Consider the following 72,089-nt stretch of genomic DNA (forward strand, 5'->3'; position numbering starts at 1 on the left):
CAACATGTAAATCATTCCTCTTTTTCTTTAAAAGATATGATGCAAATATTTTTCTTGTTTTTATTGGCATCTATTCGTAGGGCTTTTTGCATAAAGAAAACTCTGCTTGAAAATATTCTCAAAGTTGAAGATAAATGTATCTTATGTTTTTATGATCTTTTTGCTTTTGTGTATGAAAAACATGCCTCTGTGTATGCAAGTTTGAGGCTTTTAAATCTATTACTTTATTTGGTATGCAAAACCCTAAAAGGGTTTATGCTTCATGCCTTTATGAACCCAAGATATCTCTGCTAATTTTCGCACAAGGGTTTATTTCCTTAGAATCATGCATATATTTTAGGTTTTCTTCAAGATGAAACATACACATGATTTTTACTAGATAACATTATTTGCATTTGTGCTCTGAATATATTCTTACTCTATACAAAGTTGCTCCTATCGGTTGGTTATAAGTAGGGTTTTTGTATTATTAACAAGCACTATCATGCCAAAAATACTACTAGGGCTTTTTTTTAGAAGTGCTTGTTTCAATGATGCTTTAGTACTATTATTCTAACATGTTTCTCTTTGGGTATTATGACTGTGGGAACATTTTCAAGGCCACCTTGAGATAGTCTTTGGCAAAAAAAAGACTGTTGTACCTGCAACCTTGTATTATTAGCATTGTGGTTTGACCCTTTAGTTGTAGCTGCTATGGATGATTTGTCTTGCATCTTTCTATGGCTACTGCACTTCATGATACTGATTGATGATAAACATTTATTGCTAAATGAAATTATCTTCATAGCTTGGTAAGAGCATTATCTAATAACATTGATCATTGAGAGGAGAGAACTGTTCACAAATTGTATATCTTGAAAGTTTGATCATTAATGTGTCTTGTATAGCTTTGTTGTTTGGTTTAGGGGTGGTAGCCATTTTCAATTGTTGTCTCCTTTATTGCTACACATTAATTACTTGAAAAATATATCACAACATTGTTTTGTTGTCCTCTAAGCCTTATGAATGTGATAGTGAATTCTTCAAACTGTGTCCTACTGGTTAAAGTTGATTATGATCTCTTTGATCACTTGCATGTTCAATAAATGTTCATCACTATTGTAGCAACCTTGAAGTTCTACTTATTTACTGTGTTTGTGCATTGAATCATCTCTTTGCTGCTATTTAAAGGGTTAGTTGGATGGTATTATTGTCTTGAGGTTTTCCATACTTGTGTTTAAAACTTCATACATGTTGCTTGAGTTACATTAGTATTGTCTCTATTACCTTTTGAGCTCCATATTGACTGTGAAACCTGAAGGTGCTGCTTTGAGTTGCTATTGTTCTCTTGATGTCTTATTAGTAGGATGCAAACAAAAAATCTTCATTCTTCTAACCTACTGCAAAACCCCCTTTATGAATTTGTGGTTCATAAGCAACAAGAATGGATATAAACTGTGCATCATGACTGTATTGTATTTGTGATAACAGTTCATTTAAGAGTAGACTCATTATTTTACTTATGAAGATGGTATTATATTTTGTATGATTGACGATGGGGATACCTTGGTGCTTTGATGCATAGTATCTCTGCCTATCTCCATGCACTGACATATGATCAAACAATGACTGTCTCCTTGAAAATCTTTTGAACTCCATGACTGTGGTTGTAACCTCCATTAATCTATCTAATGCACTCTATGACTAGTATTTATTTTAATTCATGTAGACTGTAGCATGCACTATATGTTCTCATTTTGATGGCTGCTCTCATATATAAAGGATTATATTTGAGAATGGATTCTTATAAATGAAGACACTATTAAACATGGTTTGACTATCTATTTCCTATCTTTGATGGCCTTGTGACTTCTCTTTAAGATTTTTATGATTAGTGGCACTGTGGAAACTATCTTTAATAATGAACTCTAACAATATATAAATCCGTTCTTTGATGTCGAATGATCATCCTTTTGAAAATTGTTGATTGCTCTAAACCAGTGATATTATTGTGTTTATGTATATGAATCACTACCATGTGAGATGGTAATGGTGATTGTATCATGCCTTTGGACTGCTCTATTTTACAACACTTTGAACTCATACTAGTATGATATCCTATATGTGACATAATGTTTATGATTGTCTTCATAGGTATCAAGGTATCTTTGATAGTGTATGTGTAGGTTGCAAAAATTATCTTGATGACTCACTATCATTATGCCTTGAAACTATTTGTTGCTTTAGACTGTATCTTTTGTATATCTTTTATGCTCATGAGAACTCTTTGCCATTTATTACTATCAAATAACTACTTTAGTCATTGTATTGACTGTCTTTGAACTGCACTATATACTCTATTAGTTATTTGTCAATCAAAGGACTATGTGTTGATATCTCTTTAAGCTATTCAATGATATTGTGATAGTGATAAAGTAGGACCATCCCTTCTTTGACTGTTATGCCTTCATGAAAATGTATGAATGTTTTAATATTGTTATCTTTTCACTGTATATTATGCAAACCTCTTGCTTGCAGCATGGCTTTAGTCACTTTGTTGATAGTTGAGTGTAATTTTATTGGTTGTTGCATGTATTACCATTGGCTGATAGTTTATACTCTCATTGAATGATAATGTATGGGACTGCGGATATAGTTACTTTCTTTGGTTAACAACTGACTAGTGTCACCCTGTGAGTGATGACTGGTATACTGAGCTCAACCCTTGTGGGAGACCATTTTAACCCACATACTTGATATTTATGGAATGGAAACCTGTCATATACCGGCATAGTGAACAAACAAGTTAGATAAAATAAGAAGCTGATGAAGCTTCTGATGGTTTGTCACTTTGATCTCTGATTCTCTTGTTGTTTTGGTTTAATTATTTCCATCTATAGTCTGATATACATGTGTATGAGTATATTTGTTAGAGAAATTGAGATCCCGAGCTCTAACATGTAATACCCTAAAAATGGTCATCTAAACCATGAGCCCCTAATCTTGATTTCATCACCAAGGTCCTAACCAATGGCAATTAAATTAATCATGAGCACACAATTAATTTCATAAATCACCAATGTCACCTGGCAAATTAATCAACCAATATTAATTAAATATTTATTTAATTAATTGATCATTCCAAGTAAATCAGTTTTAAACAATTATCCTATTTATTTTATTAAATATCCTAGCATATTTAATTAAATAAATCAATTTGCCATTAAATCATCAAAAAAAAATCAATTGGAGATAATCTTGAATATCAAATTAAAAATTAAAGAATAATATCAAAGAAAGAAATTAAAACATTTAAATGTCAAAATTGAATGAAATAGAGAATAAATCAGTTTTTTCTAAATTTATCTTAATTCTAGTTCAATTTCCTTTAAAACTGAGAAAAATAGTCAATCACATCAATTCACCTGGATTGTGTTTCCTCTTGGAACATATTGACCATTCATCATCATTTGACCTCAACTGTTGGTTTCTTTCTGAATTTTCTATAAATTCAGGTTCTCATCTCTCATTCAAGGATCCTGGAGAATATATTGTTATTATGTTGTTTTTGCTCTAGGTTCATTGAGATATTACATATTAGTTATTGCATCAGTTAATTATCTAGCTTAAATCATGTTATCTTAAATCTCGCATATCTAGCTTAAATCTTGCATTCATTTAGCTCAAATTCATGCTCATATAGATTAAATCCTTCGTTTAGCTATCGTCTAATCACTGGTATTGCATATAAAATCTGAGAGCAAGACTAAACTCACATCTACTAGAAGGCAATAGGTCACTTTGTGATTATTTATTATTCATTGTTGATTCATTTACTAACCATGCATCTAATGATTTATTGAAGTGTTGTGTATTCCAGATATAGATACAGATCCACTTTTCACACACACATTTTTGGCACCCACTGTGGGGCCCGAAATTCAATCCTTTGGCCTCAAAATCACTTTTTTTTATCTTTCAAGTCTTGTCCATACAAACTCTACTAAATATTGTATTAGTCTACTTCCTTCATCATACGACATCCTGTCAAGACCTATGTTTTATCATGCGGATCAGAAAAGGAGCTCGTATGAGTTTCTGCTCTAATTATTTGACTTTGTGTTTTATCATTTGGGCCTGTGAGAATCCTCGTGCGAAAAGGTATAATCTATCGTACGAATTTATGTCTTATCGTTTCAAAAAATATATACTTTTCAGGGTTTTTCGTAAATTGAATTTAAATTTTGGCTAACATTGACAGTAACTCTGGTCTATCTTCTATTGGCTTGATATTTTTATAGCCTAACTAGTTTTCTTGTAGAATGCTTGGCAGAGAATCTATCAATCAAACATACGCCTGCCAAAGAATCGAAAACAAAATGACTACTGATACATTGGTTTTGGAGGTTGCCTAAACAAAATCGACCAAACTTCATGTATTCTTTAAAGTTCAATTTTTTAGGCACTTAAATTGCTATCTGGTTAAAGAACAAATTTGTCTTTTGTGTTTTCAGAAAAATCAGAGAGGTAGGAGAGTATGCTCTTATCTTTTACAGACAATCAGAAATCTAGACCCTCGAAGCTAATTCTAAATTTTGAGATTTGTATACCTTTAGCAGGTCTGTCATAGTGGGAAAAAGTAATCACCCTGTGAGAACGACCCAAGTGAGTACAGTTGGACCCGAGCATTCCAACTCACTATAATAAATAGGCCTCTAGTGATTAAAGTCTCAGAGGATGGGATTATTTGAGTTTTCTCTTTGAGATCTCTCATATCGAGCATTTTGTAGGGCCTCACAGTCTCAATCACGTTTACATGACTACAGCTTGTTTCAGTACCTTGTCAGGCTATAGGCCTCAATCATGCTTACGTGACTTCAAGGGGTAATTTCAAACAAAATTCCTGACTAAGAACTATAAGATAGAAGCTACCCGATTCACCTCTGAAAGGGGGATAATCTTTGTGCAAGAGAGATAGTAACTCTCCCAAGACACTTTGACTTGCCATATCATGCCCCCATTAATGTTTGGAGTTGGCTAATACGGTGTTGAGAATCCATTGCGTGAGACTCAGCGGCTGTATTTTGATTAGCTATTGGGTGTGTACCTAAGTCAACAAGCAAATGTTTTCTTCTCTAAGCAAACTTTCATAGGGTTAGCATGTTGTGATTGAAGTCATTATACATCTTGCGTGTTTACTGCATTTCATCCCTGAAACTAAAACTGATATATTGAAACTAGAGAAAAAAAATCAAACAAATCAACAACTCAGTGATAAACTCAATCTATGTCCAAAACTGGTCTTTGTCAGTCATCGAAACATCAGTCTGTGTCCAAAAACTGGTCTTCATCAGTCGTTAAAAAACTCTGCCTGTCATAATTTCATTTATGTCTAGTCCTCTGTCGTGCAAGTTTGCTAAATTTTCATCCTGCTACATACCTCTTATTGTACAAGTCTGCATTGATCTTTAAAAAATCTCATCTAGCTCTGTAAAACCTATCGTACGAAACTGCACAACTATCATCTGGCCTTTTATAAACTGTCGTACGAATAAACATCACAGTTAGTAAACTGTCGTCTAGAGTCTGTCCAACTGTCGTACGAAATAAGGAAGCAACTCATATGAAAAACTGTCTTTATCGTTTGTAAACTGCTAAACTGTCGTCTGGGTTTGCAAACTCTGTCGTACGAATTCCTGATGTTGTCAATCAAAACATTCAAAAATTTCCCAAACCAGTCTACAACGAGCATAAAACTGGTTATCATAATTCTGAGCATAAACAATCTCGATAGTGTACCCCTGCCATTGCGTTGCACGATTTTGTTGATCATCTTCCAACTAGTTCAATCAACATCTTATCAAACCTAAGTTAACTTAGATTACGTCTTACACAATATAGATCGTTCCTAAAACCAAAATAGATCTTAGTTACATCTCTCAATCACTACGTTAAACGAACAACTAGCTCCAATTTGATCTTGACTTTTGCATCACAACTACCTCTCGGTCTTGTCGATTGTAAATGCCCACTCAAACCAGAAGCTCTTCTAAAAATTTTGACAAAAGTAAGAATCCCATGGCTACCTTGGTTCAAATGATTTAAGATATGAAGAAGTAAATATATGACATGAAAATCCAACAAAATAAATCAATGACTCCATTTGAAAAACAAATGCATGATATCAAGAGTGAGAAACTTCAAGGAATGCTAAAACAATTATATGATTTGACAATAAAAAACCAACAAATAATTGACAATCAAAATCCAAATCTTAAACAATCTCTTAAGGCACCTTCACCAAGACATAAAGACATTTCCTCCAAATATCCTCTAGATAGACAGTTTACACCTTTGGGGCAATCTATTGAGTAGACTTTGAAACAGATTCTTGAGCATAATCTTTATCATATTGCCTAAAAAGACCACACGGGGATGTGAATTTTTGAGTAAGTATTGTGCATATCATAGATAAAATGAACATAAGACTTTGCATTGCATAGAATTAAAACATAATATTCAAGATCTCATTGATAATGGTGTCATTGAAATTGAAGGTCCTAATGACTCACCTAAAGAAAAATAAGGAACTATTTCCAAGCATGATCAAAATTATGAACTTGTGTCTAGCAATGGCTTACATGTAGCCTCCATCTCTTCTGTAATGCCTCCATCTCTTGAGGCTTCTCAAAAACAATCCATACCATGTCTCTCAAATAATGAACCTAATGATGAAAATTTTCACGTTGATCCTCAAGGGCTATCTCAAGGGCTATCTCAAGGGCCATCCCATCCAATGGTTGAAAAAGATCTTATCTCCATAGAATCCCATGATGATTCCCTTATACCTTTCCATTTCTTCCAAGATGATCCCTTTCAATATCAAGAGAAAAGAATCCTTCCTAAGCAAGATCATGATGCCTCTTCCACCTTTCCAAACGATCCTATTCAAAATGAAGAGTCAAACACCCTATCCAATGGTCCTCTTCCATGTCAAGATCAAAGTATCCCTTCATCTTCTTGTCATAATCCTCCATGTTCACCTCAAGGATCCACCATGCCTACAAAGCCCTCTCATGATCCTACAAGTCAAAATATTTGTAAACACAAAGGGGTAGACCTTCACAAACAAGAACCCCTGCATGTTAAATAAAAGGGTCATGGCCTCAGTGACATTCCTCAAAATGTTGGTACTCTTACTAAACCAAAATACAAGTACACGCCTTCCCCTTCATCTCTTCCATCCATTTTAGGACCCTATATTCCTCCATCCCTTGTGCAGGATCAACAAAGGTGCACATCTTTGCGTACCTTCCATCCATCTAAAAGGAGACAAAGGCCCACTGAGAAAAAAAAAGCAAAATCAAAAGCTATATGGGTTCCTAAGGCACTTGTAGAAGCAATGTGTTCCAAGAAACTACAAAAGCATGAAAATTCAAAAACCATGTGGATCCCTAAGTGTCTCCTTGAAGCACAACAGTCTAAAGAAAAATTCAAATCAATAGCCAAGATTATTGTTCCTCCATCCAAACCTTCAAAATCTATTTGTCCATCACCTCCTTCATCCATTTTGGATCTTTATGTCCCAAAATCCATGGTTGTTCCTCCATCCAAATCTCAAAATCTGAGATCCACTTTTTATCCATCAATTCACTATCCCTCAATATGTGTGCCAATGGTGATCCTACAAACGTTTTCATTCGCTCATGCACAAAACTTTCAATACCTGGTCCATTATCCAACATCTCCTTTTAATCCTTCCATACCCCTTATCCAATACTTCGCATAATACTTTACCCTGGTTTCATCACCAAATCCAAAAACTAAGGAAATCAACATTGGAAATGTTGGACATGTACACTTAGTCGAGTCCTTCTTGGAAAGACATCTTTATGTTGGACCAATGAACTACCTACACAAAACTCCCTAACCCTATGAACAACATGCACCTTAAATGATACTATTTCTAAGGGCTGGGTTAGTTCAGGTTTTGCTTTTTGCACTGCATATCATTTTATTCAAATCACTGCATCGCATATAGTTTTTAAATGCATCACATTCTCAAAATTTCTGCATTTGCATATAGAAACATTAATAAAATAAGGCAATTTTTCACATTTATCATTTGTTTGCATTCAAGACAAACAAGGGTCATCTCCTTTCTTAGATATTTAGACATGAAGTCCTTGAGGTCATAAGGTCATTCATTTTTAACATTACCCTATGATGATACTTTACTTATGGTTGGGTAGTGATTTCACTATTTGAGACTTGTTAACCCAAAATCTATCAATTGCTATATCTCAAACACATTAACAAAATCTCTAATTCATTTGAGAAACCTAGTTGATCATATTACTAGTGAAAATTCTAAAATTCTACTTCAACATCGTTGTAATTGTCACACCCAAGTAGGTTTCATTACTTACAAGTCAAGGCAAGAAAATATGAAAGAAAACGTCCTATGCCAAATATCCATCACAAGGCAAAAGAGAAATGATATATAATTGAAATATCACACATACAAGTGCAACAAAAAGCTTGACTATGGGAAAATGCGAGTAACTCCATCAGGGCTATGAACGCCTACTGGCAATGGAGCAATATTCAAGAAATTATAGTCTATAACCTCGTTGGAGCTCTAAAAGCTTGCTGGAACTGAGGCTCTATTCGGGATTCTTTTGAAGTTAGAATAATCCACGTATCAAGTCATATAGGTTGCTAAGGATCTTTAGTGAACACAAGAGAGAGAATTAACTCATTTGCACTCACATGGGCAAAAGGAGATCAAAGTTTCAAGAATCTATGGGGAAGTTTTATGCGTCTCCATTTGTAAATCCTAGTCACTAAGTGTGTTAGTTTCGATGTTCAAAGGGAACTTAAGGATTGATTCACCGCTTATCTATGAAATGTTTTGTACCTCCAATTCAATTGGTGTATTACGAAGTGCTAAGAAAACATGGTCATCCTTGTTTGAATAGGAAATGCATCTTCATCATGCATATTGCATTAACATAGGTCATATCAAAAAATCATTGTCTCCATATGCATTCTACAAATCATCATGTCATATAGATCTGCATGCTGGGGGCATAGCTGACAAACTCCTAAAAATCATAAAATGTCCTGAAAAAGATCCTAAAAATAAAAAACTCACAAAATAAAAAACTAAAAAAACCAAAGCAAGAAAGCATAAACCATCCATGAAACTAAATCAACATCAAACAAACTCTCAAAGTCTGCAATCAAACTTATCTCATGTCTTGTTAATCAATCTATCAAACTCTATCAAACATCAACATGTCTTATACAAGGAATGGTACACTCGAAACCAGAGAGATCAGTCTTATATGGGGTACTTACTCTTTGAAACCAAACATTCCTATCAATGATCAAATCAAAACAATGACATAGATCCGTATGGTTGTTGGATTTTGTCCAGGTTGGTCTTATCTCTTGTACTGAAGTGTTGCATCTTTGCTTTCACTTGTACATATCTCTTAATCACTTTCATGACATCTTGGTTCTTTTGGAACCCTCATGGCTTGAACCGATCAATGTCCTAGTCTTAGGGTAATCGACTGAGCAATTTACATGTCCTAAGCAGTATCAACCAAGTCATCTTTCAGTCAATGGTACCTGGTCATCCACTCCAAGTTAGTCACGTGTCTCCTAACTACTGAAGAGTTTTATCACTGAGTATACTAGAAAAACAAGACTACTATAAACAATGATTAAACTATTTAAGATATACATGAAATTTTCTTTGTGTGTTGTCTTTTACATTGGCTTTCACTTATTATCCCCTCTGAGTAACTTGAGGAAGTCTATCTTGACTAAGAGAAGCAAGGATTGGGGGCATAATACTTTTCTTTGTTTTCTACTTGTAGGAATGAATCTCATGATGTGGAAACATCTAATCAGTTGGGTGTTTGTGATAAGTGCCTTCACATCAAGGTGAAATCACCATACATACCTCGAATTGCTCATTTGTATGCTACGGGGAGGTTGGAGTCATTTTTTTGTCTGTTTGAGGGAATTTCTTTAATGTGCAATATGGATGCATGTGTAATCTATCCAAGGATATGAATGGACAAAGGGTCATTGTGGACAAGATAATTAATATTGCATATGAAAAGAAAGGAACTCTATTCTGCCTGTTGTGTTTGTACAACGCTCAGTGATGAAAATTAAGCATTCCAAATCTAGTGACTAGGGTTGGGATACATTCATTCTAAATTTTCATTTCGAGTGATTTCAACATGATAACAATAATCTATTTATTTTTTGCATGAGAGTTTGAAGCGTCGTCTTTTCTCAGCTAAGTGGTCTCTTTTTCATCATCATTTCTCCGATCAAGTACTCGTGTATTGAGATGTTAGCTGCATACATAAGCATCTTATATAAATCCATACATTTCATTATTACTTATTTGCATTCATTTTATTGCATGAAGGAAAATAAACATTTGCATTACTCATTACTCATTTTCATTATATATTTGCATATGAAAAAGACATGAAAATAAACATCCATATTCATCTGCATTACATACATCCATACTGAAAAATATGCATACATATAGAATAAAGCATATAGAAAGACATCTCATAACCAATCAACACAAGTACGATGAAATCAAATCAAGATCTTGTATATATCATCATAAAAGTCTCAGAGTACAAATGATATCAACTATCATATACAATGTCTCATCGGAGCAAGAATCGAATAAGGCTACAAAAATGGGGTACATATAACAAAATCTAGGAGATATAACAAATCTAGTTCTCTCCCTCTCCCTCATCACTAGGTCGAGGAGGTGGTGCCTGCTGATCGGCGTCCTGCCTGGGTGCCCTACCTCCTTCAGATCGAGCCATATATTGTGAATATGGAACAACCTATTGTGCCACTGGGACTGCTACACTATACACGACAACATAATAGGTTGCTCGACTCATCTAATGCAAAACCTCTCACTCTGTTATGACCTTAGCAAGTTGTCGGTCCTGCTCTGCAATATGCATCTACACCACTGTCAACTATGACTGCAAGCCTGCCAATCTATCCCTCAGAGATAGTGCTACATCCGCTACCCCCTTCTCTATCCCTCTCCCTCCAAATCCTCCTCCAACACCCTGCTCTCTCATAGGCTCTCTGCCTCCCTCTCCACCTCCCTTCTCATCTCTTCATTGTCTCACCTACCAAGGAGCTGCTCTCTCCTCCTACTCTCCACCCTTTGTCACCCTGGTACCACCAGCCTCAACCCCAATAGCCCCTAGAGACCCACTCTCACCTCTCTATCAATGTCTCACTCTAACTAGTATCCTGCTGCTACTATCCTTGGGATAACCTCTTTCTCGCCTAGGTGCATCTTCTCTCTGACACTGCACCTATCCTCGTCCCTACACCTATCCCCATCCCTATACCTATGCCTGTGTTGGGGCCTCATACTCAACCTCCTCTATGAGGGGTGCGTGCTCTACAGGATCTGTGAATCTAGGAAATGGATATCTCTAGAACCAATCCCTATACTGTGGCAATACCCTTGCATTTGCAACATCCTCCAAATAATCTCATCATTGTCATTGTAACCCAACTAGCACTTGCATGCTCAACGCATAGGATAACCTTAGAGCCCAATATCATCTCTCCTCATCTCCATATCGGGAATAGGTTGTAAACTCCTAAGATATACCCTATGATCTGCCATATTGCCTCATAACCCTAGAAACTATGAACTGCTCAATTATGGACACTGACCTGCCAATAAGAGGATGAGTCATAAACATATCCTTCCTCTGCCCTCTCTAGTCATCCCATAGCTCTAGACCCCTATACGGTCTCCATACTACCATGATCAAATCATCAAGTTGTCTCCTCCAATAATCTATCTTGCCCTGATGGGGCTGAGTGACATAACCTAAATAGTAATATATAATAGGCTGGTGTGGCTCTCTACCATCATCTACTATCGGCCTGCATATTGGGATGTGCTCCCATGCCCATATTTGCAAAACTAAGACTCATGTTGCAATACTCTTCCCATCCCTATATGCAACCTCGTGCATCTCATGGGCTAACAAGCAAGATACCCATCCTAATCTATCAGGATGAGTCAGTAGTCTCTCAAGCATCCTAGCCCAGCCATACAGAAAACCCTGTTGTCCCCTACCCGGCATAACAAAATACCCAATGATACCTTCTAACATGCATGCCAACAGAAACTGCTCACTATACCTAATCATCAGAACATCCCATGTGATGGCTTGCTCAAGGATCGTCTCATCATGGAATATCCATCTCAAAGCTAAGATAACTAGCCATTGAGCAAAATCATAATCGACCTTGTCACTAGTAAATAGAATCCCAAGAATCTGGTAGACATCCTCAGGTGTGATAGTCATCTCTCCTATAGGTAAATGGAAAGTGTTATGCTCTGAATGAAACCACTCTGCTAATGTGGTCAACATCCCATGATTTACACGGATATATGGCATCTGAACAAGGTGTCCAAAACTGCACAAATCAATATGTGCCCTATTTGCATCTAATAAACCGCAAACTAATCCCATCATTGGTGGATATACACATCGATACAAGATATCTGGCAACCGAATCTACAAAATCAAACACAAACACTATCAGCACATGATCCAAATTGCACTACAAATATGCTAAACATGCTTGTAAAGCCAAATACACAAAATGCAAAATCAAAATTTGATAATTTGACCCTAAAACATGCTTGTTGTTTTTCATATGAGTTTTCACAGAAAGGCAAAATTTTGTACGAATCAGGATTATACATCGCACGACAAACTATCACAATATGAAAAAATATTCTATATCGCACGACAAAAGGGGCACTCAAGAACAAGTTCGTACGAGACATGGGACAACACCGAATGACAAACCCTATATGCCCATACAATAAAACACTAAGGCGACAGTTTATCATATGAGAAACGGTCTTATCCCACATGATAAACTGTGGCACATGACTTTACACGGCTCAAAAATGCAAAAAAATCAATCAAAATTCAAACTTTAAGAAATCAAATAGGCTTAAGATTGATCACTTACCGTCGGGTCGTACTTTCACGGTCGATTGTGACATCTTTGGCGCTCAAAACGGTGCTCCTAGATCGGAATGGCCATTTTTCTTTGCAAAGGGCTTTTAAAATTTCAAACTTGGAGAGGTGAAAATGACCTGAAAATGACACGTGGACCCCTTATATAGCCAAAACCCTAATTTTTCAACTTGCTTTGATAGATGTCAAACTTGTACCCTAAACTAAATCGACGGTCCTGATTCCATTTTTTGGATCGAAATCGAAATTCGAGATCATCCTCCTAGTCAATTTTGCACAACTAAGACCACTTAGTGCTTTCATCAACTGCTCATTCTCTTCTTCGATTTGCGCTCAATTTCTCATTAATCAATGCTCATTCTCAATTTAATTCTCAAATAAACTTTGATTTTAATTCTTCAACATCAATCATCATGCTCAAATAACCTATCATAGATCAAAAAAATTCCTTAAAATCACTATGCAACCCTTGCTATCTTTCGATTTCGCTCCCAAGGGGGCATACTCATGACCTCAAAGTCGAGAATTTTTTTTAAATCTTCGTTACAAGTTGAGCAGCTAAGATTCATCAAATCAATCTCTAATGACATATCAGTTTCATCAATCAAATCAAGCTGACATTGTCTTCATCTGAATTAGTCTTTTAATGTTAATCAGTTGCATTGCTTTTCATCAAGCTGATTATTCATTTAAACTCAATCAAGGGTTTAAAGAGTATCTTCGATCACACACTCAATCTAAGCAGGTGTTTAGTTTCATCGAATCAAACCAAGTTGGACAGTTTATCTTCGCTCATCGTATCTTGATCAATCAAGTTCAAGATCAGTTTTATCTTCACTCACTGTGTCTAGTTCAATCAAGTTCTAGATCAGTAAGATCTGCTTCTTGATCAATCAAGTTCAAGTTCGGTATCTTTTCTCTTCACCGGTCCTAGTTCAATCAAGTTCGAGATCGGTCTCACTTTAATAAGCTCTATTCAGTTTCATCACTTCAAATCAAACTGAATACCTCGCTCTTCATCTGGTTCGTGATCAATCAAGTTCAGAACTGGTATCTCCTACACATCAACTATTCTTTGAACCAAAGTGTTGTTGCCACATTAATTCAAAGAGGGGCAAATGTAATACCCTAAAAATGGTCATCTAAACCATGAGCCCCTAATCTCGATTTCATCACCAAGGTCCTAACCAAAGGCAATTAAATTAATCTTGAGCACACAATTAATTTCTTAAATCACCAATGTCACGTGGAAAATTAATCAACCAATATTAATTAAATATTTAATTAATTAATTGATCATTCCAAGTAAGTCATTTTTAAACAATTATCCTATTTATTTTATTAAATATCCTAGCATATTTAATTAAATAAATCAATTTGCCATTAAATCATCAAAAAAAGAAATCAATTGGAGATAATCTTGAAAATCAAATTAAAACTTGAAGAATAATCTCAAAGAAAACAATTAAAACATTTAAATGTCAAAATTGAATGAAATAGAGAATAAATTAGTTTTTTTTTTATTTTATCTTAATTTTAGTTCAATTTCCTTTAAAATTGAGAAAAGCAGCCAATCACATCAATTCACCTGGATTGTGCTTCCTCTTAGAAAATCTAGACCATTCATCATCATTTGATCTTAGTCGTTGGTTTCTTTCTAAATTTTCTATAAATTCAGACTCTCATCTCTCATTCAAGGATCCTAGAGAATATATGTTTATTATGTTGTTTTTGCTCTAGGTTCATTGAGATTTTGCATTGAGATATTACATATTAGTTATTGCATCCTTAGTTAATCATCTAGCTTAATATTGCTTAAATCATGTTATCTTAAATCTTGCATATCTAGCTTAAATCTTGCATTCATTTAGCTCAAATTCATGTTATATAGATTAAATCCTTTTTTTAGCTATCGTCTAGTCACTGGTATTGCATATAAAATCTGAGAGCAAGACTAAACTCGCATCTACTAGAAGGCAATAGGTCGCTTTGTGATGGTTTATTATTCATTGTTGATTGATTTACTAACCATGCATCTAATGATTTATTCAAGTGTTGTGTGTGTATTCCAGATAGAGATACAGATCCACTTTTCACACACACACAACACACCTATCCTTCACCTCTTGCAGGCACTCTAGGAGCACTAGGAGCATGAAGACACAATGTATTGACATTCTACACTCTTATGAGAATAGTTGATGTTGTCATTGATGGAAACCATTCGGTATTCATCCAGTAAGCCATCGACAGTTACCGACATTGGCAATATACATCTACATACACCGGCAGTGGCAACAATGCATACCGGAACCCCAGCTGACAGGGAATAAACTTTTGTTTATTGTATTTGAATGTAATTATCTTTTGTATAAGCCGACATGGCTTATTGTAAAAGACTCATATATATCTATGTGATCTTATAGGTCATTTAGCATGCATGGAAATATGAAAATTGTGTATAAGGTGATATAGTTGACAGCGAAGGTTTTGATTATAGAATGACATTAAACCGGTACTGAACCTGTCATAGTTGATGCTTATTTGAAGGAGTACATTGTATTGGACTTCATAATCCACTTTTGTAGTCAGTGTGACTTTTATTGAGCAGTGTGCTCTAGGCAGTTGGACTTCGTGCATGTGCAAGCCCCTCATTGTAAGTAATATTTATTCATTGGCCAGTGAGTGAATATTGTGGGTCACAAATCCCATCGAGGTTTTTCCCACACCAGGTTTACTCGTTAAATATCTTGTTTTATGGTGTGTTCTCTATGTTGTCCCTGTTATTCTTATTTGTTGCATTAATTCTTATTTACCAATACACTGTTTTGGGATGCAAAGTTCTTAATAAGTTTAAACATTCGACAGACTAGTTGGATACTGATTCACCCCCCCTCTCAGTATCTTTGGGACTGTCAATAATCCTAACACAGTGATGCAACTTGATCACACCAATGGTTCATCATTGAAAGGCAATGACGAATCCCTATTTTTCTCTCTCTTTTATTTATACAAATTTCTATCATTCTACTTATTGTACTTCTCAGTCATACCCATGGATTGTGGGTCCTTACACATTTATGTAAATGAAAAAGCTTCTCTCATATGTAGTTTTAAAAGTACATTATTGAAATACTTTGCATCTGAAAAGAATCTTCATTTGTATATTTAAATCTAATAAATGATGAAATATAAAGAAAAAATTGTGTACCTTTCTTTCATTTCATGTGTAAGGCCGGTCATAGGCCTACCAAATATTGATGATTTAAAATTTAGATAATAGGTGTAAGGAGGGATTACAACCCCGAATTACACCCAAAGGGAAGGACTTGGTGTAAGTTATGGTTGTAACCCCGCCTTACACCAAAAAAATGTGTCAGATTTTTTAGACCTTAGGTGTAGTTTGGATTTATAAACCCAACCTACACCTAACATGAATTTTCAAACGGCTATGAAGTGGTGTAAGTCAAGGTTATAAACAAAATTTGCAACAAATTATAAAATTTTGAAGGGTAATTTAGGTTTGTAACCCTGATTTACACTTGTGAGAGAAAAAGAGGTGTAATCTGGGTTTGTGAACCCGATTTACACCAAAACACAAAAACTAACTTAAAAGACCCCAAAAAGGACTAGAACCTTCGAATCAAGAATCGAGAGTCATAAATCACACATGAGGGGGAATAAAGACTACCTCAAAAAGAATGCTTAGAGCACATGAGCTACAAATTAGATAAAATTTGTAGGGGTTATCTTGTTTTTGTGGCATAGCCAAAAACAAGGACAACAAGTTTCAAGCAATAATGACACAATTTGTAGTAGTTTTGGGGGGGTCTTAAATGGTCATGTTCCATTTGACCCCATAATCATTTTATATTTCATAAAGCATGGAGAGGGCACATGTCCTATTATTTTAGAAAGTTGGTAAGGTAGTTTGGCAAGGTGCAACACAAATATAGGAGACTAAGAACAAATATAGTGTACTTTGGGGGAGTTTTTGACCAAGTTTGAAGGCTATCCAAGCATGTAGGAGAATTTTTAGGAGCCTCATCAATAGATGGGTCAATGAAATGGACTTTTCTACATCTTCTCGCTTCTCGCCTTTGTAGAGAACTTTTGAAGGTTGAAAACTAGCATCAAAAAGTTTGGATGCCCAATAAGTTTGACTTAACAAGTAATGTAATAAAGGATCTTTTTTTCTTCTAACATGTTCCTAAGTTGTAGCAACTTGCTGCATTCTATAAAGCACAACCCTTTTTTTTTGTTTTCATTTAGTTTTTGTTGTTTTTGGCCAAGTCTATGACCTAAAATAAGGTTTTTTTGGTTTGATTTTGCAAAGAGACTCAAATTTAAGATTATGTACTATTGTAAAGCATCTTTTATCTATAAAATTCAGTATTTACCTTCTCTATGGCTACTTCATTTATATTGATTAATGAATTTTTATGTGAAGTGTTATGAATTATCTCTAATATGTGTTTCTTTTAGCATCTTTAGGTAGGAAAAAGCATACTTTTCCAGGTTGTAAGTTGTGATGGTTTCGTAATGGTGATTTAGTTGTAAAAACTATAATTTTCTTTCTCAAAAGTTGTTCGAACTCAAAACTTCTTGCAAATTAGTGATGCATTGGTGTGTGAATACATGAGTACTATAAAATCAAGTTGGTTTTTGAATAATTGTGTGTCAAAAACAATAGTATAGGTTTGAATTTATCTTGGTGCATCACCTTAGTAGTAGTTATAGGCCATTGTCTAAGCATTCTTCTCTCCCTTTTCCCAGAAAATAATAGATTAGGTGAAGTAATAAAGGGAACCAATCCTCTTTGGAGGTTCACCTCTAACTTTCACAACCCAAAATTTGAGAGATCTTCCATGTGTCACAAGATTGCTGAGTTGAGAGCTTAGGAAGGGTGCAAGCTTTTGTGATAACAAGCCTATTGGATATCATTGGCATATGATGAACCGGTATGTTGATATGATGATAACGTATGTTGTCATTGATGTCAATAAGTGTAAGTGAACCGGTATGCAGATTGAAGAAGTTGGTGAACCGGTATGAAGAGGCATGAGGAGATTCAGTGAACCAGTGTTGGGATTTCACTAAGTGTCATTACCAGTTGGTAGTCTCAGCTCTATGGTTATCAGTTTGGTGATCCAGCTTGTGCAATGAACCGATGATACCATGTGATGAGTTAGCTAAGAGATGTGATCGAGGTGCCATGTCAGCTTTGTGCATGTGAAGGATTGAGGCATAAGAAGATCGACCACGTTTGAAGTCTACCTCAGGAATGATCATTCTTCTTAGTGGTATGAGAAGAGAACATGATGGGTTACTAATTCCCATGTGCGGTGATGAATGAACGATGTAGATTATCTTGTGATCTATTTAAAATTGTAATGCTCTATGCAATATGTTTGGATAGTCAGGATTGGACCACCTGTGTTGTAAACCTAAGCATCTTAGGGTTTAGGGTTTATGTTACCAACCTATCTATTGTCTATAAGGTCGATGATGTTTGTTATTGTAAAGTTGCTGGAAAATGTTGTGTGTGTGTATCCGAGTGAAGAGATACTTGATACTTGCCAAACTAGTAAGAGGTAAACTGCAGAGTGTGATTGCAAAGTAGAGGATATGAAAAGGATCCACCTTGGCATGTAGTGCTCTTATCAGATCGTAGTTTTTTCTGTTGTCTTCTAATCATTTCAACAGATGGAAAATCCCTTTACCAGGTAGCTTTAACAGGCTTATTGTAAAACCTGTAACTAGGTGACTCAAGATCATTGAGTTCTTTAAATCCTCTAGTGAGGTAACCTTTAACAGGTTATATATCCATCCCTTAAGCGAGTGATCTATAATAGGATTGGTTCCTAGCAGAACCTTATTGTAAAGTCTTTAACCGGACTAGGCTCCTAACAGGGCGAGCTTCAAAAGAGTTCTAAACAAGCTTGTGGGTATTCATCCCCACCATGGTTTTTCCTATTTGGGTTTCCATGTGAAAAATCTATGTGTTATGTGCTATGCATTTTTCATGTGATGTTTATGAAGTATTTGGTCGAAGGATTATGCATGCAGGGTTAATAGGTTATGGTATTTTTAGTATACCACATGCATATGTTTATGGGTGAAGTTGATGTTGCATAATTGATCATATTTGAAGTATTCAGACCTATCAGTTTATGGTGTTTGGTGTCTTACGGTGTTTAACTGGTATTGCCATGGTTAAGTTCAGTAATGGTGATAAGCAGTTGGTTTTGCTTTAGCTAGATAAGTTGTTAAGAGAGTTTTTACCTGTACTAATTCACCCCCCCCCTCTCAGTACCAGTTGGGGTATCTGATGTTCATCATTATTCATCAATTGTTATTAGAGCACCTCTAGGTCCTTGATGATATAATCTTAACCGCTTGAGGTAAAAGATCCTACTGTAATGATGAAGAGGGAAGGTCCTAAGTTCAATAGAGATAACTTTAAGATATGGAAGGAGAGAATGAATATTTACATCAAGAGTAAGGGTGCTCAACACTGGAGCTATGTTGAGAATGCATTTGTAGCTCCTAAAGAGGTATGGGATGCACTATAAACCATTTATGATGGTCATGAGCATGTAAAGCAAGCTAAGGAAGAAATCCTTAGAGGTAAATTTAAGGATATGAGGATGGTTGAAGAGGAGACCATTCAACAATGTGGTATTAGGATTAAGACTGTGGTTGGTGATATCAAAAGCACTGGTGGAACGATTGATGGTTCCACTGTTGTTAGTAAAGTCCTTAGATCATTGTTACCAGTCTATGCAATCAGAGTTGTTGCTATCTAGGAACTGAGGTCTATTGATAAGACCAAGGTATACTTAGATTCTATTATTGCAAAGTTAACTGCATATGAGTTGAATAGATATGATGGTAGTGTTCTGAAGACTGAGTTAGCCTTTAAAGCATCTAGTGTACCATCTAGAAAAGGAAAAGAAACTGGTACTAGTTATGAATCCAGACAATGCAGAGATATGGATGATGAAGAGATTCTAATGGATTTTGAAGCTCTTCTTGCTAAAAGAATTTTGAAGGGAACCAGAAAATATAGAGGTAAACTTCCTTTGAAATTTTTTCCTGCAATAAGATAGGACATATAGCTGTAAAATACCCTAACAATGACAATAAGGATAAACCAGAGAGGTTGAAAAAGTATAAAGGAGGAAATAGAAGAAATTGTCTAGCTACTGTGGATGAAGGTGTCACTGATGAAGAATCAGAAGATGAAGAAAATGAAGACATAGTGTTTGTAGCAGTAAAGGAAGAAGTGTCTGACAAGAAATCTCTTGTCTCTCGCATTGACAACTCCAATGAGTGGATAATTGATAGTGGTTGTTCTCATCATATGACTAGCAATCGGAGAAATTTTCTGTCTTTGGAAGAATATGATGGAGGTGTTTTCAGATTTGGAAACGATGCACCATGCTTGGTAAAAGGTAAAGGATCCATCTCACTTAATGGAAAAATCAGTGCAGATGATATCTATTGGGTAGAAGGTCTTAAGCATAACTTGTTGAGTGTTGCTCAACTGAATGACAAAGGATTAATTCTGGAATTCAAAGGTGGAATTTGCAGTATAATTGGGAAGAGTGGTGAAGTTATTGCGATTGGTAAGAAGACCAGAGGTAACTTATTTCAGTTGAATGCTAAGATAAGTCGGTGTCTAATGGCTAAGTTTGATGATAGTTGGATATGGCATAGGAGACTTTGTCATATGAACTTTGACAACATTATTAAAGTCGGTAAGATCAAGGCGGTAAGAGGATTACCATTCCTGGACAAACCTAAGAATTCTTTGTGCAGAGAATGTCAACTTGGGAAGATGTCTTCCTCAACTTTTAAAGGTAAGTCTTTCCCAGTAGAAAATTTACTTGATCTTGTGCATACTGATCTGTGTGGTTCTATGAAAACTAGAAGTATTTAGTGAGATAGCTATTTTATGATTCTTACTGATGACTGCTCAAGAATGATGTGGGTCACATTATTGAAAGACAAGTTTGAAGCATTTGGAAAGTTCAAAGCTTTCAGAGCATTAGTAGAGAAAGAAGGTGGTAAAAAGATAAAATTCCTGAGAACTGATTAAGGAGGAGAATTCACCTATGATGAATTCAATAAGTACTGTGAAGATAATAGTATCAAGAGACAGTTGTCTGCCCCAAGGACACCACAACAGAATGGCATAGCAGAAAGAAACAATAGGGCTGTAGTTGAAGCAGCTAGAACAATGTTGATCCAAGGAAAGGTTGCTCACACTGCAGTCTATACTATGAACCGGGTAGTCATCAAGAAAGGCAAAGATAAAACTCCTTATGAGTATTGGACTGGGAAAACTCACACTGTGAGTTACTTTAAAGTTTTTGGTAGTAAGTGCTAGATCAAGCGAGGTGATCATTTGAGCAAATTTGATGCAAAATGTGATGAAGGAATATTTTTGGGATATTCCACTAAGAGAAAAGCTCTAAAGTGTTACAACAATAGAACTCAAAAAATTGTTGAAAGTATCAATGTCAGGGTTGATGAATCCCCTGAGGAACCTAAGGTAACATGCAGCGAAGAAGTAGAAGATGAACGAGGTATAGCCTTCTGGGAACCGGTTAAGAAAGAAATTTGTAAATCTCTCAGTGTTCCTATACTGGTAGAAGCCATAGTAAGAGAAGAAGAAGAGAAAAGTGGAGAAGAAGAAGAAAAGCTAGTAGACCAAGCTAGAATCATTCCTAGATATGTAAAGCTGCATCATGATCCAAAGAAAATCATAGGAGATAAACATGCAAGGATACTCACAAGAAGAAAAGTGAAGGAGAACTCTTGCATGATTTCTGAATTTGAACCCAAGACTTCAAGAGAAGCTCCTAAAGATGAAGATTGGATTAAAGAAATAGAAGAGGAGCTAGATCAGATAGAAAAGAATGCAACATGATCTTTGGTGCCCAGGCTGGAACATAAAAATGTCATAGGTACCAAATGGGTCTTCAGGAATAATTTGAATGAAGAAGGCACAGTTGTCAGGAACAAGGCTAGGCTTGTATGTAAGGGATACACTCGGGAGGAGGGAGAAGATTATGGAGAAACCTTTTCTCCTGTGGCTAGACTAGAAGGTGTTCGAATTCTACTTGCATTTGCAGCATTTAAGGGATTTGAGGTCTATTAGATGGATGTGAAGTCTTCTTTTCTGAATGGAATCCTAGAAGAAGAAGTGTATATAGAGCAACCAGAAGGGTTTGCCTTATCAGAAGATAGTGACATGGTGTGTAGATTACACAAAGCCCTGTATGGACTGAAACAAGCACCTAAGGCATGGTGTGAAAGAATACACTCTCATCTTGTGAAGATTGGATTTCAAAGAACAAGTGAAGATAGAAACATCTACTTGAAATCAGAAGGTGACCAGATTTTGATTTGCGAAGTGTTTGTGGATGACATAATTTTTGGAGGAGATGATAAAATGAGTCATGCATTTGCAGACGAAATGAAGAAAGAATTTGAGATGTCTATAATAGGAGAGATAAAATTCTTCATTGGTTTATAGATTCAACAAATGAAAGAGGGTATCTTTATTACCCAATCCAACTATGTCAAAGAGGTATTGAAGACTTTTGGCATGGAGGAAAGCAAACCGGTTGGTACACCGATGGTGACTGGCTGTAAACTGACCAAGGAAGATGATTCAACACTGGTGAATGAAAAATGGTATCGCTCAATGATCGGTAAACTGCACTATGTGGTGCACAACAAACTAGATATTGCTCATGCAGTGGGCATAGTAGCTCATTTTCAGAAATGTCTAAGAGAATCCCACTTGGTAGCTGTGAAGAGGATTCTTAGATATCTGAAAGGAACAGTTGATTATGGATTATGGTATCCATATAATGGTGAATATAATCTCAGAGTATATACCGATGTCGATTGGGTAGGTAATGTGGACAAGCAAGAAGCAGAGTTGTACTTCTCAATATACAGTTGAAGCAAAATATGTGGCAGCATTTATGAACTGCACTCAAGCAATTTGGATGAAGCATGTATTGGAAGGTTTCAAGGTACCTCTATCTGAACCAGTGAACATATTTTGTGATAACACAAGTGCAATAAACATTTCCAAGAATCCGATATTGCATGCTAGAACTAAGCACATTGAGCTTAAATATCATTTCTTGAGAGAGAAAGTTCAGAATAAGGAGGTTGTATTACAACATGTTTCCAGTAAGGAGCAGCTAGCAGATATATTCACTAAGCCCTTACCAAAGACTACATTTACCTATTTGAGAGGTGAATTAGGAGTTTTGCCCCTTCATGAAGTCAACTAAGGTTGTGTGCTCCACATCAGTCAAGTACTATAGCATCAAATCTTTCAAGATTGATGTGTTGATGGAATCTACTCCTTAGGGGGAGCAGCATAGTAGATTTTGGAAGCTTATGCCTCCACTTTGGCATTGTTGTCAAAGGGGGAGAAGATATATGATAGATATATGGAGGAGAAGATATCTGATAATGTAGATACACTGGTCTATGAGGTTTTCAGTAGCAATTCTACACTGAGTACTTCCATCAATGCCAAAGGGGGAGATTGTTGGATATCATTAGCATATGATGAACCAGTATGTTGATATGATCATAATGTATGTTGTCATTTATGTCAATAAGTGTAAGTGAACCAGTATGCAGATTGAAGAATTTGGTGAACCCATATGAAGAGGCATGAGGAGATTCAGTGAACCAATGTCGGGGTTTCACTAAGTGTGATTACCGGTTGGTAGTCTCAGCTCTATGGTTATCAATTTGGTGATCCAGCTTGTGTGATGAACCGATGATACTCTGTGATGAGTTAGCTAAGAGATGTGATCGAGGTGCCATGTCAACTTTATGCGTGTGAAGGATTGAGGCATAAGAAGATCGACTGCATTTGAAGTCTACCTTGGGAATGATCATTCTTCTTAGTGGTATGAGAAGAGAGCGTGATGGGTTACCAATTTCCATGTGTGGTTATGAATGAATGATACAGATTGTCTTGTGATCTATTTGAAATTGTAATGCTCTATGCAATATGTTTGGACGGTCAGGATTGGACCGCCTGTGTTGTAAACCTAAGCATCTTAGGGTTTAAGGTTTATGTTACCGACCTATATGTTGTCTATAAGGTCTATGATGTTTGTTATTGTAAAGTTGTTGGCAAATATTGTGTGTATGTATTCGAGTGAAGAGATACTTGATACTTGTCAAGCCAGTAAGAGGTAAACTGCAGAGTGTGATTGTAGAGTAGAGGATATGAAAAGGATCTACCTTGGCATGTAGTGCTTTTATCAGATCATAGTTTTTCCTGTTGACTTCTAATCATTTCAACATATGGAAAATCCCTTTATTGGGTAGCTTTAACAGGCTTATTGTAAAGCCTGTAACAAGGTGACTCAAGATCATTGAGTTCTTTAAATCCTCTAGCGAGGTAACCTTTAACAGGGTATATAGCCATCCCTTAACCGGGTGATCTCTAACAGGATCGGTTCCTAGCAGAACCTTATTGTAAAGTCTTTAACCGGACTAGGCTCCTAACATGGCGAGCTTCAAAAGAGTTCAAAACAAGCTTGTGGGTATTCATCCCCACCGTGTTTTTTCCCATTTGGGTTTCCACGTGAAAAATCTATGTGTTATGTGTTATGCATTTTTCATGTGATGTTTATGAAGTATTTGGTTGAAGGATTATGCATGCAGGGTTAATAGGTTATAGTATTTTTAGTATACCACATGCATATGTTTATGGGTGAAGTTGATGTTGCATAATTGATTGTATTTGAAGTATTCAGACCTATCAGTTTATGGTGTCTAGTGTCTTACTATGTTTAACCGTTATTTCCATGGTTAAGTTCAGTAATGGTGATAAGCAGTTGGTTTTGCTTTAGCTAGATAAGTTGTTAAGAGAGTTTTTACCTGTATTGATTCACACCCCCCCCCCTCTCAATACCAGTTGGGGTATCTATTGTTCATCATTATACATCAAAGCCTCTCCCTAAAATTTCTACCTTTTGACAAGGGAGAAGAAGTCTTTGATTTGGGTTCTTATCTTTATCCTTAGTTATCTTCTATACCTTAGATTTTGAATCCTTTTGTTCAGTTGCAATAAGATCTTGAGGCTTTATGGACTTCATTGTGTTGATATGAATTAGCTTGTCTTTCTCCTTGGTAAGATTAATAGAAAATTCAAAAAGAGTAGGCATAGTGTAGCTTGCACCAAAAACATACTTTGTTGAATAGAAAGGAAAAACAAACATTGAATATTGAGGACCTAATTTTGATAAGCCACTTAGGACCAATTATTCATATTTATTTTTCTATTCCACATTTTTCAAGTTGAAACCTTAGAAAATTAGCTTAGTGAAGAACTCCTAAATTATGTTAGTCTTGTGGATTAAGACATTGATTCATTCTCCGATATCCCCTTATTAAATCTTACTTACCAAACATATTTTCTAATGTTTTCCATATAGGACTAAGTGTTGTAGCAAAATCAATGTGAAAGAGGAGATTGAGAGAAATGGAAATACACAAAGTACCATAGGCTTCATCATTACGATTATGCCATTTACATTTTTTAGCTACTCCTATAGGTCTAGGTTTCAAATCCATAGTGACAATGCAATTCGAGTTTCTTGAGATTTATCCCCATTGATATTTTTCACTCAAATAAATTAAATGGGGTTAGGATTATGTCCACTATGTAGAATAACAAAAGACAACTGACCTTGATTCAAGGAAAAGGAAAAAAATCAAATTTTGCAAAATATGACACTAAGCTTTGAGCTATCGATAAAAATATATTACAAAAATAACTTCCTGTGAAATTGAATTGTTTTGAAACAATAGCACTAAATGATAAAAAATTGCACTAAGGAGAGATCAGACCTAACCTTCCAACTACTTGTTAGATGATTTTTTTTTCAACGACTATTCTATCTTCAAATTTGTAGTCTTTGTTTGTAATTACAAAAAAAAAGGAAAAAATATGCCCCCTTTACAAGCAATGGCAGAATTAAAATATCCCCCTTTTAGAATATTTTAAGATATTCAAGACATAAAATAATGTTTTAGAGATAATTACTATAGTTACATTAGCATAAAATAACCATAAATTAAATGTTATGTTTATATTTTTGGAACAATTTTGAAGAACAAAGATAATGATTAATATTCTACCATTAAATGTGGCCCATGTAGAGGTGGGATAGTTAACAAAGTCAAAGTTTAAAAACACAAAGTAATTTGAAAGAACTATGGAGTTAGTTATTTATAAAATAGAGGTAGATTTAAAACATATTGAGACATATGTGGCCTACATGGAGGAGAATATCCCTTGTAGAGTGCTTAGGAAGAGATGACAACTGCCTTTCTCGAAAGTCCAATATATTGCAAATTCTTTACCAAGGGTTTTTTTGTGAGGTGTTTGTGAGAACTGAGACATTAGGTATGGCTGGTTGGTCTCTCCCACACACTCAAAAAGCAACAATAAATATGGGTGAATAGTGGTGTAGCCAAAATAGAATTAATGAGATGTCTTTATGGAGACGACCTATGATGATATAGTGTGGAGCAATTATTTAGATGTCTTTGTTGAGAGTCGAGGTTATCATGAAAGTTATATTTGCAGGTCACTTGAAATGGCACAAGAATTGATTGGTAACTAGTTGTGTAGGGTGTAGGTCTTCTCTATTTAAGGCTTGTAAGAAATAAGCATAGAACACAACTATAAGGAAACTTACAACATTCCTTATGACAATTTCCACATAACCCATTTAAGATTTCAATCAAATCAACACATAGAAGCCATATGCAAAGAATAGACAACATACCCATGAAAATATGACACGAGATATATCCTGGAAAAACCCTCGTGAGGGAAAAACCCAACCTCCAAAAGAATCATCCACCATGTACTATCAACAATGCATCTATTACAATACAACTATGGAAAGCCTTTGAAAACCCAACCATAACCAAGCACTCCATCTGGCTAACCCAAATAACTACCCTTGTGGTGCTCTTATAGAGACATGCAACCACAAAACCACCAAGTGGTATTACATCAAAACCATGTGCCCAAAACCATGTGACAATAAAATATAATATTTTTCCTACGTACCCTTGACCCACATTTAATATTGGGTACTTCATCACAATTAAATTCCCCAATATTAAATAAATATAAATTAATAATACCAATGTGTCAATACAACTCGTCAAGTGGTTACAAGAATATTCCAAGGGAATCTCTACATGTTGCACGCCCATCTAGGTGCTCCTAGGTGCAACAATACAAATATGATATTAAAATATAGTTCCATGTCCACCTCACATAATAATAAAATAATACAACAATGAAACATTATTATGCAAGGTATACAACACCATTTTTCCAACATTCTCCCACTTGTTGTATACATTGCATAAGGACCAAGAAGTAATCTGTCACATGAAAAAGAGACTGATCTCTCCATGCACATGTACCATCATGGAATCCAAGTGCTCCATGTGCTCCATCAAGATACCTGCAAGAAAGTGACCACCATCTCATACATGAATGCTCCCACCCTCCATCATCCCACTACCACTGGACATGAAAAGGCCATCCAAAGAGAAAGCCACACAATTTGTTGCAACAAATGATAATTCCTACACCAACTGATATCCGAACACAAACACTAATCCAAAGGTGTCCAATGCAAAGGTAGCTATTTACATAGCTGAAATAACACCCACAACAAGTGCTAACACATCAACTATACATGCCTCCAAGGCATACAAACCAAGTGAATAACATCTCATCAACATATGCAACTTGTAACATGCAACCATAAGCCCTAAGTGCAATATATGCCATGTATGTACACCAAGGAACTCCCCCTACATAGGTAATGTCAATATCAGAAATGAATCCACTAACATATCATAGAAGTGTAACCATGTAGTATCAAGAACATCCACATCAACATGAACATCGTGCAAATCGATAACCTACAACTACCACTCTTACACCATGTCTCCAACATTCTCCCATGTTCTCCACACCAACAAAAGCAATAGATAAAGGAACCTCTATGCCATCTCCCACATGACAACACATGAACACAAAACTAGTGAACACATAGCTCCAAACAATCTACAACCAATGTAATGTGAATACGAACATCCAGGAAGATAACCGAAACAAAGAGAAAAATATTGTAAATCAAATCCTGTAGTATGTCCTTCTACACACACCTCTAAATTCTAACTGTGTCAAGTATGATCTCCTCCATAGAACCCCACATGAAAAGAATGACAACACCCAAGCACCATTTAGTCTCTTGGACTAAACCAACATATATAACATGTACTCAACATGGATGTAAGCCTCTCATAACCAAGAAGATCAAACTAACTATCCATCCTCTCATCTCAAAACAACCATACCAATGCACAAATGACCACAACCAAGGTCAACTAAGGAGTATGCACCACGATGAATCAAATCTGGTGGATATAGACAGTCCACATCCAAGCCATCCCACTACGAATGAAAGGTTGAGCTTAAACATAACTTGTAGATCCAATCACTAGACATGCAAACTCATCATCATATTAGTAAACTGCAAACTGAGATATGGGTTAGTGTAGGATCAAGGGGGGCCAAAAAGTGGTGATGTGAAAAAAATAGCCTTCCTCACTCGCCTAAAAATGCGAAAATCCGTGTTGACTTTTTGCTTGGCCTGGGTGTCAGTACACCTTGGCCTGGTAATTACCTATGCAAATCGGATATCCAATTTTTATTTATAATTTTAATTTAAAATATATATTATATGTTGCGTATTATATTATATATAATATAATACAATATTATATTATATAATATAATATTATATTATATAATATTATATTATATTATATTATAATATAATATAACATAATATTATATTATATAATATAATATAATATTATATTATATTATATATTATATAATATTGTATTATATTATATATAATATAATATTATATTATATTATATTATATTATATATTATATATAATATAATATAATATAATATTATATTATATTATATTATATTATATTATATTATATTATATTATAATATATATTATATAATATATAATATAATATTATATTATATTATATTATAATATATATTATATAATATATTATTATATTATATATGTTATTTAAAAATATTTTAAGTGTTGAAATCGGATATCCGATTTTCTGAGACTTTTATATTTAGACAGCGACAGTCCCATGAGTCATTTTTAACTCACGGGTCGCGCAAATTTGTCAAAATCCGATATCCGGTTTTTTGACAAAAAATTGCTAAAAAATTGATTTAGAGGTAAGAATTTGTCGTTTTGAATCATTCTCATTCATTTTTTGTATTTTTTGTGAATGTTTATTTGATTTTTCATTGAAAATATGGTTTTTTTTCATGAAAACTAGGTTTTTTTAAAATCAAATACCTAATTGTTTAAATTTGTTAACTAAATTTAATTGTTTACATTCAATTAGGTTAAAAATGGGAGATAACAATGAAAACACTGACCAACCACAACTGCAACAACCAAACCCTCATTTGCCAAACTCCCCGTCAATTCTAAATTTGATTGCACAAAATTTGAATGAATTGAGGGGGATTGCAGAAGAATATCGTAGGATCCCTCGTCTAAACCCATTGTTTGATCCTCTCACGTCGATCGTAAAAAGTATGGAAACCATGACTGAGGAGCACGATGTCACCCTTTTGTGGCAAGATTCTATGAAGGAAAATATGCAGATGGCTTGTCGTATAAGGATATCAAGGATCTTGAGATATCCAAAGCTGAAATCGCCTCATTGTTTGTCAATCCCCGTACTGGTCAGCCTGTAGATCCCAAAAAAACAAAACTTTCTATCAAATGGTGCACAAATGATGGGATTGTGAAAAACTTTTGGGATCGTTGGTGGATGGTTTTCAACAAACCACCCAACAACAATCTTGATATCCCCTTCTATTTCATAAAAAAATTGTATGCTAAGTTTGTTTTACAGAAACATGTGAACTACTTTGACATCCAACCTTTCCAGGGTGTAGGTTTAGGTATGCCCCAAAATAGACCTGGGGCAGTCAGAGTAGTCCAGGGCCCATATGTCCCCCCTCCTCCTGTTGATCCCCCACCTGCAATTCAGCATCCTAATATCATTTGTGAGGCGGCTTCACGGACCATATCAGCTATTCACTCTTTGAGTAGCCTTTTGGTTTCTCAGGCTGCGTTAGTAGCTCAGCCTGCTTTTGATGGTAGCGGTGCATCAGGTGGTGCCGACACGTCATCCTCGGCTCCACACATATGCGTGCCACATAGTTGTGTCATGTGTGCCACGTATGCTTGGGTCCAGTTGGACAGCCCGTTGATCCTGCTGTGGACAGTGCAAATTACAAGGTGCATGAGATGCATGATGCACCAGAGGTTATTACACAGACTGGAGGATACCCTAGGGAGTCCTCACATGCTAGAGGCGAGGAGGCACCGTCATCATACATTGATGATGTATTGGTAAGATTTGTGTTTTCACAGTTCATGTTATATTTTAATTAAATATTTATAAATTAGATAATATTAAGTACTAATTTTTATTTACATGGTCTATTTAACAGTTGATGACCGAGGATGAGTTGAGACAGATTCAGGAGGGCACCTTGTCGACCATTTCATTTGGCCTCGATAGCTTGACGATACATATATTATTGCACCTAGTCGTTTGTATTTTATTGTACATACATGCTCATCATTTATATTTGTATTAATTAGATTATGTAGTAACTTGCATGTATATCTTATTTTACTCTTGTAGGGCACAAGCAGCACGAGTGCGGTGCAGTGTGATCTAGGATTTGGTAGTGCAATTGGAGACAAGGGAAAGGTAATTGAATGCAAATATGATTGGATGAATAGTTTAAATAACTTATAGTGATTATACATGTCTAGACATAGATTGATAGTTTCATATACTTGTTGTGTATATATACAGAGAATCCTTGGCTTCACATCCTTGATGACTACACCCAATATACCTGAAGAAGAAGAAGAGATGCCTCGAGTAGATGTGTGTTTATTTTATTTTTTGATTAGTAGATATAATTTGTTGTTATCAGTGACAATTATATGCTAACTTGTATCAATGTCATGTTTCTAAACATATATAGGTTGTTTATGAAAATATTCAAAACATACCTCCTCTACCGAAGACATACATCAAGAGTCCTGCAAAGCTGAAGAGAAAATGTGGAGATGAGGTAAACATGAATAGTTCAATTAAATAGTTCATTTTTATGTTAACTTTTCGAATGTGAACTATATAATATAACTAATATTAATCATGGTTTGTTTTTCTTGTGCAGGATCCTTCAGAGCCGAACAGTGCGGCGAAGAGGATCGATTTTGATGATCCATCAGCAGCTTAGGATGTTATAGATAGTTTTGGGATGCTTACATGTCTAGTTGGCATGTATATTTTGTATATGGACATACATTCACGTATTTAGACATACATTTTGTTTAAGTTGGTGTTTATGCCATATTGGTGTATGGACATACATTTGTAATCATTCGACATTTTTATATATACAGAAGTTGATATTCGATCATATAAATTGTTGCTCATCTGTGTGTGGTGTTATCATGGAAATCTTTAATCTTCATTCCAATAATTAAAATGGTTAATAATGGCTATTTAATGAACAATACAATTCATTTCATTTCATCGTAAGTGTTGTTTTTATAATGAACAATATAGTTCATTTAATGAACAATACAATACAATTTATTTAATGAACAATACAATTCATTTAATCAACAATATAATAAAATTCATTCAATGAACAATACAATTCATTTAATGAAAAATACCCTATGCATGCTCTTGTTTCGCCCCCCCACTCGATCGAACGCTCGAGGTCATACCCTATCGGCGTCGTCCCTTGAGCGCCCTAAGTGCTCAAAATTGTCAAACTTTGACGGGCCCTAACTCGGAATCTATGGCACCTGTGAATGATCTGTTTGAACCTACAGGCCACGAGAGGGGTCCCTACAAAATCCTATCTCGGTTTTTCAAGTTTCCCTACGGTTTTATTAAGGCAGCAATTTTTTGGTTGGCGAAAAATCATCAATCTCACTCAATGGAATGTTGTCGCGTGGTCAATTTCTCGTTCAGCTCATCGTGATGATGAACCATTAGCTCCAACATGTCTAGTTAGGCATAATTACCCTACACATGCTCCTGTTTTTCCCCCCCACTCGATCGAACGCTCGGGGTCATACCCTACCGGTGTCGTCCCTTGAGCGCCCTAAGTGCTCAAAATTGTCAAACTTTGACGGGCCCTAACTCAGAATCTGTGGCACTTGTGAATGATCCATTTGAACTTATGAGGCCACGAGAGGGGTCCCTAAAAAAGCCTATCTCGGTATTTCAATTTTCCCTACGGTTTTATTAGGGCAGCAATTTTTCGGTTGGCAAAAAAATCGTTAGTCTCACTCAATGGAATGTTGTCGCCTGGTTGATTTCTCGTTCAGCTTGTCGCGATGATGAACTGTCGGCTCTGACATGTCCAGTTAGGCATAATTACCCTACGCATGCTCTTGTTTTGCCCCCCCACTCCATCGAACGCTCGGGGTCATACCCTACCGGCGTCGTCCCTTGAGCGCCCTAAGTGCTCAAAATTATCAAACTTTGACGGGCCCTAACTCAGAATCTGTGGCACCTGTGAATGATCTGTTTGAATCTATAGGGCCACGAGAGGGGTCCCTACAAAAGCCTATCTCGGTATTTCAAGTTGCCCTACGGCTTTATTAGGGCAGCAATTTTTTGGTTGGTGAAAAAATCGTCAGTCTCACTCAATGGAATGTTGTCGCCTAGTCGATTTCTCGTTCAGCTTGTCGTGATGACGAACCGTCGGCTCCAACATGTCCAGTTAGGCATAATTACCCTACGCATGCTCCTACTTCCCCCCCCCCCCACTCGATCCAACACTCGGGGTCATACCCTACACATGTGACATCCATGAAGGGATATGAAGGGATATTTTGTAAACAATCAGAAACCTTTAATGATAATCAAGTTGAAGCCTTGAGATTTATGCAATATGGCTCAAGTCCAAAACTGTACCCTGAGAGAATTTTGATTTTACTTATGTCTTGTGTATTATAATAAAGACCAATTTGCCAATGTGACATCTTCATATGAGAGAAAAGCTTCATTTTATCTCAATACAGTTGTACCTATTTCATTATTAGAAAAAATCAATATACAAAGATCTGTTATTAGTATCCTCTAGATTATGGATTTGAATTGATGTTCTCAATTAGTTATTATCTGTTCATCTTTTCTTCATAAGGCACAACCATCTGGTGGTTATCATATGAGGACAACCATCCACGACTTTCAAAGTAATTGATATTTATTCCTACACCTCACACTCACAAGATTAATAATAAAATGACATTTATGATTCATCAAATGCTGACAAAGTCTAATCAAAGTTCAACTTCAAGATGTATACAACATATCATATTCAACTTCAAGATGCATACAACTTACCATATTCAAACTCATGCCAACCACCACTTGGATATTGTTATATGTCGATTAAAGTAAAATATATGTAATAAAACCATATAGTCTTACAAAAAAGCCATCATAGACCATCTATGTCGATTAAAATACAATTCATTTGTAACAGGGGCACACTCACAATCTGAAGTTGCAAAGCCCTGTGGGAAGCATCAAATTAGAAATTTATTAATCTGACTCATACTACTGTCAAAAGCATAAAAGATGCTACTGCTAGAGAACACCATGCTCCATTGTGGAGAGAATATTAGGTGCATCTGATGTTAGCATCTGAAAATGAAACAATGTTATTCAATTGCCAAAATCTAACTGACTTTATTTTATAAACCATTAATGAATAAAAATAAACAAGGTTACCTGAGTGAAAGTTCGATGACCACTTTGACTAGTAGGTGTTGATGTTGAAGGCCCAACATTAACCTATTTACCTGACTATCAATGTCAAATGTTTGATTCAATAGATCATCTGTCATGACAATTTGATCCACTGCAGATGTGTCCTGGCCACATGCATTCGAATCATCTTCATGACAATAAATACAACAAGACTCACAATTTAATCTCATTAATGCACAAAGGAATATGTACCATCACCAAGAGAGGGTCTCGTCAACAATGAATGATCTAGCATGAACCTGTATTTTTAAGAATTGTTAGTCTACACATAAAATGCATGGATGCACATAACGGATTTATGATAATCACTTCAATTGAAATGCATGATAATAAATGAAAAGGTGGGATCATATACCATAAAAATACATCCCTTTGAATTATATCAACAGAACCCACTATGTTGACGCAAAAATCGTAATGTGATACTGTTGTATATCATCAAAAAATACCTTCATGAGCATAAAGGTTATGTGATAATTATATCATAAAAAATTATCAAATAGTGTTCTCTAATAAAAAAAATTGTAAAGCTCATCAAATGCATGATAATAAGTCGTGTTGCAAAAATACGTCCCTTCCAATTATATCGAGTGTACTCACTATGTGCATGCAAAAACCGTGTTGCCAAAAAAAAACGTTCATCAATAGACTTGTATTTTGAACACATCCTTAATATACACGTAACAAACTTGAACATTAAGGTTTAATGATCATTGTTTGAAATGAAATGCATGATAAAAAAATAAGGCACCATTAAAGACCTACTACTCAAGTGTGCCTGAAGGGTCATCTCTTTGTTTAAGAGTATCCAGTATTGCTTCATGATCAACAGTAGTCACTATCCATAGCTCTTTGGTCTTCGGTTTTGCTTGATGCTTCAACAACTTGACATTTGTAGCTATAATAAGGTGTGAATACATTATAATGGTTTTGTGTCTCTCATAGTCTTCAAATGCAGGTATGCCATTCTTTCTAATCATGTATGTTCGCAACCAAGTTCCCACAGCAACAACTGAACCTGTAGGATATGTGAACCCATCATCATCTGTCACTGGTTGTGTTAGCTTTTGTTTTCCCTATACACATCGTGCCAGCCAATATTCTGATCTCTCTTCATTCCCTTGTGGTGCAACAACTGCAAAAACATGTCCTGGTTGTACAAGATCTGATAGATGATCATACTCAAGTGAACTTTCCATGTCATCGTTTGACAAGGATATTGTTTGAGATAAAGGAGTTAGATAGTGGGGAACCCACGTATCAACCCACTCACTTGACTTGCACTAATCCCAATCACACCGAAGACAACTCTGACAAAAACAAGCCAACGCTCATGTCCAAATGGTCCATGTACTTGCATCTGAGTTGAGAAATGAATGCATCTTTGAAGAATCTTTAATTGCTTGACAATCCAATCTATCTCCCACTGTTCCCTCCTCAACCAACCAAAAGAATCTGCTCACTGCTGAATCAAGAGTACCTCCATGTGACAATGCTGAACTACACCAATCAACAATAGAACATGCATCAGAGAAATTCGCACCTGAAATCCTCAATTGCTCCTTAACTAGAGCTCTCTTCAAACATGCACTTGCTCCATCATGCTCTCCCTTCCCATGCCCCGCCTCAAAAAAACACCAAATATGAGGTATACGCCTCTCCACATGCATTCTACTCAACCAATAAAACATACACGCATTCTTGAATTGACCCATACAGTTATCTGACCATATTATATGTCGGTCAATTGCAATATCTTTCTCATGCAAGAACTTAAAAAAATTCTCAAAAGAATGTTGCACATACTTGGAGGAGTGTGATCTATCATTGCTCATATAAAAATGATACTCCCTGATTATCTTCCTGTCCTCTTCTGTACTATCAGGAGCATGTCTATATGTAATGTGAACAAAAATAGAAATCTAGACTGAATTGTAGTACTGAGAATGTACCTCATTCTGTGGTTGCAATGTATAGTTCTCTGCAAAATCAACCACCGATACAATAGTGCCAATCGGGAAAGAGTTCTTACACATCCTGAACTGTTGATCCAACCACTGAGACCTATGGGTGTGCCTTGCATACTTGTAGAAAATATTTTCCTTAAAATCCAAAATAAAATCAGCAATACTTACTTCTTTTGAGACTAATTCGCATCTAGAACCTTCACCTCCACTCTTCACAGTATATTTCATTGTCTCGTATCTTTTTTTCTCAACATAATTATTTCCAAACTCGTGTTCGCTGCCCTCATGAAAACATGAAACAAACTTTGACAACCCACTGCATTCTGAGCACTTCTCATTCAAACAATAATTTCTATAGAAATAGTAGCCATCATCTCTAGGGCATAAAAATAGATCTTCCAAGTCTCTTGATGATCTCGGAAATAACATTGCACCACACTCCTGCAACATCTCATTAGTATGCATCGTAGAACGAATATGACATAAAAGTTCATGGTACATTGAAAACTCCACATGGTACTTGCAACAATAGGTATTGCGAATCTTAAGAGGAACACAATAAAAATGGTTTCAAAGATTCAGAGGCCCTTTGTGATATTTGCAAAGTTGGATGTAATTCACAAAAAAATTTGTACAACATTGTTTGGCTTGATTCCAAGAAATGTTTGGGATGTGGTGTGCGGTCTCGGTTGCCGATTCTTAATTTCAAAATGTCCTTTACATTGGGTGACACTCTAGAATTAGAGTGCCAAAATTGTTGAATCTCTTCCTTCACATTGTCAGTCAACTTTCTATCAACACGTGGAAGCCTCCCACCAAATGCCCATGTATCTTGTTGAAGTGGATCGTCAAGTCTTTGTCTTCGTGCAAGTGCTCTATCCAAAGTTTTACGGTTTATGTTAAAATCAACACAAGTTTGTCTCATTTGACGAGCCTTCCTCAATTGATGGCTTACTAAGGAGGTTGTAATCACTCTTCGAGCGGCTCTCTTATCTCTTTCTTTGGTATTCTTTCCAATAGAATTGAGAGCGTCAAATAGACTTTTTGCAATAATAGAATTTCTCTCCATTTTCTTGTTCATATGAATCTTCAATTTGTTTAGCAATGGTCTCATCTTTATCATCTTTAGCAATTGAACAAAGAGTTGGCATTGCTCAGTCAATGTCTTATTGCTAAAATTTTGGTTGAAAAGTTTTGTATCCCACAACCGAACGGTTCTTGTTGACCTCTTGCCTTCAAGATTCCCAATAATGTTCTCATCGATTTCAAATAACCATTTTGGGGTTCTTGAAGGTCTTGGATTTGGAATTTGTCTTTCATCCATGAGAGGGTCTTCATTTCTAAAGTAATTAGGTGTTACATATGGTTCACTTGGTGAGGCAATTCCACCTTCAATGTTAAAGTTTTCCACATTTTCACCTCCTATGTCAAAATTTTCCACATGTTGAGCATTTTCATTATCACTTTCAACATTTTCAAAATTTTCAAAATTTTCACTTTCAAAATCTACATTTTCATTTTCAATAACTTGTGGCACATTTTCCACATGTTGAGCATTTTCATTATCATTTTCAACATTTTCAAAATTTTCAATATTTTCATTTTCAAAATCTACATTTTCATTTTCAATAACTTGTGGCACATTTTCCACATGATGAGCATTTTCATTATCACTTTCAACATTTTCAATATTTTCACTTTCAAAATCTACATTTTCATTTTCAATAACTTGTGGCACATTTTCAATTTCAATTTCCTCTTCAGTTGAAGTAACATTAGCAATATTTAACATACCTTGTCTTCTCCTCCTATAACATTCTCTATCTCTTTCTCTATACACTTCAACTTGGTCATTTGAAAGTTTTCTTTTGCGTTTAGACTTTCAACGACTGCTACTCCCCATTTCCCTCCACACATATGCTCCTTCGTGATTGACAATGTAAGTTTTCACTTTAAGAATCTCCCAAAAGCACTAATTTGTCTCTAGCTGTCTGCAACCCCGTGATCGTCGACAGAAAACATAGGACCTAGACTGTCGGCCCTTGGAATCAACAAAATGGCCCACAAACCATTTTTTTTTTTTGGTTTTTAGTACCAAAATCGGATATCCGATAAAATCCGATATTTGATTTTAGTAAAAAAATATGTGGTCCCCCAAAAAAATTCCCGTTTCCGCCATTTACGAACTAAACTGCCACATGGCAGAAATCCGATATCCGATTAAATCGGATATCGGATTTTATTGGTCATATTTTAGAGAGAGAGAGAGAGGAGGAGGAGAGGGAGAGAGAGAGAGAGAGAGAGAGAGAGAGAGAGAGAGAGAGAGGAGAGAGAGAGAGAGAGGGAGAGAGGGAGAGAGGAGGAGAGGGAAAGAGAGAGAGAGAGAGAGAGGAGAGGGAGAGAGAGAGAGAGAGAGGAGGAGAGGGAGAGGGAGAGAGAGAGGAGGAGAGGGAGAGAGGGAGAGAGACACACAATATGACCCCTAACGACATGATTTGGTGTCTTAAGGGGTCCGATGGTGTCGTTAGGGGTCATATGGTGTCCCATGAACCCTTATGACCTCTTAGGACACCATATGACCCCTAATGACACCATATTGGGTTGCTTTGGGTCATATTGTGTCCTAAGGGGTCATATTGTGTCTTAAGGGGTCCTATGGTGTCCCAAGACACCATATGACCCCTATGGACACCATATGACCCCTAACGACACCATAGGACCCCTTAAGACACCAAATCATGTTGCTAGGGGTCATATTGTGTCCTACAACCTCGTACGACACAATATGATCCCTAACAACATGATTTGGTGTCATAAGGGGTCCTATGGTGTTGTTAGGGGTCATATGGTGTCCATAGGGGTCATATAGTGTCTTGGGACACCATAGGACCCCTTAAGACACAATATGAACCCTAACGACACAATATGACCCAAAGCGACCCAATATGGTGTCATTAGGGGTCATATGGTGTCCTAAGAGGTCATAAGGGTTCATGGGACACCATATGACCCCTATGGACACCATATGACCCCTAACGACACCATAGGACCCCTTAAGACACCAAATAATATCGTTAGGGATCATATTGTGTCATACGGGGTCATAGGACACAATATGACCCCTAACGACATGATTTGGTGTCTTAAAGGGTCCTATGGTGTCGTTAGGGGTCATATGGTGTCGTTAGGGGTCATATGCTGTCTTGGGACACCATAGGACCCCTTAAGACACAATATGACCCCTAACGACACAATATGACCCAAAGCAACCCAATATGGTGTCATTAGGGGTCATATGGTGTCCTAAGAGGTCATAAGGGTTCATGGGACACCATATGACCCCTAATGACACCATCGGACCCCTTAAGACACCAAATCATGTCGTTAGGGGTCATATTGTGTGCTACGACCCCGTAAGACACAATATGACCCCTAATGTTATGATTTGGTGTCTAAAGGGGTCCTATGGTTTCGTTAGGGATCATATGGTGTCTTGTGACACCATAAGACCCCTTAAGACACCAAATTGTGTCGTTAGGAGTCATATTGTGTCCTACGACCCCGTAAGACACAATATGACCCCTAATGACATGATTTGGTGTCTTAAGGGGTCCTATGGTGTCCATAGGGGTCATATGGTGTCTTGGGACACCATAGGACCCCTTAGGACACAATATGACCCCTAACGACATGATTTGGTGTCTTAAGGGGTCAGGTGGTGTCGTTAGGGGTCATATGGTGTCCCATGAACCCTTATGACCTCTTAGGACACCATATGACCCCTAATGACACCATATTGGGTCGCTTTGGGTCATATTGTGTCCCAAGGAGTCATATTGTGTCTTAAGGGGTCCTATGGTGTCCCAAGACACCATATGACCCCTAACGACACCATAGGACCCCTTAAGACACCAAATCATGTCGTTAGGGGTCATATTGTGTCCTACGACCCCGTACAACACAATATGATCCCTAACGACATGATTTGGTGTCTTAAGGGGTCCTATGGTGTCGTTAGGGGTCATATGGTGTCCATAGGGGTCATATGGTGTCTTGGGACACCATAGGACCCCTTAAGACACAATATGACCCCTAACGACATAATATGACCCAATATGGTGTCATTAGGGGTCATATGGTGTCTTAAGGGGTCCTATGGTGTCCCAAGACACCATATGACCCCTATGGACACCATATGACCCCTAACGACACCATAGGACCCCTTAAGACACCAAATCATATTGTTAGGGATCATATTGTGTCGTACGGGGTCGTAGGACACAATATGACCCCTAACAACATGATTTGGTGTCTTAAGGGGTCCTATGGTGTCGTTAGGAGTCATATGGTGTCCATAGGGGTCATATGGTGTCTTGGGACACCATAGGACCCCTTAAGACACAATATGACCCAAAGCGACCTAATATGGTGTCATTAGGGGTCATATGGTGTCTTAAGGGGTCCTATGGTGTCCCAAGACACCATATGACCCCTAACGACACCATATGACCCCTTAAGACACCAAATCATAATGTTAGGGATCATATTGTGTCGTACGGGGTCGTAGGACACAATATGACCCCTAACGACATGATTTGGTGTCTTAAGGGGTCCTATGGTGTCGTTAGGGGTCATATGGTGTCCATAGGGGTCATATAGTGTCTTGGGACACCATAGGACCCCTTAAGACATAATATGACCCCTAACGACACAATATGACCCAAAACAACCCAATATGGTGTCATTAGGGGTCATATGGTGTCTTAAAGGGTCCTATGGTGTCCCAAGACACCATATGACCCCTATGGACACCATAGGACCCCTAACGACACCATAGGACCCCTTAAGACACCAAATAATATTGTTAGGGATCATATTGTGTTGTACGGGGTCGTAGGACACAATATGACCCCTAACGACATGATTTGGTGTCTTAAGGGGTCCTATGGTGTCGTTAGGGGTCATATGGTGTCCATAGTGGTCATATGGTGTCTTGGGACACCATAGGACCCTTTAAGACACAATATGACCCAAAGCGACCCAATATGGTGTCATTAGGGGTCATATAGTGTCCTAAGAGGTCATAAGGGTTCATGGGAGACCATATGACCCCTATGGACACCATATGACCCCTAACGACACCATCGGACCCCTTAAGACACCAAATCATGTCGTTAGGGGTCATATTGTGTCCTACGACCCCGTAAGACACAATATGACCCCTAAAGTTATGATTTGGTGTCTTAAGGGGTCCTATGGTGTCGTTAGGGATCATATGGTGTCTTGTGACACCATAAGACCCCTTAAGACACCAAATTGTGTCATTAGGGGTCATATTGTGTCCTACGACCCCGTAAGACACAATATGACCCCTAACGACATGATTTGGTGTCTTAAGGGGTCCTATGGTGTCGTTAGGGGTCATATGGTGTCCATAGGGGTCCTATGGTGTCTTGGGACACCATAGGACCCCTTAGGACACAATATGACCCCTAACGACATGATTTGGTGTCTTAAGGGGTCTGATGGTGTCGTTAGGGGTCATATGGTGTCCATAAGGGTCATATGGTGTCTCATGAACCCTTATGACCTCTTAGGACACCATATGACCCCCAATGACACCATATTGGGTTGCTTTGGGTCATATTGTGTCCTAAGGGGTCATATTGTGTCCTAAGGGGTCCTATGGTGTCCCAAGACACCATATGACCCCTACGGACACCATATGACCCCTAACGACACCATAGGACCCCTTAAGACACCAAATCATGTTGTTAGGGGTCATATGGTGTCCTAAGGTGTCATAGACCACAATATGACCCCTTAGGACATAATATGACCCAAATCGACCCAATATGGTGTCATTAGGGGTCATATGGTGTCCTGAGAGGTCATAAGGGTTCATGGGACACCATATCACATAACTATCATTAGGGGTCATAGTTATGGGTCGTAAGACACAATATGACCCCTAACGACATGATTTGGTGTCTTAAGGGGTCCTATGGTGTCCCAAGACATGATATGACCCCTAACGACACCATAGGTCCCCTTAAGACACCAAATTGTGTCGTTAGGGGTCATATGGTCTCTCTCTCTCTATCTACCTCCCTCTCCTCCTCTCTCTCTCTTTCTCTCTCTCTCTCCTCCCTCTACCTCTCTCCCTCCCTCTCCTCCTCTCTCTCTCCCTCTCTCTCTCTCTCCCTCTCCCTCTCCCCCCCTCTCTCTCTCTCTCCCTCTCTCTCTCTCCCTCTCCCTCTCTCCCTCTCTCTCTCTCCCTCTCTCCCTCTCCTTCTCTCTCTCTCTCTCTCCGTCCCTCTCTCTCTCTCTCTCTCTCTCTCTCTCTCTCTCTCTCTCTCTCTCTCTCTCCTTCTCTCCCTCTTTAAAATATGACTAATAAAATCCGATATCCGATTTAATCGGATATCGGATTTCTGCCATGTGGCAGTTTACTTCATAAATGGCGGCAAAGGGAAATTTATCGGGGACCGCTATAGACACCTAAAATTGTCATGTCTAATTAAATAAATATTTTATTTATTTAATTATCTAAGATTAATTCTTCTATTAATTAAATAAATCTTTATTTATTTAATTAATTCATTTATCCTCTTCTAGCCTTATTTCTCATTTAAATAAATACATTTATTTATTTAAATTATCCTTTTCCTAAATTAAATAAATATCTTATTTATTTAATTATCCCACTTCTTCTATTAATTAAATAAATCTTTATTTATTTAATTAATTCATTAACCTTTTCTACCCATGACACATGTCATTCATCTCTTAATTCATACACTACCTACCCTCTCATTATTTAATTATTTTCTCTACCTACCCTCTAATCATAGCCGACCTCCTTTTACACCTCTCAATCTTATCCCTCCATTTCATATAGTGTCTTCTATATAAGGAGATACTTCCTTCATTATCAACCCTAATCAATCATTATAACTACTTGATCAATTGACTACACTACGCTTTTGAGCATAGGCGATCCTACTTGCAACCACATTCCGTTCTTTGTTGAGCTCTTGTGCACATAAAACCTGAGAGCAAATATATCAAGCAAGATCAATGGAGATAGGAAGAATGGAGATCCAAACCCTATTGGACATGTGATGGTATAAACTTTGTGATTTCATTTGATTTGCATTGTCTTAAGTAATCTTCATATGTTATGGTGGATCTTTGTTGTTGTTAGGCTAGGGTTTTGTGGTTGAATTCATTTAGCCTTTCAATATCATTATTATTGTTATCCATTTTCACCATATACATTTTGGCACACCCCGTGGGACATGGATTTTTGTTAGATCTATGTTTTTTGTAGATTTTTCTAACCCTATATTGCTGTTTTGTAAAACAATTTGGAGAATAACCTTGTGCACCTAGGGTTTTGGACACAAAATCAAGATCTTGGAGAGATTTGATCATATCTCACAAACGGCTAGGAAATTTTGCACCAAATGTTTTTTGCAGGTTGAAGAAAGTATCAGGAGCTCTCAATCCAAAATTCAAAATTTTTTAAATACATTTTCATTTTCTATGAATTTTTTATGATTTTTCATTAAAAAATAATTTTGAGAGAAAATTAGTGAATTTTTCAGATTTTCTTACATTTTTGGAAATCTCTCAGAATTATACACAAGATCTGTTCTTTGTGATTTTAAATTTGATGCAAAATCATTCCTCAAAAATTAGATCTTTGAAAATTAGGGTTTTGCAATATTTTACTCATATCTCACAAACTGCTTGGATTTGTTGCAAAAAATTTTTTATGCAAGTTTGGAAGACTATCAGGACTCTCTAGTAAAAATTTCAAATTTTTTGGATCGATTTTGCATTTTATATGAATTTTTTATGATTTTTTATAAAAAATTAATTTTTGGAGCAAATTAGCAAATTTTTTGGATTTTCTTACATTTCTAGAAATCTCTTGAAATTTTACATGTGGTCTTTTTTTATGATGAATCAAATCTTTGAATTGGTCAACAAAACGCATTGTTGAAGGCCCCTATTTCACAAAGTCTTTTGGATCTAAAATTTACCTAACTTGTGTGCTTGCAGGAAGGGGTGATCATTTGAAAAAATCCAAACTACTAATAAATCTTTGTTGCAGGTCCTTGGCAAGGGTTTTTGGATTTTTATTGTGTGCCTTGTTTTCATAGACGAGCAAACACTTCAATTGGTGCACTAAAATTGAATCATTGTCTTTTGTGTCTTGAGTAATAGGCTCTTTTTGTTTAATCTTTAGAGGGCCTATCTTCCCATGTGGTCATTAGGACTACTAGTGAGAAGAGAGCGACCCAAGTGGTAGCGAGGAAAACCCACCTCTTTCGAACCACTATAAACAATTATATTCATGGTGAAAACTATGGATAACGTGTGCTGATTAGTTCATACCGACAATATGTCTCCCCATAAACCCGTTTGATCAAATTTATTTGATCAGTTGTAGGGCGTAACCCCTACTGGCTGGGAGCCTTCTATATTTACAGAGCTAAAAGTGCCGCATGTATGGCCACATGAGCGGATGCCCTTACTAGCACCTTTTTGTTTTAGAAGCCAAAATCCTTCTAGTTGTTGAGGCAGGAGGTCGGACCTCTGGTAGTGGCCCACACACATACGGTTCTTAGTAGAGATACAAAGTTCACCACGGGGAGTTTTCGTGGGGACTGATGCTTGGCTGACCCAAGAAGTGAGTGCCGAGGGTGGAGCCAGTGAGGTCAAACATCTAAGTATCCGCTCTGAATAGCATAGCCTTGGGGGTAAAACCCCATGTGGAATCAACAACTATTGTCTTGGTCAGCCATAAGAATTGTGCTTGACTTATTTTAAACATTCAAAGCATTCAAGACCCAACAGCAAAACATTGTGTCTTTTGTGTCTTCAAGTGTATGCAAAACATTTTTACATCAAACAACACACTTTTCTTGGAGTCATTTTGAGTCTAAACACTTGCAAACATTGAGTCCTCATAAACATTGTGTCCTCTTGTCACGAAAAATAGTCAAACATTTAGATTTGGTCACAACTTCACAAATTGGAAAAATTTTACAGTCCAGCAAACAAGAGCAATCAGTTTTGGAATTCTTGAGCTTCCTAGGTTGTTTCTCCAGGTTTTCATCTAGCATTCAACTTGTCTTTGGGTCTCACAAAATCCATCATTGCTTTACACCTTACATTACATTCACATTTGTCTAAACTTGAGTCAAAAGGTCACTTGCTTGTCCTCACTATACTTTGTCAGCACACTACATACAACAACATTTTGCTAAGTGGTCCCTCATCAAGGTCTATCACCTTTGGGTCTCATTTGGTCTTACTTAGAGTCAAGGTCAACTTACCTCATCAGGAGAAACTATCCTCTCTTTGGAAGTCACACCTACTCTACTACATACATACTTGGTCTTACACTTTGGACATTGCAAGTACACCTTAGATTAATTTACATTCCATCCAACTCTTAGTCTTCCATACTCTTTCCATTTTCATCTAGTCTCACACATCTTGGTCAATACCTAGTTCTTAGTTGAAACCCGTCTTCAAAAATCTAGGAGAGAAACTAAAGAGGCTCAAGAGTCCGCAAACATGAGTTCTTATGAGTATGACAATGATATCTTTTTCAATTCTGATCATACTACATTACCTGACATGGATGCCTATAGAAACATTCCAAATGTTGAGAACATGGACACTACAAACAACAATGTTACACACAATGATGATATGGACAACTTTTCAGTACATTCAGCAGATGTGGAAGAATCCATTATGAATCCCCATTTTAATCGATTGGTTGAAGAAATAATGAGGAGGGATAGACAATACTTCTTACAAATGATGGCACAAAGTGGAGCCAAGATACCTCATGATTTTGACATGTCTCAAATAATGGAAAATTGACCTTTGCAACAAACTCACTCCAACATGGATCAAAGGAGACCTAATAGTGGAGGCAATAGAGGACCACATATGGTACCTAAATCACCATCATCTTTGTTTCAAAAACCAGATGTCCCATACACACATGGTCAAGCATATGATACCCACCTTCGCAGACCATTATGGAAGTCTTATGCAAAGAAATATGCTCAATCACATATCAACGCTAAGGATCAACCACCAAAGCAATTGGATATTCAAAGGCATGCTCAAAATTTGGATACAAGGAAACCCCGTGTCAAATTTGGGGGCAACACATTAGAACATGACATGTCTGTAGAGTATGGTATACATGGACAAAATAGATATTTTGTTCCTCAACATGAATCTATACCAAGTGGTCCATATACGCAGCATCACTATAGACCTCCTCCATATGAACATGTGTATGATCAATATCATCCATATATGCAACATGCTCCTCCTCCAATTGGTGCCTCAAGCATGGGGTATGGTCCAAGAAGTCGGTCTCCACCTAAGAGCAATTTGGAGCAACAAATCAGGGACTTACAAAAGAAAATGGAGGACATAAATACACCAAAGCCAACATACACAATGAGAGACATATGTCCCTATCCATTTGACAAGAGCATTCTAATGCCTCCTTTTCCTACACACTTTGTGACACCTAAATTTGATAAGTATAGAGGAAAAGGGGATCCTAAGGAACACATAAGATGGTTTTTCATAGCTTGCATTGAGGTAGCAGCAGAAGAGACATATTTGATGAGATTATTCCCACAGAGTCTAGGCGATCAAGCTATGGAATGGTTCTCCCAACTTCCACCTGGAATTAAGTCATGGGGTGATCTAGCAGAGGCATTTATTCAACATTTCTCCTACAACATAGAGATAGACATATCAGTCACTACTTTGTGCAACACTAAGCAAAAAGAGGGAGAGTCTTTTGCATCATTTTTACAAAGATGGAGGAATCTAGCTAGTAGATGCTCTTGTGAAATTCCACAAAAACAAATGGTAGAGACGTTCACCCAAAATGTTAACAAAGAGATTGGTTATGACTTAAGGAAAGCTTGTTTGTCCACCTTCAAGGACGTCATTGAAAAAGGCTTAGCGACAGAGAAGGTCCTAATTGAACAAGGAGTCATTAAGATATTCAAGGAAAACAAAGATGACTTTAAAGGAAAAGACAAGCCAAGATTTTGGAATAAAAACAAGAACACAGTCAATGATGGTGTTGTTGATGCCAACACAGTGCGACCCAAATTTATTTTTTCTGGATCAAGTTCTACAAACAATCAAGTGAATACTCAAACAACTTCCAGATCACGAAGGAAGTACACCCCATTGGGAGAACCACTTGAGTCAGTCTTCAAGAAGCTAGTGGCAAACAAGGTAATCACAGTTCCAGATTTTCCTCCATATGAACCAAAGGTTAAACCAAATTGGTGGAACGATGATGAGTATTGTGAATTTCATAAGAGAAAGCGTCATAAGATAGGAAATTGTCATCGACTGAAGAACATCATACAAGATCTCATTGATAGAGGTGACATTGAGATTGAGGGACATTCCTCCAATCAAGAACATGAGATGTTTAAGGAACCATTCCCAAAACATGACAAGGGAAAAGCTAAAGCCATAGAGGATCAAACCAACTATACCAGAGCATCCTACAACTATGATTCAACTATCAATCACATCTCGATGGACAATTATGTCTCTACCATTATCATCAAGGACAAAACGTCTGAGAATTCTACCCGGAGACCCAAGATTGTCCTAAAAGGCGTTGGATCTTCTTCCGAACCTACCTCTGAATGTCATGTCACAACTAGTCGAGGTAAAATCACTTTGCAAGGTGCTCCAGCCAAGAACACTGCCTCCTCATCAACCAAACCTAAGTATGACCTTGTAGAACAATTAGGGAAGACACCCACACTCATCTCCATCCTTGAGCTCTTACGCATATCCCTCGCACATAATGCCATTCTTGACAAAATTTTGAGAGAAACTCCTATTCCTACTGATCTGAACGTGGACTAGTTTCAAGCCATGGTGGGATACCTTTCCATTCCACACTCCCTTACATTCACAAAAGCCGATGACGCCTCCGTAAGTCAGCCACATAATGCACCATTACACATTGAAGCCTTCATACACAAACATAGAATCAAACGAGTCCTGATAGATGGAGGAGCAGGTCTAAACATTTGTACATTGAACACTATTAAACAATTGGGATATTCTGACAAAGCTGTGAATTCTACAAACAAAATTACCATCAAGGCATATGATGATGAAGAGCGTTCATCCAAGGGCACAGACACCTTACCTCTCAGAGTCGGGCCGGTTACAAAGGATGTGGTTTGTCAAGTCCTAGACCTGGATCTCACATACAATATATTACTAGGACGTCCTTGGATTCATGAGATGAGTGCAGTCCCATCTACATATCATCGATGTATCAAGTTTCCACACAATGGAGTTGAAGTGACTCTCAAAGCGGATCCAAATCCATTCATATATTGCAACAATATGCGACATAGATCAGAAATAACAATACCAGTCAATCGAGAAGCTATTCCTTCATCGGCATATGTGGATCCAGAATCCTTGAAAGCTTCTACATCCAAACAAGCAGAGCTCAAAGACAAGTTCAAGATTAAAGACATGGGATGTGGTGAGTATATCTTTCATGTTGATCAACTCCCATTATCTCCTAAGACATTCAGTCGACAGGAACAATCTATGAACAATTTGCAAGGAATTGGGTATGAACCACCTAGTGTTGTGGCTACTAAGTCCGAATGCAAAACTCCTCTAGTGGTGCAAGCAACTCTTGATATCAATAGTCCTAAGAGTGGTTCCAACAAAGAATCTATTGAATGTATCGCCAGGCCTCTTGAGAACTCACATAGCCTTACCATTTCATCCACTCATTCTATTTTCACTCCACTTCCAGACTTGGATCAACAAGAATTACAAAAGCCCTTACTTATTGGGGATCAAAAATCAAGCTTTGAAAAGAAAAATCTAAAAGTCAATAATAAAGAAAAGTCCTTTAGTCCAAATCAAAATCAAAAGCTATTGGTCTTTGCAAAAATCAAAGTCAAGGATAAAAATCCTATGAAGCAAAACGAACAAGAGTTGATCTCCCCTAATATCAAAATAACTGGGGGCAAAAGTTCTAAAATTTTAAGTCAAAAAGCACACTTGTTGATCCTAAGTCTCCATCATGCTATCCTACTTTTACTTCTTTTCACAATCATAAGCCTTCATTAATCATCCACTTATTTTGCACATCCATTCCGTTTTGGTAGTACATCATGGACCTTTAATGGAGCTTCCTTGAAGGACTTTGTTATCAAAGATGCCCAAACTTCTTTAGGTGACACGCATATGGGCCTACGTAGTCCACACACTGGTAATTCTATTACAATTCCCTTCATCAAGGAGGACAGTCACTCAAGCTACACATCATTCAGTCAAGGAACATCACAGTTACAATCACAAAGTCAAGCCTCGCACATTTGAGGTAGGGGACTTAGTTCTCAGAGAAAATCCCAAAAATTAGCAAGACAGAGAGAAGAAGGGAAAGTTCGAACCAAATTGGCTTGGTCCTTACATCATTATAGCAGCATATGGATCTGGGGCATATCAGCTCTCAACTACAGAAGGTGAACCTTTGGAGGATCCTATCAATAGCATGCACCTTCACAAGTTTTACACATAGCTCTTCAAAGTATCCTAATTCAAAAAAATACAAAAAAAAATCAAAAATTTCAAAAATACAAAAAAAAATTATAAAACAAAAAAATCATTACTTGGTGAAAACCTAACAAACAGGCGCCTTGTGACACAAAAAACATTGAAAAATCCAAAAAAGTAAAGAGAAATAATTTCGTCCAATGGTGAAAACCACTTCGGTGGCACCCTGGGCAAGTACCATGGTGAAAACTAGGTCACCAACACCATGTGTAGAGACATTGCTCCTCCCTCCTTTAGGATTCTCTTTCATCACTTCACTTTGCACACACTCACGACCAATTCATCCATAATAAACTTACCCATTCCCATCATGGCTTGTTATTGATCTACCCAAGATCGGTTAGCCATTCATAATAAACCTCCCTTTTCACTCCCTTTCCATCCATAATAAATCAGCTCCTATCTGTGGCTAAGGCAAAATCCTACGTCTAGTAATGGGTGTGGAATTGAGAGCATCACATGTTTCGAGGAGTACAATTTCTTCCAACTTCCTTCAGTCTATCCGCACACAATTCGCAATAAAGCAACATTTGCATCACAAATCCACAATAAAGTTTCATCTTCTCCACAATAAAGTATCAATTTCATGGATTCAGTCAGTTTCAGATGAGACACAACAACAACAATGGGCTTCAACAAATCAAATCTTTCAACAGACTCAAACAACATTATGGTTAAGTGCTATCTATCCTTTTTGTGAAAGTAAACATTGTGACCACAATCAAATAAGACTTATACAAGTGACAAGAGACACTAAACTTGAGGACTACAGTGGATGTTGGTGTCAATTCTTGGTTTTCTTTTGATTTCATCTTTTTTTTTTTTTGTGACATGTCTTTTAGCTTTTCCGAGATGTCTTTGACTAGAGATTCTATCTCCAGGATGTCTTTGACTAGAAAGGTGAGGATGGGGTATCGTCACCTATTTGTATTTGCTGTCTGTGGATTGTCTCTTAGTAATGCTATGACTTTTCCAAGGATATGAGGACACTGTGATTCTAGTGTGAACTGGGGCATTCCTTGTTTGTGACTGTCTTATCTCCATGCAAACAGGTACAATGACTTTCTGGGTCGAACATATGCCTCGATTGTCATAACCTATTTTGCCATAATAAAGCTCAATGATGATAACGCATAAGAAGCTCTTTCACTTTCATATCTTCTATCTTTCATCCCCCTTTCTTGATTGACTTCCATCGTCCTTCTCGAGTCTGTGTAGCCTTCTATCATATGACTGAGTATAATGACATACCAAAAACATTTGCATTTCATGTAGTTGCACCTACATTACCACATATAAGCATTTCATACATACATATAGATATCACAATTGCATCACATTCTGCACACAACACATGTCAGCACATTTTTATTCTCATCATGTAAATAATCATTTGCATTATCATATTCATCTGCATTTCATACATTCACATTTGCATCATGCATACACATATAAAACATAAAAGAACAAAAATATTGCATTGTATCATATACATATTTGCATCCATATCATAAGCATCACATAGAAACATACATCATGAAACATCTCATCACATAGGTACACATGCATATACTTGCCGCAAAGATGAATCATCTCATATATATATATAAAGTGTCATGATACAATGATGTCAAAATCATATGGCTACAAAATCACCCAAAGGTGTCTACATCATCATACAAAAGGGTACAAAACTGATACATAGGGAGCCATCTCTCAGCTAAAGCAGTCAGCAACCCCATATTCACCCGAAACTCAGGCACATACAGAATATGTCTTAATCCCGTAGCCTCAATCGCAACTCGATCCTCGACTGTCAACTCAGGTCACAACCTCTGAGTTGATGGGAATCTCTCCCGTGACTCCAACATAGGCAAATACTCCTGCAGTTAAGTAAATCAATCATGTCAGTCATCGTGGCATTCACTATTCATCACAAAATGCTACTTTTTATCCAAATGCATATTGCTATCTATCCTAGTGACACTCACTGTTCATCACAAAGTGTTGCTATCTATCCTTGTGACACTCACTATTCATCACAAAGTGTTGCTATTTATCCTAGTAGTACTCCCTGTTCATCACAAAGTACTACGTGTGTGACACTCACTGTTCATCACAAAGTGTTGCTATCTATCCTCGTGACACTCACTATTCATCACAAAGTGTTGCTATTTATCCTAGTAGTACTCCCTGTTCATCACAAAGTACTACGTGTGTGACACTCACTGTTCATCACAAAGTGTTGCTCACATTTGCACTCACTATTCATCACAAAGTGCTGCTCATATTTTAGTACTCCCTGTTCATCACAAAGTACTATATCTTGGTACTCACTGTTCATCACAAAGTGCCTTGATCTATCTTATCCTAGGGTCTCTGCTTGAGTGAATTCTCTTGAGTAGTTTCCTAATTGGCAACGTATGTTCTATCACAGAATTGTCAATCCTAGCCCTATTTGTTATCCTAGTCTTCCCTAGAGGACCTGCTTGAGTGTATCCTCTCAGTAGCTTATCCAATCGACAGCGTATGTTCATCACAGAACTGTCGATTTGACCTAAAAGACACAAATTCACATTTTTGGACACAAACGTGCTTTCCTGACATAAACACGCATTTATTACATTACCTAGTGTGCATTAATGACAACAATAAATGCATCAAAGTACAAGGAGGTTTTGTGGTACTTACTGGCTCTCCTACCTCTGTTGGCCTCTGAAATCGACAAACGCGATCGAATCTGTGAGCCAATGCCATCGTTGCTGACTGTTGCTTCTCTATTCTCTCTCTACACTCTGATCTCTTGGATGTGTGGATGACAATGAGGATATTTTCCCCTCGTGGTCTATCTTATAGACTACCCTAGCCCTAGTCTCCTGTGTCAGTCTTCGTTATCCCGTGACTTTGTCACTTTATCTGGTCAGTCCATTCTAGCCTTTCTTTCTTATCAAGAGATTGTCTGCAATCTTTTCACATATTTTCATCCAATCTCTCGAGGGGGCATATCATTCCCATCTTGGGGCAACTCTGTATCAGTTCATCTTATCTTCTTTGAAACAACGCGACAAGCCACATTGTCTCAAAGAGGGGCAAAATGTAGACACCTAAAATTGTCATGTCTAATTATTTTATTTATTTAATTATCTAAGATTAATTCTTCTATTAATTAAATAAATCTTTATTTATTTAATTAATTCATTTATCCTCTTCTAGCCTTATTTCTCATTTAAATAAATACATTTATTTATTTAAATTATCCTTTTCCTAAATTAAATAAATATCTTATTTATTTAATTATCCCACTTCTTCTATTAATTAAATAAATCTTTATTTATTTAATTAATTCATTAACCTTTTCTACCCATGACACATGTCATTCATCTCTTAATTCATACACTACCTACCCTCTCATTATTTAATTATTTTCTCTACCTACCCTCTAATCATAGCCGACCTCCTTTTACACCTCTCAATCTTATCCCTCCATTTCATATAGTGTCTTCTATATAAGGAGATACTTCCTTCATTATCAACCCTAATCAATCATTCTAACTACTTGATCAATTGACTACACTACGCTTTGAACATAGGCGATCCTACTTGCAACCACATTTCGTTCTTTGTTGAGCTCTTGTGCACATAAAACCTGAGAGCAAATATATCAAGCAAGATCAATGGAGATAGGAAGAATGGAGATCCAAACCCTATTGGACATGTGATGGTATAATCTTTGTGATTTCATTTGATTTGCATTGTCTTAGGTAATCTTCATATGTTATGGTGGATCTTTGTTGTTGTTAGGCTAGGGTTTTGTGGTTGAATTCATTTAGCCTTTCAATATCGTTATTATTGTTATCCATTTTCACCATATACAACCACAAATTTTTGTACTCAAATTTTCAAATTTCAAATTTTGGCTCGGGAATGCTTTGGTATTAGGCTTGGAAGTTACAAGCCTGGAAAGTCAAGTGAAAAAACGTGTTTTTCAGTATTCCCTAGTTTTCCAGACTTTACACTGGTGGCTGACGACTTTTTTTGTAGCCAAAATTGATAAAATGAAAAGGGTTTTTTAAGGACGTTCCCAGCTTTCCAACAATATAAGGCTTGTCTTATTTCGACTTTAGTAAATAATTATTATTTATTTTCTAATTGAATTCTGACAATAGTCCTAATTGATATACTGATTGAAAAACACTCATAACTTTCAAACGGTATAACATTTTTTGAAACCGAAACATGCGTCACATCCTATGCTTCGTCTACTATAGGGAAAAATTTAAAAAAATTAAATTTCATAAAGTTTTGACCAAGTTAAGGTGGTTAGATTTAGGAGTTTCTAAATTTCTGAAAAGCTGTAGTAAAAAAATCATAAATAATTATTTAATTCATAAAAAATTTAAAAAAAATATGTGTCACATCCGAACATGAGTCTAATACTTATATTATAAATATTATAAAAAAATATTAAGATTTGATTTTGATTAGGGTGGTCAGACATACGTCTACTTCTTATTTTTTTCTTGAAATTTTAGTACCACTGCATTGAAATTTGAAATTTTCATCAAATAGGATTTTTTTTTCCAAAAAACAACTAGTAGCTTAGAAACTACATTCAATTTTCTATATATTCTCTTCTTACATATTTTAAAAATAATGTTCACAACTTATTCAAATTTTCATGTCAAGTTGCATAACTCTGATTTTTTTTAAATTTCATTGCCACTTAAGGGCCTGTTTTGGCACACCATGATCCTGCACATACCCATATCAAAGAGAATAATCTTGTAGACCACATGACTCAAAAATCAAATCAACATCCGATTTGATTTTCCAAACATGTCCACAACCAAGTACCATAGTCAAGGAACCAAATAAGATTTGAGGAGATAAACAACAACCTCCTAACATCAAACCAAATCACCACAAACATGACTATGTTGTGTCAATGCAAAACATGTACTTGCATACCCATGTTACCATAATAATAACAACCAATGTTGCACCTACACTCAACTATCATCCACATGAAACTCCAATTCTCAAACCATGTCCAACCATGTCCTCAAACCAAAGACAACGTGTGTACCTGTCACCATCAAAGTCTAACTCTAAAAACACTTACAAACCTATACCAAGGAGCACCAAAATTAAAAATCAACTATAGCATCATAAATATCTCATAAAAAAACATGTACTCCCTCAAGGTTTTGCCTCATGACTCATTCGGATGCACTCACACTCACACCCTGAATCTCAAGCACCTACAAGTGATCAAACAAGTACGCACATCTCCAAACTCATCAAACTAATAAAATAACAACACACTGTAGTCAACTGGACATGCTCTCCAATGCCTATTCAAAATCTAAAATCTGATTTTGTATGCAAAAGTTATGACCAAAACCATGTAGAGGATAACATCTGGCATCTAGGCCCCTAAAAAATGTCAAAATAGAAAAATCAGGGAACCAAACCAGTACCAAACTGTTGTGCTTAGAATCAACTTTCGAATGAGTATAAGAAGGCAAAAAACGAACTCCTCGGGTGAAACTTATGCTTCGTTGAACAAAAACAACTCATTTCCTTATATTGCAATAATTTGTGGACCCGAAACATTATCCATTTTGATTTAATTTCCAAAACCAAAAACTTTAGGTGGAAATTTTAAAAATTTATTCTCATTGGGAAAATAAAAATACATATAATAACCAACCCAAAAAAGAAAATGGTGGTATTATATTTTATTTGTAACGACATCTTAAAAATGCATTTAATATTTTCATTGGCAGTTTTAATGTTTAAAGTCGAGAGCCCTGCTCAACTAGCAGGCTAGGTGGGGACCACTTTCGGGGCCTAACCCTGCTGGTACCACCAACGTTGGAAGCCCTCAGGTAGTCCTTGTCGATGCAGGTACTACTGACAGTGTCTATGTCTGCAGGTACTGATACTACCAAAGTGCAGGGGGTGGATACGGAAGTCGAGGTGGTGGCTCGACCCCCACCCAATATGATTGTTTTTAAAAAAAATTCTTTCACCCTTTCAAAAAGCTAACCCCATCCCACTTTTTTTTTTTTGATAAATATTTTGCAAGGACGAAATTTTTAATTCCAATGGGAATTTTTTTTAAAAAAAATTCTACAGACAACCTATCCAAATTTGATGACCATTGTGGCCATCACCCAATTTTTTTGCAATATTTTCAACAGTGACCGAATTGGGGTGAATTATATATCAATTTTTGTTTCTTGGCCAACCTAAATCCATCCATAAGGTCCGTTTTATGTCACAGGGCCAAATCTGAAAGCTCTCCCCCAAAAACCTCATTTGAAGCAAATTTTCAATGATGCCCTATATTGACCAAATTCATCAAACCCCAAATCTACAAACAACCCATCATAACAACAAACCCAAAATAACATATATCTGCAATAACAACTCGCAAAACCATATATATTGCCTTGTCTTTTCATTTTTTCATGCATTCATGGATTCCAACTAGGGTTATAGCACCATTAAACCAATAGCTCTGATACCACTTGTAAGGAAACTTGCAACCATCTTTATGACAATTTCCATATAACCCATTTAAGATATCAATCAAATCGGCACATAGAAGCCATATGCAAAGAATATACAATATACCCATGAAAATGTGGCACAAGATATATCCTGGGAAAACCCTAATGAGGGAAAAACCCAGCCTCCAAAAGCATCATCCACCATGTATTATCAACAATGCGTCTATTACAATACAACTATGGAAAGCCTTCTAAAACCAAGCAATAACCAAGCACTCCATGTGACCAAGAATGAATCCACACATCCCATGCCATGCTTTGTCATTGACAAATGCTAACCTAGCTAACCCAAACAACTACCCTTATGGTGCTTTTATAGAGACAAGCAACCACAAAACCACCAAGTGGTATTACATCAAAACCATGTGACAATAAAATATAATATTTTTCCTACCTACGCTTGACCCACATTTAATATTGGGTATTCCATCACAATTACATTTCCCAATATTAAATAAATACAATATAATAATACCAATGTGTCAATGCAACTCATCAAGTGGTTACAAAAATATTCCAAGGGAATCTTTGCTTGTTGCACGTCCATCTAGGTGCTCCTAGGTGCTCCTAGGTGCAACAATACAATATGATATTATAATATAATTTCACGTCCACTTCACATAATAATAAAATAGTATGACAATGAAACATTATTATGCAAGGTGTACAACACCAGTCTCCCAACAACAACAATCTCAGGTTGTAAAAAAAGAAGTGATAAATTCATTTGAAATGCCCCTTAAGCAATGACCGAGTAATTTGTTGGATATTCCTATGCAACTCCATTGGATATTCCTATGCATCAAGAAACATGATGGAGGTAACATAAGAATCTAGTTGTTGGAGGCATGGTCAAAAAAAGAGGCCACATAGGAATATGATGAGTAGAAATAGTTTAAAACAATGCTTCAAAATTCTCCCAATACCAACTCACAGATATCAGAAAACCTTCAAATAGTCCAATAATTCATACAAAGAGGCCAAATAGGACATAAATAATGTAGCAAAGGTACAACAATATCCTCAAATAAATACCAAATTGACCAAAATTTATGGAATGCAACTGAAAATAAGTAGATTGGAAGAGAGTAGATTGGTCCTCTACCAAAAAAATCATTTTTTTTTTTTTTTTCAGTATAACAATAAAAATATTGCAATTTTTTTAATCCAAATTCATTCTCTTGATAGGGCTATGCATTGGATTCACATTGATGAAGGAATAAACATGCTATCATGACTCTGATATCATGTTGAAAAAGTCTAAAAGCACAAATTAACCTTCCATTAGTGAGACAAAATGATGCACAAGAGCATGTCTATCATATATAAAGTGAGAGTGTAAAAAATGTACACATATGCCTTGCATATATTAATAGTTCTGATACTAATTGTTAAGTACAGATGCCAAGCTAACAAGATGAGAGGGGGGGGGTGAATCATATAAACTTAATCTTCCATAAAATCAACAGATTCAACCTCGGTAGCTTAAATAGATATATGTAATCAAAACTGTAAAACATGCAACCTTAAGAACACATAATCATAACAACACTCATAACACCAGATTTAACATGGAAACCCAAATAGGGAAAAACCACTATGGGATTTCGGACCCACTAAGAAATATACTCTTCTAGAGTATGTTCGGTTAAAAGCAAATCCTATTAAAGATTACAAACACATTGCTAGATGTGACCCGGTTAAGGGATTTCCCTCAGATCTGTTAGGATCTTCACTTTGTTAGAAGTGACCTTGTCAAAGGATTTCAAACACTCATTTAGAATGTCACCTTGCTAGAGGGTTTTACAAATAACATTGTTAAGTCCACTCGGTTAAGAGATTTTCTATCACTTTACAAAATAACAGTAATAAAATATATCTGCAACTTCACATCAAAAATGCTAAAGCAGATTCTTGTTTGCTCAATACAATCTAGTCATAGGACTTATCTTGTCCCTCTGTTGGGCTCTATACTCTGTTAATCAAACAGGTCTTCAAGCTTTTGTGCTCGGTAATCACTATGTAGCATCCATGTGCTTACACTTGCCCGCATGCATTGTTTATCAACAGTTCCTTATTTATAAACAATTTGCTAACCACTAAATCTCCTTGATCACATATCTCATGATCAATCATAGCCATCAGATCTTCAAACTTAACTAGGTTCAATGTATCCTTCGATTTGAAAATGTTTTACCTTGCCTTGGAACTTGCATACATTTCTTGGAACTTGTGCTAAGGTATTGCGGTTCAATTTGAGTTGTAGATCTTTCTATTGATCTTCTATTGCCATGGATTCTTTAACAAACTTCATGCATGACATACCAATCATTTGATCAATTCCAGCTCTTCAGCTTCCTTCATTAAATAACACTTTTAATCATTTAATGCATTTTGTTATAGCTCAGTTGCAACTCGGTAAATACTAAACTTCACTCAGTAGACCTTCTGCCTCCATTAACCGATAGCGATAACCTTAGGGTTTACCGACTAGGTTCCTTAAGGTTTACCGACTAGGTTCTTTGCTCGGTAACATAGTATAGTATTAACCTTACAATCAACAACATATGTAGGATATCAAAACAATCTAAACATCATGATCTCATCATTGTCTAACTTGGTAATAGTTGCCCATTGAATAACTTATTTCTCCCCTTATTCATCACATTCTTTTTGTGTCTTTTACCGACATCTTTATACTCATCAAATCATACTTCTTAAGATATGGCAACATCATACTGAATTAGAAAATCAATTTCTTGACATCAATGACAAAATAATAATATTAAGACAGTAAACATCCTTAATCAGTTATATCCATAATCATCAACAACCTTCTCAATATCCTAATTGAAATGCCAACAATATCCCTTTGTCTATTATAATACCAACAATCTCCCCCTTTGGCATTGATGGCAAAACCAATTGATTTGACCTAATTGATTCTAAAATACTCTCCCCCTGTCATCAGTCTTCTCCCCCATACATTAGTCTTCTCCCCCTTTGACAACAATGCCAAAAGAAAAGTAATACATAATTTCTTCCTGTGAGAAGTAATTCCTTTATTGTTCGGTATCAACTCAGTCTCGATCAGAGCATTATATCTTCAATTCATGTTTCCTGTATTGTTTCCTGCACACCTTTAGAAAACCTCCTAAAGTGTGTAAATCAGCATCAACTCCTAAAAGGTATTCTTTAGAATCATCGAATTGATGCTTTCACCGAACTCGGTTAGTGAGTAGAAGATAGGGGTAGGACCCCTAACTTGCTTCTGAGATACTCAAAAGTGTCCCTTGGCTGTGGCTTGGTGAAGATATCTGCTATTTGTTCCTTTGTGCTAATATACTCCAACACCACTTTCTTTTCTTGAACTTCTTGTGTAAGATAATGATATTTGATAGAGATGTGCTTTGTCTTAGAGTGCATAATAGGATTCTTTGAAATGTTAATGGCACTAGTATTGTCACAGAATATAGTTACTAGCTCGGTAACTTTCTCATTTATACCTTCCAACAGTTGTTTGATCCATGCTATATTGGTACAATTCAATGTTGCAGCAACATATTCAGCTTTTGTCATTGATTGTGAAACACATCCTTGTTTCTTGCTAAGCCAACTCACTAGTCTTTCTCCTAAAAAGAAAGCTCCTCCACTTGTGCTTTTTCTGTCATCAATGTTGCCTGCCCAATCAGCATCAGTATAAACTTTTAAATCAAAGTCATTTCCTTTCTGATATACTAAGCCATAATCCTCAGTACCTTTCAAGTATCTGAAAATTCTCTTGATTGTTGTCATGTGTGTTTCCTTGGGATCTGCAAAAAATCTTGCAACTATACCTACTACATGTGCTATATCTGGCCTGCTGTGAACAACATATTGTAGCTTTCCAATCATGGATCAATAAAGTGTCTCATCAACAGATGCAGATTCATCATTCTTTGATAATTTATAGTTGGTAGTCATAGGAGTACTTACTGGTTTTGAGTCCTCCATTCCAAATTTCTTCAAGATTTCCTTTATGTACTTGGATTGAGTAATGAAAATCTCATCTTTCATTTGTAGTATCTGTAAACCTATAAAATACTTTATCTCACCAATTAATGACATCTCAAATTCTTTGCTCATTGCATTTCCAAAGTTTTTGCATAGAGAATCATTCCCACAAAATATAATGTCATCAATAAATATGGCTGAGATCAGTATTCCATTTTCATCATTCTTCATGTACATATTGTTGTTTTCACTTGTCCTTATAAAACCAATCTTGATTAAATAAGAGTGCAATCTTTCATACCATGCTCTAGGTGCTTGTTTTAGACCATATAAAGCTTTGTTCAATTTACATACCTGATCTTTACTCTCTCCTTCAACAAATCCTTCAGGTTGTTCAATAGAAACTTCTTCTTCTAATATACCATATAGAAATGCAGATTTGACATCCATTTGATATACCTTCAAATTTTTGTAAGCAACGTATGCCAACAATGTTCTTACTCCTTCAAGTCTAGCCACAGGTGCAAAAGTCTCACCATAATCAATTCCCTCTTCTTGAGCATATCCTTTGCAAACTAGTCTTGCTTTATTTCGAATGACCTCACCTTTTTCATTCAGCTTGTTTCTGAAAATCCACTTTTTACCGATTACATTTTTGTCCTTTGGTATTGGGACCAGTGTCCATGTGTCATTCTTCTTGATTTGATCAATCTCTTCTGTCATAGCATTTATCCAATCTTCACTGTTAAATGCCTCTTTCACTATTCTCGGTTCAAATTCAGATATCAAACATGTGTTTTGTCTCAGTTTGTTCCTTGTCATCACTGGATCATCTTTATCTCCTATAATTTGACTCGATGCATGATTCCTTCTGACATATTTGGCTAATACAAGCTTGGTAGGCTCTGTATGATCTTCTTCATCACTCGGTAACTGAATATCTTCTTTATTTTCTTCAGTAACTCTCTCGGTAGGACTTGTCGGTTGAAAATAGACAAATTCTTCATAATCTTCTGGTTCCTTAGAATTTCCTTCATCATTTCTTTCTGCAAATTCATCAATTTTCACATTTGCGCTTTCTACTATTTTGTTAGATGATTTGATCAGACATTTAAATGCTTTACTTCTAGAAGAATAACCAAGAAATGTTCCTTCTTCACTTTTCTGATCAAACTTTTCATTTCTATCATCTTTGAGTACATAGTATCTACTTCCAAAGATTTTGAAGTAACTTACATTAGGTTTCTTGTCATACCAGATTTCATATGGTGTCTTCAAAGTTCCTTTCTTTAGTTGTACTCAGTTCAGGGTGTAAATTGTTGTGCTTATTGCTTCTCTCCAAAATGTTTGTGGCACTTTCTTTTCAATCATCAGGGTTCTGGCACAATCCACAATAGATCCGGTTCTTCTCTCAGCTATCCCATTTTGTTGTGGAGTTCTTGGTGCAAAGACTTGTCTTTTTATACCATGATCATTGCAGAATAAGTTGAACTCATTAGAGGTAAACTCTCCTCCTCTATCTGATCTAAGACATTTCAGTTGTCTTCCTATTTCATTTTCAACTCTTGCCTTGTACCATTTAAACATTTGAAAATCTTCTGATTTTTCTTTTAAAAACATAACTGACATCATCCTTGAATAATCATCCACAAATAATATGAAATATTTATCACCATAATAACTTTGAACTTTCATAGGACCACAAAGATCAGTGTGCACAAGATCTAAAATTCCCTTAGAAGTGTAGGACTTACTTGTAAAGCTTGATCTTGTCATCTTACCCATCTGGCATCCTTGGCACATAGCATTCTCAGGTTTTTCCAAACTTGATAGACCTCTTACTCGGTGCTTCTTACTTATTTTGATCAGATTATCAAAATTTATATGACAAAACCTTTTATGCCATAACCAGGTATCATCTATCTTCGCATAAAGACAATTATTCCGAGTTTATTCAAGGTGAAATGTGTTACCTTTTGTTTGAGTCTCAGTAGCAGCTAACTTTCCATGCTTGTCATGAACTTTGACAATTCCTTTCTGAAATTCTATTCGATAACCTGTGCTGTTTAGCTGTGCTACACTCAACAAATTATATTTCAAACCTTCAACCCAATAAACATCATTACATTTAGCATTGTCAAGAAGTGTTATGGATCCTTTACCTTTTATCGGACATGGTGCATCATTACCAGATCTTACATAACCTCCATCATAATCTTCTAATTTAACAAACTTGAGTTTATCACCTGTCATGTGATGTGAGCATCCACTATCTATGATCCAAGAATCACTAGTATTTATGTGAGATATTAGGTTTTTTTCTTAATACCTTTCTTCATCTGATCCATCTTTGATAGCCACATAAACTACTTCCTTTGTATCAATTTCATCTGATTTATCATCATTTGATTCCTCATCGTCTATTAGGCATGACTTTCTATCTCTTCTTCTAAAGTCTCGGTATCCTCTATAATGATTATTTTTCTGTCTATCATCTCAGTAATCTCTCTTTTCAGTAGAATCTTTGTCAAGATAGTTAGAAGCCATATGTCCTATTTTATCACAATTGAAACATTTTAAAGGTAGTTTTCCTTTATACTTACCTTTTCCTCTTGGTAACCTTCTGGCTAATAGTGCTTCAAACTCTTCTTGCTTAATGATTTCCTCATACAGTTTGTGTACTTCTTCCATGTTCTTACGAAATATTTCACTTACTCCATTGTGATTCCCTTCAGAATACTTACTCATTCTATCATTGTAATCATTAGATTCACCAAGATGAAAAGAACTGAATGCAGATTCAACTTTATTTGCCGAAGACCCACTGTTATCAAAGTTACTTAACTCAAATGCATGTATCTTACCAATAGTAGCATCCAAAGAAACTGGCATATTGGGTACAAACCTCAATTCATTGATTGCAGAGACTTGGATTGCATAACCAGGTAGAAGGGTTCTCAATAACTTACTTGTGACATCCTTTTCTTCAATGGTTCCTCCTGCTCCTTTGATTTGATTGACAATCTCCTTTAGTCTTGTACTGTACTGGGTTATGTTCTCACCTTCATTCATCCTCATAGATGCAAATTGTCCTCTTAGACTATCCACTTTTGCTCTTTGAACATGTTCATCACCGCCATACACAGATATGATCTTGTCCCACATTTCCTTGGCATCATTGCAGCCTTCTAGATCATTAAACCCTGAGTCAGTCAATGCAGATGTTATTTCAATCATTGCTTGAATATGTTCTTGTTTTGCCTTTATCTCTTCCATTATCAATGGATAGGTGCTAGGTGTAATGAAATCATTCTCCAGATAATATACAGCATATTCTCCAACTTCTGATAGGTGAAACATCACCCTTTTCTGCCATGTAGAGAAGCTTGACTTGTTCAGCTTTGGTGCATCCCTCTTATACATCTTTGGATCTTTTCCTCAAGTACCTTTAAACTTTTTCTTTCGGAGTCCAAAGCTCTGATACCAATTGATAGTTCTAATACTAATTATTAAGTACAGATGCCAAGATAACAAGATGAGAGTGGGGGGGGTTAATCATATAAACTTAATCTTCCATAAAATCAACAGATTCAACCCCGGTAGCTTAAATAGATATATGTAATCAAAACTGTAAAACATGCAACCTTAAGAACACATAATCATAACAACACTCATAACACCAGATTTAACGTGGAAACCCAAATAGGGAAAAACCACTATGGGATTTCGGACCCACTAAGAAATATACTCTTCTAGAGTATGCTCGGTTAAAAGAAAATCCTATTAAAGATTAAAACACATTGCTAGATGTGACCCGATTAAGGGATTTCCCTCAGATCTATTAGGATCTTCACTTTGTTAGAAGTGACCTTGTCAAAGGATTTCAAACACTCATTTAGAATGTCACCTTGCTAGAGGGTTTTACAAATAAGACTGTTAACTCCACTCGGTTAAGAGATTTTTTGTCACTTTACAAAATAACAGTAATAAAATATATCTGCAACTTCACATCAAAAATGCTAAAGTAGATTCTTATTTGCTCAATACAATCCAGTCATAGGACTTATCTTGTCCCTCTGTTGGGCTCTATACTCTGTTAATCAAACAGGTCTTCAAGCTTCTATGCTTGGTAATCACTATGTAGCATCCCTGTGCTTACACTTGCCCGCATGCATTGTTTATCAACAGTTCCTTATTTATAAACAATTTGCTAACCGCTGAATCTCCTTGATCACATATCCCATGATCAATCATAGCCATCAGATCTTCAAACTTGACCAGGTTCAATGTATCCTTCGATCTAATAACGTTTTACCTCACCTTGGAACTTGCATACTTTTCTTGGAACTTGTGCTAAGGTATTGCGGTTCAATCTGAGTTGTAGATCTTTCTACCGATCTTCTATTGTCATGGATTCTTTAACAAAATTCATGCACGACATACCAATCATTTAATCAATTCCAGCTCATCATCTTCCTTCATTAAATAACACTTTTAATCATTTAATGCATTATGTTACAGCTCGGTTGCAACTCGGTAAATACTAAACTTCACTCGGTAGACCTTCCGCCTTCATTAACCGATAGCGATAACCTTAGGGTTTACCGACTAGGTTCCTTAGGGTTTACTGACTAGGTTCTTTGCTCGGTAACATAGTATAGTATTAACCTTACAATTAACAACATATGTAGGATATTAAAACAATCTAAACATCATGATCTCATCATTGTCTAACTCGGTAATAGTTGCCCATTGAATAACTTATTTCTCCCCTTATTCATCACATTCTTTCTGTGTCTTTTACCGACATCTTTATACTCATCAAATCATACTTCTTAAGATATGGCAACATCATACTGAATTAGAAAATCAATTTCTTGACATCAATGACAAAATAATAATATTAAGGCAGTAAACATCCTTAATCAGTTATATCCATAATCATCAACAACCTTCTCAATATCCTAATTGAAATGCCAACAATCTCCCTTTGTCTGTCATATTACCAACATATATAGGCAAGGTAGATAAGGTAGAAATGTAGGACTCAAACTATGATTAACCCTCCAAATATGGAACACTTGTAAGCTCACTTGACAAGTGGGTGAGCACATGTCAAACATGAATGCAATGGGTGTCTCACAAGGCTAGGAGACATGCCTCAACCACATGAGGTGAGATAAAAACATGAAAAATCCCAAGTACACTTAAGCTAGGTGTGAATAGGTCAATCCTAGAAAGATGATCAACTAACTAGGTGTATAATGACATTATTTGCACTAACAAATTTCATTGTCAAACTAGTGGTAATCACTTTGTGAATAGAGTGAATAAGATAGCTAACTAGTCTATTAGAATAGCTTTGAGTGACTGACTTTTGTTATCATTCTATAGGAGGAATCATATTTCCTCCAACATTTTGAGGATAAATACATGAAGTTCCAACAAATACTATGGAAAAATACAATAATAAAATGACTTTTCTGCATGCTCACATGAGAATTTTTAAAGCAAAATAGAATTATTAAATACAACAATAAATTACCACCCTCTACTCAAGATAAAATAAAGTATAATGCCTATAATTTTGCAATGCTTATGGGATTTATGCCAGAGTAAAGCTTAAGAAAAAGGTTTATCCATTCAAGGGAGAATGTTCACTACAATTAGATATAAAACTTTTGTTCAAACAAAACACCCATATACACAAAAGCAATTGTGATAGTCCAAAATAACCACACAAAGAACAAGGACATTAATTAGGACAAGGTAAGAAACCTAAAAAATGTGAGGTGTGGGTCATCATCATAGCACTGGATCTCACACAATGATGTTAAATGTGTAATGACCCAAATTACTACAACTCAAAGTTCTTGAAAAGTGATACTTCCTTAAAAAGGTATACTATGATAATAGTTTACTTTTAAAAAAGCCTTAAATTAAATACTATTTGCTTGAATAATGAAGTGTATAAATCTAAATAATTTTGAAAAATATCTTAGGAAAATGATTATAAGATACTACCTACTTGAAAGAAAATTAATGAAACTAATTACTAGTTTAGTAACAACTATAAAGAAAAATCTATAAAAAAATAGTGATGGGTATGAGTTATATATGTTTTGGGTCCTTACAGAATGTCATGTGTAGAAATCCATTTTCTAACAATCTATGTCAAATTTTAATTTTTTTGATAATACTAATCAAGTGACACAATACCTTATTAGCATTGATACCATGCACATAGATACCTCAAATGAATATGATCACCTCTTTATGCGCAAATTGTTGGGTTAATAGTCAACTTGTCCACATCATCATAAATAGAATTTGACCATCAAAAGAACATCATCATGAATAATGTAATCTAACACTTGTTTCTCTCTATCACATCTAAATTCCTACTCACTAGGATAATTCTAACATGATAAGGATATTCAAATAACCAAACAATGTACTTTCAAGTTTGCAATCAAACCCATGCATGATACTTTCATCTATGATATCATAGCTATGGAAGCTAGTGACATACTACTTGGAATACCATACATGTATGAATGGGATTGTGTCTATCATTTTAAACCACAATAATGGTTGGTACATGTTGTGAAACGGTACTTTAGCATCTACAATATTTATTTCTAGCTAAAACTAGCTTTTGTCTATACTAAATAGTGTTGTAGGATAATTGCCCCCAAGTAAAAGTTTGTGCTACTCATGGTTTTCACAAGTAAGTTTGTGAATGCGACTAATGCACATTCACACACCCACTATGTCACAATATATGCTCAAGGAAGCCTTCTAAGCAAAGAATACCAATTAGAGTAATTAAGAGGGGTGGGACAATTTATACCACACTCTTAAGGAGGTACTCTAAGTAGAGAATGCAACTTCATGGGTATATCCCTCCTAATTTTTAATTTTTTAATTTTTACTAAATCTTGTAACATGGATTGGTTTGGAACTATGGAGATATTAGTTCTAAGGACGTAATTGATAAGTATAGGGCATTGCTAGTGACTAATGGTGTATTGATGATAAATAGGGTTCACAAGTTTATGCATGCAAACTGGCTATTAAACTTATCTCCAATTATTACATTTAGAAGGAGAATAGATCCCCTTGATTCAATCTCAAATTTGATTGAAAAGGACTGAGCACAAGGTGAATTCAATTCTCCTTGGATTGGGAGTTGAAAATCTAAATTGAATGCAAAATCTAGGGTTGAATATGTGAAATTAATAATAATCAACATGTACAGACACTCTCAGATCCAATATGCAGACATAAGTAAATATCTAGGAAGAGGAAGTAAAGAGGAGCCTATGTTTGAAATCAAGACTTGAAAATTCCAAACAATTCCACTCAAGCCACCCTTGTCCTTCGAGTGTCAAATGCAGACAACATATATCTTTTCGAGATCAAGATGTCATTTTGAGTTTTTCCTTAAAGTTTAGTCAAAAAAGTTTCAAACAAATTCACCCAAGGAGACCTTGTCCTCCAATTTATACCTCTACAAAAGTTGATTCTGTGTGTCTCTATATACTCCTCAAATTTGTAACTATTGTCTTTTGATCTGACACCTGCACATAGTAGAAGGAAAATTATGTTGTAGATAGGGGTTTCCCTAGGTCAAACCTTGGGTTTGGAATTAACCCTATGATTGAATTGAAATTGAAATGGAAATAACACCTTAAAAAGGTTAGAGGCTAGATCTAGAATTGAAATGTTGAAATTGGAATGCTACACCTTGTCAAGTCTTGCTTTGAAGTCTTCAGGATTGTATAAATGTCTTTATAATATCTTAATCATCGATGCCATCTTAAATACTTGAAATTGTAATAGTTGACCTCTCCTTCATTGCTTTGATAATGCTTGATCACTTGCTCACTTGAATTCACTTGATAGGAATTGAATTCGGACTTGAATCATGTAGAGAGGATGTTTTGAAGGAGGTTGTAAGGTTTTCTTTTATAACTCACCTCATGAAATGTATTTGAATTTTCAAAGTAGGCTAGTCCATGGAAAAGGAAATCTTGTCTACATTTTCCAACCGTTAAAGGGTCCAAAATTGGGCCCCTTTAGGGTGGACAAGGACACTTCGGGCATCTTTGTCCAAGGACAAGGGAACTTGGGACACCCTTGTGCAGCCTATTAGGGATGAAGAAATAACCAAACAACAAGGTAAAAGTGAGGATTACAATTTGAAGTTTGTGGGGAGAAAAATCAAACATAATTAGAGCACAAAAGGTCAGAATGTTGAAGTGAGGCCTAAGTGAGTATGAATTTGTATAGAGACACAATTTATGAGTCTACAAATGGTTAATTGTTTAAATGAGAGAATTGATGTTGGTGAGATATTCTCTCATGCTATGAAGCTTACATATTTAAGAATCTTTCATCTAATATTATTGTGTTTAACTTTGGGGTTGAATATTTAGATGTAGAGAGACAACTTTTACATATGGAGAGTTTTAGGAGATCTATTTTCTAAAGCTAGAATATTTCATGATGTAGTATGAAGGATATAAATTGTAGGACATCTCTCCACATATGTAGGTTTTCAATCATGTACATGTTCATGTTGTAATGAGAACAAAGCTTTAAGTTGAGAAGAGATATGCTACACCAAATGAGATAGAGTACATGAGTCATATTTCTTAACATTATTACAATTGATAGTTTACTAAGTTTGCATCATACTAGATAATAGTTGAGAAATGAAATTCCTATGTAGGTATATGTTTATTTTGGACAAGGGGTACATTGGATTATAGTGAAGATGGTATCTAAGTATATTTGAGAGACATTTAAGTATTCAATTTTATATTATAGAGGACAAATTTCGATAGGATATTGGACAAATATGGATTCTCATTGATTAAGAGACATGGATAGAAGGAGATCTTCCAACAAGGCATGTGTTTACCTTGATTGATGATATATTAAGTTAGATGAGAAAGAAATAGGTTGTGGTTCCTCTTTAGAATTCAAAGGTAGATTACATAGGGACTATTCACACCTATAAGGAGTTAAGCTTACTAGAGGGGTTATGTTTATACATTAGGTTGAAGCAACATCCGTTTTGACAATAAAAATGCCACTAGCATGACAAAGAAAATTTTCTTCTAAGTGATACAATATACAATGGTGTTTCGTATCTAAATTTTGTGGATAATTTGATGAGCACAAATAAATTCAGATGTTGCAAGATAGGTACATGGACATCTCTCCAAAGTAACTAGTTTGATCCCTTATGTACTTGTACAAGTGTGAAAATGTTGGGAAAGGTTTTGTACACCTTACATAATAATATTTAATATTTTTTAAAGTAGTGGGGAACCACACTTTAAGAAATTCAATATTCTCGTAGGTAGTCATTTTGTGTAACATTGAATAAGTATTTAATGTGAGCTCAACACATTGGAAAAATGAATTTAACTTTGAAGGATATGGTTTATTGTGTATGTGGCTTAATGGGATCATGATTTAATATGGGTAGCATATTGGAGATGTGAAATTAATACAAGATCAAATGAAAACGAGTCACCTTGGGCACTTGGAATGGAGAAAGCTCATTTGAGTGAACTTGGTTGCTTGCGTTGGGAAATTTTACTTGGGTGCATTAATTATATGTGGCTAGAAAACTTTAGTAAGATTTTCCACATTAAGTTGTGTCACTTCTTTCTTTCCTAGTGTAGACTAGAAAAATGAGATGCTATGATTGTTCTAGGATAACCACAAAATCCTCAAATCGCAGTAAATATCTAATCTACACTATGAAGAACATAACAAAAGGGAGAAACAAGTTTAATCCTCAAGCATTTAATTCTAAAACATTAAACAAGATGATCATGACAAGAATGAAAACATGATTAACAAAGCATAATTAAATCAAGAAGAGTGAAATCAAGAACATAAAACTATCAAAACATCAATCAAAAATTCCCTAAAGATCTTCATAGTCCCCAAGCCTTCTTCGAAATGATAATATTGTTGTCCTCAGAAATATACAAGCATAAACATATGGTAGAAGAAGAGCTCAAGTATAGTGGTTAACCCAAAAAGGGAAGAAAATATTTGAATTTATAGAGATGGAGAGAATATGATCAATGATCAAGTTTGAATTTAATCCCAAAAGGGATGGATGACTGAGATTGCGTAGGAGAAATTTTGCCAAAGATAGGAAAGAGGGAGAAGATGCTTGGAAGGAATCCAAAGGGAAGTGGAAAGGTTGGCAGAAGAAGGACAAGTGGTGGAGGTTGTAAGACAGTGGAGAAGTGGAGAATCTAGTGAAAGGAATCAGAGGACAAGTGGTGATGAATGTAAGAAAGTGGAGAGGTGGAGGAAAAAGAGAGAATCATGAGCAAGTGAGTATAAGTAAATAAACATTTATCTATTTACCTAGACCAAGGAGTGAAAGGATAAATGGATTTATTTATTCAACCATAGAGAAAACCTAACCTAACCTACCCCCCCTCTATGCTAACCTAACCTACTCGGATGCTACCCTAGTTCCTAGGACACTACGCGCTATGCTACTTATAGTATGCGCTGCAATTTTTACCCAACGCGCTAAACCGTTAAATCCGCGTGCAAAAAATGAAAAAAATGATCAAAAACTACAAAACAAAAATCAAAAAAGGGGTCAAAAATGATGACTTACTGGTGGTCCATACATGGCGGGCCTCTGATACCTCTGAACGTGCTTGAATCAATGAGAAGCAAAGGGAACCGACATCTTGACTTTCTCTCCAAATGTCACTTTCTCCAAGTCAAAAAGCATAAATGAGACAAAATAAATCACTTTTTACCATTTTATAGGGTAAATGGAAATTAGGGTTACATGGTGGAACATGAAAATTGCTCGTGGTCTCACTTCTAACCTTAACAAACATCATTATCGGGAGATGAATCAAATTATCGCATTCAACATAGACAAAATTTAAATTGCAATCAAATTTATCAACTCAAATCAAATTTTCAAATTTTTGATTCATCTCCTGAGGGGGCATTATCAACATCATTTATCAAATCTGGGGCACGACATGAACATCTTGACACGACATCACACTGATCATAATCAAATTTTGACGACACATCATTTTCTTTGAATCAACATGTGCACACACGTCACTTAAAAGAGGGGCAAAATGCAGACGTATAAAAATGACCATATTCCTAAATGAATATTTAATGTTCATTTTATTTTCATTCCTCTATTTAGTTAAATCTAATTTAATTAAATCACCAACATTCTTCTATTTAATTAAATAAATTATTCAATTTATTTATTTAAATTCACTTTAGCCCTTTATATCATTTAATTGAATAAATCATTTTATTTAATTAAATCCCTTCTCTCTAGTTTTTAATTAAATTTACATTTAATTAAATACTTCACCCCGATTAAATAAAACTAATTTATTTAAATCCCCAACTTGCAACCAAATTGAAATAAAGCAATTTATTTTAATTAAATCCTATTATTCCTCACCCACTTGCATTTTCCTACATCTCCTACTTGCCTCCTAACCCTCTTCCTAAATTCTTCTAGAACACCTCTAATCATAATCAATTAACCTAAACCCATCAATTATCCCCTTTCCCTAAATTTGAGGTCACTTCTCAAATTTGGAGTAAAGTCTTCCAAAGGCATTAAAGCCTTTATGCCTTCAACAAGCTAACTTGTTGAAAACCCCCAATTTTGGAAGGACTCTTACAAATTTGTTCCCAAAGTCTTCAAACCATTAA

This window comes from Cryptomeria japonica, chromosome 2, assembly GCF_030272615.1.
Source record: "Cryptomeria japonica chromosome 2, Sugi_1.0, whole genome shotgun sequence".
NCBI classification, from domain to species: Eukaryota; Viridiplantae; Streptophyta; class Pinopsida; order Cupressales; family Cupressaceae; genus Cryptomeria; species Cryptomeria japonica.